Raw genomic sequence first — 72,089 nt, forward strand, 5'->3', positions numbered from 1 at the left:
TGTGATGAAAATATTTATGGTGTAATACGAGGCCCTTTAAAAAGATTAGTGGTGGGGGTAGCTAGGAGGGGGGGGGGGGGGATGGACTTTACCTATAAATACAAGAAGATAGTCCTATGCCTTCAATCGTTCTGCAGACTTCCTAGAGGCAACTACAGCTCAATACAACAATTATGTCTCTCAAGGTGAAGTTTGTCCAGTACGACGATGTTCAACTTTCAACCTACCATGATATAGATGTTTTTGCTGAAGAGTTGAGAGTTCTACTTGCAAGTGGGTATGCAGTTACAGTAACAACAACAGCCAACAGCACTCTGCTTCCAGACTACGGAGCTTACAAACCACCATGCCCCAATCGAAGAAAATTTGAAACCGACCATTCAGCATTCAACATATATGGAAGCAGCAGCTCTACGACGAAGAACGATTCCAACACTTCTTAGATTTAACTTAGATTTAACTACTTTACATTATTATTACTATTGTTGATTGTAAAAAAAATAAATGAATAAATAAAAAATATTCTGCACTATTTATCCATTAGTGCAGAATATTTTTTAAAAACAGATTCAGATGACCTTGACCTAATAACAATACCAACCAATCCACAACATACATCGCCAGAGTCGCTGCGTAATTCACGCTGCTCCACAATCACAAAATACTTACCAATTACCTAATTATGACGTCACGGGATCACCCCCGTGTTTTATACTACTATACACCAATTAAAGACTCATTACCAAACAAAGTGTTCTGCAGAATAGTAATGTTAAAACCACGTCCAGTGGATTGTGAAAGCAGATATCACACCATTAATCAACTTTGCTCGATCAATTACGTTGAGTGTGTTGGTCAATTAATCCTGAAAGTAATGTAGCTTATACTAAATTTTGATACTAATTAGACTACGAACGCAAATCTACTGATAAATAATATACCACTCTTTAGTATTGCCTTCTACACAACAAAATGCGTGTAGTACACAGTACATTAAAATTGAAACAATCAGTTTTACTTATTATTTTCCTATTACAACTACTGTATAAATGTTAATTATTGTTGGAGAATATTGTGTATTATTATGTGTAATACACAGATATAAATAGTAACGTCTATTTTAAACCTCGTAAACCAATTTTAAATCAACTCACATTAAAACGTCAAGATGTGTCTACGGGTTCTCTAAAACTGGAAATATATATTAGTCTACTATAATTCTCAAAAAAATCACAATATAAAACATAAATAATGTAATTTTTTTTGTAGTTTGGGTTGCAATATCAAGAATTCAGTTTAAATTTATTAATTAAATGTAAATGATCTTGTTAAAATTAAATCCTCGGATTTATAGTATATTTATTTTATCACTAGGGCCTAAAGTGACTCTTTTTGATCTAAGGCCAAGTTTTACGATCGAGGTGAAAATGAGGTCGGAAAATGGGCGAGGTTTAAAAAGTCACATTTTCCCCGTGTGGTGAACTATATATTTCGTTATATTGCATCATTAATTAATTAACAAACAAAACTATAACACGAAATGTTTTTTTTAAGTAAAGATTCCCTTTCAAAACGACTTCCAGCTTGTTTTTTATTCTGCTAATCCAAATAAGCAGCTGTTTAGTAAGTATCAATCATTTCGTCAATTACGACTGTGTTAGAGTACATTATACCATTGATATGTCGAGCAATCGACAACAATATGCTTAAACCTTACATAATAGACCAATCGATAAATAATTTCGATCGATACAATTGCCACAGTCAGATTTTTACTCCTTATAGACTAAAAATGATTTTTACTCCCCAGAGAGTAAAAATGGTTTTTACTCCCCAGAGGGTAAAAATGCTACCTTAGACCCTCAACGCATGTATTAAAAACGGCTGCTTTAGCTTCAGTATGACAAAAAAACATTACCATCATTAAATTCATGATTCAATAAAAATGAATCGTCAATGTAGAACTAAACTTGCATGTTAGGAGTGCACAAAAAAGTGTTATTTAAAAAATTCCAAAGGCAACGTATCGTTGTGTTTGACTTTGTGGAAGTCAAATACGTTACAAAGCAAATGGGACGCTATTGATAAGACTTGATTAGTTTCGAACATTTCTCTTTGCCTTTACCTTTATAAGGTAGAAACAGTGTTGATAGAAAAGGGGTTTATTTACTGAAGTTTATCCGCCTATAAACTAAATACTGAATGCAGCTTAGTGTGAAATCATGTTTGTTAATTGAATCCAAGTTTTCTAGTTTACGGTTACATAGTAGGCTTTAATACTTAAAATCATGAAATAAAATCAGTAATAGAAAAATATATATACATCCCAAACCAGAAAGCATTAATAAAATCTTGTCATAATAGTTAAACTTTAAGTGTTTGTGAAATCACAAACAATAAGAGCAATCAAACTCGCCAAACGCGATATAGTTCTAGTTTGTTTTTTTCTTTTCATACATTTATGCATAAACAACACATTATTTAGTTTAATATTTCTTCGACTATCCTGTTTGGCAAACTATTTATTTTCCTTTTAGACCGTATTAAATTCCTTTATTTTTTAGGTAGTCAACATGTATAAAATCGACGTATTGCAACATTTCAGGGTAACCTGTCATTCTCAATAACTTTACCCTAGTAGTGACATCAATATAGTGGCAGCTGGGAATAATAAAACCAACAACAATAACAGGATCAGCTGAAACCAGCTAACTGGATAGCTGATATGGATGTCAAACTAGAAATAGTTTACGCGGAAATACACAATACAGTAGTATACATCGTATGACAGATTGGATATTGTTATATGGGATAAGTGAAGTATACTCATCAAATATTGTGAATTAAATGTGGTAAAATTTTGAAAAAATCATGGATACAAAATACGAGTTTATATTCTATATGATATGTCTTAGTAGGGAACAACCTCCAAAGATTTTTTTATTTGTGGGCCAGGTTCGAATCCACAGACCTTAGATTGTAAAATAAGTGTGAATGATCAACAAGTCACGTTCTCTATGGTTATTGCAGTGAAACAATAAAAATTTCTTTACATTTGTCATAATCTTGTTCTATTACTCTATTCTAAATAGTCAGCTGTTGGTAAATGTTAAATAGTAAACACTTCTTATTGTTACTTTTGAAAACATTACATTACAAACATCTATGTTGTTAAAATAAAGAGATATAATTTACAATGTGCGTGTATTTCAATAGTACGGTCACAACAACATTTATCACCTATCGTTACGGGTTACTTAAAGTTAAACTTTAAATTTGTTTAATAGTAGTACACAAATGTTGAAACAATTTTTAATATCTTAAAAATCAAGAATAAATGGAAGCAACAATTTGCAATTCAGAAGTACACATTTTCTTATTGCGTAACACAATTTACTACCCTACCACCCTATATGCCGATACATTGATAGAATGCTAACATGGACCATCCGTTATGTCGCTGAATTATTTACAGCTTCCTGTGTTTCCTCGTACTGAGAAGACATACACACACTGTTTCTTCCAAATATTAACTATATTTTGTTATTTAATTTATGCTTTAATTTATATATTATTGTAAATTATAATTTTTAATTGTTGTTACATTGAAACGTTATATTGTAAAATAATTTATAAATGAAAATACGCTCCCTTTCCTGTAAAAGCTATAAAACGTTAAAGCTGTAAAACACAGGAGGCTATTACAATGTTAATGCATACTTACATGTAATGTAACTTACATTACAGTTTTTTTTTGTTTTTTTAGTTTATTAAAATGTTACCAAGCAAACTCATATAGATCATGATTGGTAAAGAAATCGAAAAATATGTTCTTAGAATACTGTATCTATGCACTTAAAACTATTTCAGTCCAGGAATATAATGGAATTAAAATTTAGGAATATTTAAAAAATTAATTAGTTGCATGTAGGCCTATGTCATCTGAATTTGGCTGTATCGATATTAAACTTTGTATTGAATCATGAAATAATTGAGACCTAAAAAAAGTATAAGTTAACTATTAAAATAGATAGTAGGCTACTATTTTAGATTTGAAATTTCAAATTATCATGCTGAAAAGTCAATAGAATGACAGTGTAAGCTAAAAATCGTATAGGAAAAGAAATTATCCATACAAAGCAAAAGAATGAAGATAACTTCAGAAACAAAAGTGATTTTGTAGAAGAATTTCTTGTGAGTTGAATATTAATAACATATTCCTGGAATAGCGGGCTATAATATTATACACAGTGAGGCAGATTAATATATTTCCGTGAGAAACATTCTTGAAATCTGGATTTTAAGCATAAAGTTAATTAAAAACTTGGAAAGGCAATGACTGCGTCTCTTTTTGTGTTATTTCCTACCAGAAAGAGGTTTTAAATTGGAACGCAATGTGCAATAGACTTCTTTACTTCATACACGATGCAAATAGCATTCTTGGAAGTTTATGATCATGTGTTAACAAGTTTTACTATAACATAATTTTACTTACATATTACGTTTCCGAACTTACTAAATATATCTGACCCTTTTACATATTCACACAAACTTCAAGCATTTTCTGTTCTGCATATCTATTATAGTTTTAAAATGAGGGTTCACTAATACGGGTAGGTTTAAATACCTATTACCATTATTTTACCATAGTAAAAAAGTAGCCTAAGCTATACACTTAAATGTAAGGAATGTGTAGCCAACATTTCTACTATGGTGGCTTTATGTGTACTGTAAGGTCACGTAGGGCGGTTACCTGTGCACAGGACAGGAAACAAAAAGAATGTATCTTCCTTGTTCGTATGTAGTATTTGTTTCGGTGAAATATTAACTATAATACGTCCTATGGACGTTTTTGTCAAAGTAGTTTTTGTGTTAAATTATGTTTACTCCCAACTGTACAAAGCTACTTACGCTGTTAGTTAAAATGCAGAGGATTTAGTTGTTTGGGCTGTTAAGATACATTGGTTATATCATTTATCTCTTTTATCTTACATTGTTGATTAATTTTAAATTAAATTTAAGTATTTCTATTTGTTAAAAATACGTAACAATACTTATATTCACAAGTGTGCATTACAAGTGTCATATAATGGATTATAATCTTATCAGAAGTACCTGATGGGGACGGTCCACGCTTTTTACTTCAGTAATATTAAAGGAAATGAATTATATTTGTAATATAATAAATAAATATATATATTTTTTACCCCAAAGTCTGGGTTGTTCATCTCTTAGATTCTAAATGACTAATGAGGTATTTAAGACTAGAGAGGTCTGGTTACGGTTTGAGTGGTTGATGGATCCTATGTTAAATATGTGTATAATTCAATATAGGGGATTTTCTTCAAATTTTCAATAAGCTTAAAATAATAAAACCCTAAATAATTGTAACTTAACAGTTGAAGTATTAGCAGTATTGAAGTTAACGTGTGAAAATGAGACGAAACTACAGCGAATAAGAGAATATTTGATCGATACAGTAGCACATGAACTTATTGAGCCCTCAAGGAGAGTCAACCAAGATAAGTTACTTGCTCTGTTCAGCTAAACAGGTTAAATATCTAGAAAGAAACAAGATTTTAGTTATATTAAAGCATAATCACCATGAGGTTACAATAAAAGACCAGGAATCACCAGTCCTCAAGCGTGAGTGCAGCTGGTAATACGCGGTCCTTGGTGGGGTCGCTATAGCTGTAACATTACTGACCAGAACTTAGGAAAGAAAATGATAAGGTTTTGTTTATACAGGTTTATTCAGATGGGCTTCTGCCACTTCATAAAACAATATAACTAAAATTGGAAACTATTCTGTAAAATATTTACACAACAAGCAATGATTTGTTATTAAACTTTTATAGCAATCAAAGCTGGAAATAACAATAATAAACTAGCCTACTATTCAGAGCTTATAGAATAGTTAGTGCTTTATAAAAAGGGCGTAAATAAACGAGGGCCACACTATAAATATAGACCACACTATAGACATTTTACCATCTTGATGCACTAGAGATGAAGGGGAATATTGTAATGTATTCAGTTTCCATCCAGGTATTAGTATTAATCATGTCACCACTACCAAAACGTTTAAATTTGACTCCTGAGAAAATCTAACAGAGGTACTGACTGATACAGTCTCTGTATGCACTGTACATTGGTGGTTGCGAGAATGCTACTGACATTCTGTTTGGTGATTAACTAAAGTAGACCTCTGAGAGAGCTGTGGCGGAACCATTTTCTGGTGGGAGGGACGGATTTTTCCAAAACGCAATCATTAGTTTCTTACAATCATGTGTTTAGTAAGTAAAATATAATTGTATCACTTTTGAAATTTCAAATTCATGCCAGCCAATAAATTATTGGCTATATATCAAGTGTAGTTTTAACAGAAAAAGAAGTTACACATCCAAGCTGACATCACTAACTGAATATGAGTAACGTTTGCAAGCTTAGCACCCGACACAAATGAAGTGTGATTTAGATATGACGGCGCGTCAAGCCGTATTTCATACATCGACCTATTTCTAAAGGTTACAATTTCATTTGAATGAATCTACGGTTTTGTCTAAATAATTCTTTATGGCAACCAATTATGTAAATATAACATTTTAAAAATTACTCAGTTTACTTGACATTTTGCTTTAACCAACATTCCCTTAAACGTACATTTAATGAATAGCGATATTTTACAAATTTACTACATTCTGAATGTTTATAACACATATCAGAAAAAACGCAATACGTATAAGTAATTTATAAATTTGAATATGAACAGGTCTTAATATAAAATGAAGTGATTTCAAAATTTACCTGAATGATAAACATTGTGTTTAATTTCTTATAGCAACAAGACAATAGTTATTTATTTGAAGGAATAGTGGCAATTGTTGTGTGGATTAAAACCAGCTTTATCAATGTTGGGATAGAATAGTGGTTTATCTTGTTTATTTATCTAATCTAACCTTTGACAATCTGGTCCTGCAATGAACCACAATAATTAACCTATGCATAAAACAACTTTTCAGAGTATCATTCTAGTTATAAATCAATTGATTGTGCTTAGAAATGGAATAAAAATATAAAATTAAGAGGTCATTTAAATAGAAACGATAATGCGATTCATACTATGGTAGGTATAATATAAAGCCAAACTTAACCATAAAGTAAAACATGTCTTAAATAATTTTCCGAAAATTATCATTAAAGTAGTTTTTACTGAGGTCGTTTGTAGTCTAAAGTCGTTTTTAATTCATTCAACATGTGCCCTATGCGTAGCACGGAATACGTAACGAGAAAATTTGCATCATACGTTAGTCAAAGTATGTAAGAAAATTTTATTCCACAGCTTTAGTTATGTGTAGGCCTACTCTTTATGCTATTCTTTAATATATCTATTTTTTTGGCGAATTTTTCGTAGCACTTGAGCTCTATTGATTTAATGGTGATGATTCGACGATAAGTCAGCAGTGAGACATATTATGGCAGCGATGTCGTCATGTAAGATCCTGGTGCCCACCAGTACATTTTAAATATGGGATTTTTTTCATTTCAGGATGGAATCATGTTCCCAATCCCAAAACGTCATTACAAAATTGTTTTGTGACTAATCTTTATAGAGAATAACCGTAATATTATTTAAGATAACATTAACTCTAGAGTTAATTAACACTAGTACCGGCTCACCCCATAGGCCTACTTTTCTGGATAAATTCTATGTACAGTTCTAAGACCTACAGGCAAATGCAATGCTAAAAATGTGTAATCTAAATAAAAAAATTTTGCAAGTTGTGGGCAGGGGGGAATGTGAATGTAACATCGAATTCAAAAAAATTGTGCCCCCTACGTCAATAGATGATTCCCGTAAACTGAATATTTCTATCTATTGTGGTTTCTACATAAATAAAGATGCAAGTTTAAAAAAAAACACCCTGTATATCAATTTTTAATAATGGAAACTTAAAAAATTACAAGGATTTCAAAAGTATTAATAAGGGCAACTTTGAAAAACTTTAAATTTCATGTAGCTTATAGCAAGAAGCCAAAAAAAAAACAAAGAGCCAACATAATGCTTACAACAACAACAAAAGAATCCTGGCAAACCTCGTTGGAATTTGAGTTACTGCGACTCTTTCAACATTTGCTGATGTAAGAAGAGTTTCCGGCAACTGCCAATTATTTTTATGGTTTATGCTGTTATCTAAAATAGTTTTACCCAGTTCCGTACTGTTTTTCAACCTGGTACGGCACCATATTGATCAAGTATGGAATGTGGTCCAAACAATCTCTGGGTGCTAGCACAAGAATCACTATTTTAAAAATAGATTCCTACATCAAAATCTCAATCTTACAAGCCTAAGGCACCTTGTTTACTATAATGACAAATTGTAATTGATGTTATAAGCACAGCTATTCATTAATTGTTGCTTTACTTATAATGAGACAACTTAAGAGAATTGGAATGCTTTCACAGCCTTGCCCTGTATTACTAGGTATCATGGTATGACCTAGAACTGGGACCGATTTGATTTTCCGTTTTGATGTCCCCATAGTCTAAAACAACAACTGATTAAATATACGTCTATTAGATGTCATTATTATGACCTAGACATAATTTATACGTCTATTAGATGTCATTTTTATGACCTAGACCTTAAAAATGCGTCTATTAGATGTCATTATTATGACCTAGACATTAATTATACGTCTATTAGATGTCATTATTATGACCTAGACAATGATATACGTCTATTAGATGTCATTGTTTTGACCTAGACATTAAATATACGTCTATTAGATGTCATTATTATGACCTAGACATTAAATAAACGTCTATTAGACATCTATGTATAAACATAGCATAAACGTTGACGTTTGGGCCTGGACCTGGGACCGATTAGCTTTTCCGTTTTGATGTCCCCATAGTCTAAAAACACTATCTGTTTAAATTAATAGTCCTGTATAATATATGTCCTTAGGCACCATGTTTACTATATGTAATGGCATAGTTGATTGCTGTTATAAGCACAGCTATACCATAGCAACATTAATTGTTGCTTTAATTATAATAAGACAACTTAAGAGAATTGGAATGCTTTCACAGCCTCACCTTGTATTACTAGGTATCATGGTATGACCTGGACCTGGGAACGATATGCTTTTCCGTTTTGATGTCCCCATAGACTTAAACGCTACCTGTTTCAATTAAAAGTCCTGTATAATATATGTTCATTAGAATTTTCTCATGTCTAATATCTATATCTATTAGATGTAATTAGGCCTATTTTGGACTTCAACAACTAATAAGACTCTTATCAATGTTTATATGTCACCACTTTTAAAGTTATAAAAACGTTTAATAGATTTGTGCTATGTTTAGTAAAGACGTCTATTAGATGTCATTATTATGACCTAGACATTAAATATACGTCTATTAGACATCTATGTATAAACATAGCATAAACGTAGACGTTGGAAAGACGTCTAATAGATGTCTATTTCATGTATTTTTATATACATCCAATGAATGTCTAGTAGATGAGTGTAGTGAAATGTCTAATAAACCTCAGTACTACATCTATTAGACGTTTAAATAAATACATGAAATGGACAACTATTAGACATCTTTCCAACGTCCACGTTTATGCTATGTTTATACATAGATGTCTTATAGATGTATAATTAATGTCTAAGTCATAATATTGACATCTAATATACGTCCACATGAAGCATAGCACAAATCTATCAAACGTCTTTAGAACGTTAAAAGTGGTGACATTTAAACGTTGATAAGAAGTTAATTAGATGTTAAAGTCCAAAGTAATAACATCTAATAGATATCAGCATTAGACATGATAAACGTCTAATGAACATCTATTATACAGGTCTGTGCTGTATAGGCCAATTTATAAATATTGCCATTACGTATAGTAAACATGGTGCCTAAGGACATATATTATACATGACTATTAATTTAAACAGGTGGTGTTTTAAGACTATGGGGACATCAAAACGGAAAAGTTAATCGGTCCCAGTTCCAGGCCCAAACGTCTACGTTTATGCTATGTTTATACATAGATGTCTATTAGACATATATTTAATGCCTATGTCATAGTAATGGCATCTAATAGACGTATAATTAATGTCTAGGTATAATAATGAGATATAATAGAGATAGAATTAATGTCTAGGTCATAATAATGACATATAAGAGACGTATAATGAATGTCTAGGTCATAATAATAACATCTAATAGACGTATATTTAATGTCTAGGTCATAATAATGACATCTAATAGACGCATATTTACCGTCTAGGTCATAATAATGACATCTAATAGACGTATATTTAATGTCTAGGTCATAATAATGAGATTTAATAGACGTACAATTAATGTCTAGGTCATAATAATGACATCTAATAGACGTATATTTAATGTCTAGGTCATAATAATGAGATCTAATAGACGTATATTTAATGTCAAGGTCATAATAATGACATCTAATAGACGTGTATTTAATGTCTAGGTCGTAATAATGACATCTAATAGACGTAGAATTAATGTCTAGGTCATAATAATGACATCTAATAGACGTAGAATTAATGTATAGGTCGTAATAATGACATCTAATAGACGTATATTTAATGTCTAGGTCTTAATAATGACATCTAATAGACGTATATTTAATGTCTAGGTCATAATAATGAGATCTAATAGACGTATTTTTAATGTCTAGGTCATAATGATGACATCTAATAGACGTATATTTTATGTCTAGGTCATAATAATGACATCTAATAGACATACATTTAATCAGTTGGTGTATTTAAGCTATGGGGACATCAAAACGGAAAAGTAAATCGGTCCTAGGTCTAGGTCATACCATGATACCTAGTAATACAGGGTAAGACTGTGAAAGCATTCCAATTCTCTTAAGTTGTCTTATTATAAGTCAAGGAACAATGAATTTTGCTATGTTATAGCTGTGCTTATAATATCAATCAAACTATGCCATTACATGTAGTAAACATGGTGCCTAAGGCTTTTAAGTTTGAGATTTTTATGTAGGAATCTATTTTTAAAATAGTGATTCTTGTTCAAGCACCCAGAGAATGTTTGGACCACATTCCATACTTGATGAACATGGCGCTGTATCAGATTGAATGAACATATATTATACAGTACTATTAATTTAAACAGGTGGTGTTTTTAGACTATGGGGACAATTTGTAATATTTATAAATTGGCCCATACAGCACAGTCCTGTATAATAGATGTTCATTAGACGTTTCTCACGTCTAATGCTGATATCTATTAGATGTTACCACTTTGGACTTTAACATCTAATAAACCTCTTATCAACGTTTAAATGCCACCACTTTTAACGTTCTAAAGACGTTTGATAGATTTGTGCTATGTTTAGTGTGAACGTATATTAGATGTCATTATTACTACCTAGACATTAATTATACGTCTATTAGATGTCATTATTATGACCTAGACATTAATTATACGTCTATTAGATCTTACAATTATGACCTAGACATTAAATATACGTCTATTAGATGTCATTATTATGACCTTGACAATAAATATACGTCCATTAGATATCATTAGTATGACCTACACATTAAATATACGTCTATTAAATTTTATTATCATGACCTAGACATTAGGTATACGTCTATTAGATGTCATTATTATGACCTAGACATTAAATATACGTCTATTAGATATCATTATTATGAACTAGACATTAAGTATACTTATATTAGATGTCATTATTATGACCTAGACATTTATTCTACGTCTATTAGATGTCATTATTATGACCTAGACATTAAATATACGTCTATTAGACATCTATGTATAATCATAGCATAAACGTAGACGTGGGACCTCTTGAATTTTCCAAGAAACTAAAGTGATTGTTTCTGATGAATTGTTTGGAAGGATTATTCATCAATGGCATTTTCAATTGACTGAAAAGGAATGTCAAGTAGAGCAATGACGTCTCATGGAGGATTATGTTTTCAAGAAATGGAAAAATTGCTTTGTCAAGTAAAAGTGGCAAAAGATAAGTTGTTTTTTATGTGCTATTTATACGTATATTGGTAAATAGTATTGAATTCATACTATTTAAAAATTAGCCTATAGCGCACAGTCCTGTATAATAGATGTTCATTTGCCATTTCTTATGTCTAATGCTTATATCTAACGTCTACATTTATGCTATATTTATATAAAGATGTCAAATAGACGTATATTTCATGTCTAGGTCATAATAATGACATCTAATAGACGTTTACACTAAGCATAGCACAAATCTTTTAAACGTTTTTAGAACTATAAAAGTGGTGACATACAAACATTGATAAGAGGTTTATTAGATGTTGAAGTCCAAAGTAGGCCTAATATCGTCTAATAGATATTGATATTAGACATGAGTAACTTCTAATGAACATATATTATACAGGACTTTTAATTTAAACAGGGTGGTGTTTTTAGACTATGGGGACATCAAAACGGAAAAGCAAATCGTTCCGAGGTCCAGGTCATACCATGATACCTAGTAATACAAGGTGAGGCTGTGAAAGCATTCCAATTCTCTTTAGTTGTCTTATTATAAGTAAAACAACAATAAATGAATAGCTGTGCTTATAAGATCAATTACAATTTGCCATTATAGTAAACATGGTGCCTTAGGCATGTAAGATTGAGATTTTGATGTAGGAATCTATTTTTAAAATAGTGATTCTTGTGCAATCACCCAGAGATTGTTTGGACCACATTCCATACTTGATCAATATGGTGCTGTACCAGATTGAAAAACAGTACGGAACTGGGTAAAACTATTTTAGATAACAGCATAAACCATAAAAATAATTGGCAGTTGCCGGAAACTCTTCTTACATCAGCAAACGTTGAAAGAGTGTGAGTCGCAGTAACTCAAATTCCAACAAGGTTTGCCAGGATTCTTTTTTCGTTGTTGTAAGCATTATGTTGGCTCTTAACTTTCTTTTTGGCTCCTTGCTATAAGTTACATGAAATTTAAGGTTTTTCAAAGTTGCCCTTGAGGTTTTCTTGATTTTCCAAGAAACTAAATTGATTCCTGAAGAAATGTTAGAAGGAGTAATCATTAATGGCATTTTCAATTGACTGAAAAGGAATGTCAAGTAGTGCAAGGTCGTCACTTGGAGGGTTTTGTTTTCAAGAAACGGAAAAATTTATTTGTCAAGTTAAAGAGGCAAAAGATAGGCTGTTTTTTATGTGCTATTTATATGTTTATATGTAAATAGTATTGAATTTGTAATATATATAAATTGGCCCATACAGCACAGTCCTGTATAATAGATGTTCATTAGACGTTTCTCATGTCTAATGCTGATATCTATTAGATGTTATCACTAGTTCAGTTGCGGATCAGTTGCTGTCCAGAGTTCAATGTGTGCGGACCTGTTATCAGTTGGCTCGCCGCATATCTAGTCAACGTCTATTCCTGTCTGCATAACCTATAAACTGTGCCGGTTTATTCAGTTATTACTATTTTGTTAATTTAATTGCGTGTGACAGACTAAAATGCCTGTAAAGTGTGTGAAGTGTAGTGTAGACTTCAAACAGACTGATTTAATCGCTAAATGTACTGACTGTGGTTCGGAATTCCACCCCACGTGCACTGCGTTAGGCTCTCAAAATCATACTAAAACTAAGCTTAAGTCATATAAGTGTGAAAACTGTGTGATGGAGAGCGAATCTTCTAATTCTCAGCGAAGTAACGACTCATCTGCCGCCGTCGACAAGAGAACCTTGGTTGAGGCCCTGAGCAGTTTCAAGATGGATTTGAACAACCACACGGATGCTGCAGTTGGTAATGTAATATCACGTCTAGATTCCTTAAAAGAAGATATGGAAAAACTAAATAGCAAATTTAACATCCTAGATCAAAGCCAGCAGTCGTTGAATGTGCGCTGTGATGAGTTAGAAAAAGTCAATGCTGCACTAGATAATGAGGTCCGGACGCTACAGGTTCGGCTCAATGACGCCGAGCAACATTCTCGCTGTGCGAATATTGAGATTGTAGGCATACCTGAGACAACCGGTGAGAACATCTATGATGTCCTGCGGAGACTTGCCGCTGTTTTGGATCTAACCTATAGAAGAGAGGACGTGTCGATCGCTCACCGCCTACAATTATACTCCAAGAAACAAGCGCACCCTCCTATCATAGCGCAATTTATCTCAAGAACTGTCAAGGATCAATGGTTAACAGCTGCGAGGAAGAAGAGGAATCTGAAGTCAACCAACTTGTCACCCATCCTACACCTGAGCGATGTTTACGTCAATGACCACCTAACAGCCTCCAACAAACAACTCCTAGGACGTGCGAGGGGGATGCAGCGCGACGGCCTCATCCACTTCGCTGGGTACTTCAATGGGAAGATCCTGATTAAGCCGAGAGAGAAGGATGCTGCGATTCGGATCTGTCATCAGGAGGAGTTAGACAAATATCAAGTTGCAAAGGTCCTGGTCAAGCCAAGAGAGAAGGATGCTGCGATCTGTCATCAGGAGGAGTTGTACACACATCAAGTTCAATCTAAATAGGAACGCATTTCATGTATGTTGGCCTTCTATATAATTTTAGTACAGTATTTCTAATAAGTTTATCTTTAATTTAAACAACAATCATAAGAAATTCAATTTTAATTTTTTCAATCGATGAAAATATGTATTATTATTCTTTGTTCTGTTTTAATTGTTGTCTATTTCATCTTGGTACATAAATGAATAAATTCTTAATTATAAACAATTCAATCAACGTTTTTATTAAGTACAGATGTTTTACAAAAAGCAGTTATTTGATATTGTGATATAGTTTAGTTAAGATATTCGTAATTGAGATGCTAGCTGCCTTATACAAATTCATTATTCAACCATTAAATTAAAACATACGTTAACCAATCTTATGCAATTAAAATCAAATATTTTTCACCATCTTATTGTTAAATAAAAAAAGCAAAATGCTAATCTTTTTGGTTTTTTTAGGGGAGGATATAGGCCTAGCTTAATTGTCATTCATAATCTTATAGTATAATTTGATTTATAATCCTAGTCAATCATTATCAGATTTTCCAATAATTTTACCCAGTTAAAATGTTCTCCGCTGAAAGCTTCAATCTCTTTTGGTTATTACAATCATAAAAATAAGGTTCATTAGCTTATAACATTATGATATATTATAAAATTAAGGACACCATTTATCATTCATTATAATTCATTCCAATTTCTTTATCTCAATACTGTAGTTTATTTTTAAAGTGATTAATTGTTTATATTTGATAAAAGTTTTGAATTGTTTACATTATTTGACATTATTTTTCTTACTGTTGTGGCACAATAGTCTAATAATACACAATTAATTGCAGACAGGAGACAAGGCAATGACCTATGCTGTGTGACACTGCTGATGATAATTTAGATAAACCATTTCACTGCTTAGAGTTAAGTTCCATTTCACAATATTCTGTTTTTTATGATTACGGTGCTGGGGGGGGATGGTTTGAGTATTTTTCAAACCAATATTAGAAGTTTCAATAAAAACTCAGATGAGTTGCTAGTTTATTTAAATGATTTTATTTCTTCTCTAGATGTCATAGTGTTAACAGAGTGTTGGTTGGGGGAGGGAGGGGAGGGAACCGGTTTGGACGGATTTGACATGCACCAGACTGATACACACAAAAACAAAAATGACGGAGTCATTGTTTACACTAACAAACGACTTTCTGCTACTGCAACACAGGTCACTTTGGGAGATGTTTACGGGTTGAGTATAGCCTTCTCGTTTGATAAAAAACAAATGTTAATACTTGCTGTTTATCGTACATTTGATAGTAACCCAGACAGTTTTGTGAATGAAGTTGAAAATTATTTTAATACAATCAATAAAAATGTAAACTGCATTTTTATGGGAGACATTAATTTTGACCTTATTAGAAAAGATTGTATAACAGAAAAATATTTGGATTGTCTAATAGGAGGAGGATTTGTACAATGTATTGACAAACCTACAAGAGTGTCTGGGGTATCCGAGAGCTGCTTGGATCACATTTTTGTAAAATACAACGACGAATGCGATATTAAATCAGCTGTGATTCAAACGTCCATCACTGATCACTACAGCACTGGCATCACTATTACTAAACCCACTACAACACAACCTGCTTTGTCACAAGACACACGTACATAGACCATACGTCACTATCACACCTACTGAAACATTCTAACTGGGGCCCTGTTTTAAACTCAAACGACATTAATTTTTGTTCTAGCCATTTTAGTAATATAATTGTTAATTGTACAAATTCTTCAAAGAAATTAGTTGGTAACAAATCAACAAGGCTCAATAAACTCAAACCATGGATAACCGTTGACTTAATCAGACGGATCAGATTTAGAGATAAAATCAGCAAAAGAGTTAAAAGACAACCCTTTAATTTACAATTGAAACAATTTTACCATAATTTAAAGACAAATGTTAATACTAACGCAAACCAAACGTAATTATTACCGATCAAAACTTAACGAAGCATCTAAAAATCCCAAGAAACTATGGGGATTAATCAATGAACTGGCTGGCAGGGTAAATAAAAAAGAATCCTTTCCTATTGGAAAATTTGTTTCTAGCTCGCAATCCCCGATTTCTACAACATACAAACAAGTAGCAGATGAGTTCAATGAATTTTTTTCGGAAGTAGGTAAATCACTCGCTGACGCAATTGATTATAGTTGGGACCCAGTTTTGAATGACTCTGACTACCGCCTTGATTGCGACTTTACGATTCAACCAATCACTGAACTAGATCTCCGACGCTATGTCTTCAGTTTAAGGGGAGGGTCTGCTCCGGGCTATGATGGTGTATCGGCCGACGTCATAAAAAATAATTTTAATATTCTGTGGGAGCCACTGTTACATATAGTCAACTTGAGTATTAACACAGGATCCTTCCCAGAATGTTTTAAATTAGCCAAAGTATTTCCTCTATACAAATCAAATGACATCACAAATAAAACTAATTTCCGACCAATCTCCTTGCTTAGTGTGTTTACTAAGGTGATTGAAAGAGTTGTGAAAGACCAATTAGTTACTTACTTACAAATAAATAACATACTCAGTGAGCGTCAGTACGGGTTTCGTCAGGACAAAAATATTTCAGATGCGTTGTTCGATATTAACAAAGAATTAAATTCTGCGATTTCAGAAAAAAATCATCCAGTATTAATTTTCCTTGATTTAAAAAAAGCATTTGATTGTGTTGACCGTTCAAAATTATTGAGAAAAATGGAATACATTGGTATTCGTGGAAACTCCCTTGCATGGTTCCAAAGCTACCTTTGTAACAGATCACAATTTGTTTCCATTAATGACATTACTAGTAATGTATTGCCAGTAGACTATAGTGTGGTCCAAGGCAGCAACCTTGGGCCAGTTTTATTCTTAATTTATTGTATAAATAATATTTCAAGACTAAACATCTTTGGTAAAATCTTTTTATTTGCCGATGATAGCCTAATTTTCTTGCAAGGAAGGACCTGGCCCGAGGTGTATGACAGAGCCACACACGACCTCATGATAATTAAGAAGTGGTTAAATCAAAATGTTCTTTCATTAAATGTTTCTAAGACAAAATTCATGCCTATATCTATTAGTAAGAGTACAGACTTCAATTTAGGCAATCTCACAATCCACGAATGTGACGATTATCAAAGTAATTCCTGTAGATGTGAAAGTATAGAAAAAGTCAACTCTTATAAATATCTAGGTGTATTGTTTGACGAACGATTAAAATGGATAGATCACGTTAATTATGTTAGAAATAAAATTAGGAAATTAATTTTTGCCTTCAAACACATGAGAGAAATTTTGACTGTTAAGGAATTAAAAATGGCTTACTTTGCTTTTGTTCAATCATTACTTTCGTTTGGTATTATAGCTTGGGGTGGCTGTTATAGGAGTATCTTGGAACCATTAAATATTGCTCAAAAATTGATTTTAAAAATAGGATTTGGGAAATGCAAATGTTACCCGACTGACGCTTTATTTAAAGAAATAGGAGTCCTCACTGTTCGCCAGTTGTACGTAAAATCAATATTAATAAACATTCATACAAATTACAATAAAATTTTTCAAAATATTTCACATTTATATAACACAAGATATTCTTCTAGAGTTGGAATCACCACAATTCAAGTGAATTATAATTTTTCTACGACTAATTCATACTATGTTTCACACCTAGTCTATCGTAACATATGCAACATTTTTAGGGATTTCAATTTTTTTTTTTTTTACTCATTAAAGGTATTTAAATTCCGGGTTAATGATTTCCTATTCAGTTTAAATATCGACGAGGCCGACTCTATTATCACGGCGGACTACCGGCGCACTTGATCCGACCTTTGCACTGACTGACCTTGGCACTTTGTTAGGACTGTCCGCAGTCGAATTTACCACTCTCCTCCACCCCATTGTACTCTTTACTCTACAATCCACTCATCACTCTCTTCACTACCACCAATACAAACGAAACTCTCTCACACACACACACACACACACACACACACACACCCTCTCTCTCTCTCTCTCTCTCCTGGCCACCACGAAAATCTATAAAGCGCTATCCTACCAGCACTGTGTTCATGGAAATACATTCACTTATTTAACTAATTATAATAACGACCTATTGTCTTTTTTTAATTGCCATTCCAAAATTCAATAATTTATCTTTTTTCTATTTGACAGCAACTTAGCAGACGCACAGGTAGCACTGCCTATGTCTGCTAGTTCCTTTATTTTATTGTTATAATTTTTGGCTTTATTAAAACTCGTGTAATATATTTTAGTGACAAAAGTCTCTGTCTATTATACTGTATTTAGTTTATAATCACAGCTTGTAGCCTATGTTTTTTTGGAATAAACTATGTTCATTCATTCATTCAACTTTGGACTTAAACATTTAATAAACCTCTTATCAACGTTTAAATGTCACCACTTTTAACGTTCTAAAGACGTTTGATAGATTTGTGCTATGTTTAGTGTGGACGTATATTAGATGTCAATATTATGACTTAGACATTAATTATACGTCTATAAGACATCTATGTATAAACATAGCATAAACGTGGACGTTGGAAAGATGTCTAATAGTTGTCCATTTCATGTATTTATTTAAACGTCTAATAGATTTAGTACTGAGGTTTATTAGACATTTCACTACACTCATCTACTAGACATTCATTGGATGTATAAATAAATACATGAAATAGACATCTATCAGACGTCTTTCCAACGTTTGCGTTTATGCTATGTTTATACATAGATGTCTAATAGACGTATATTTAATGTCTAGGTCATAATAATGACATCTAATAGACGTCTTTACTAAACATAGCACAAATCTATTAAACGTTTTTAGAACTTTAAAAGTGGTGACATATAAACATCAATAAGAGGTTTATTAGATGTTGAAGTCCAAAGTAGGCCTAATAACATCTAATAGATAATATCTATTAGATATTGATATTAGACATGAGTAACTTCTAATGAACATATATTATACAGGACTTTTAATTTAAACAGGTGGTGTTTTTAGTCTATGGGGACATCAAAGAGGAAAAGCATATCGTTCCAAGGTCCAGAACATACCATGATACCTAGTAATACAAGGTGAGGCTGTGAAAGCATCCCAATTCTCTTAAGTTGTCTTATTATAATTAAAGAAACAATGAATGTTGCTATGTTATAGCTGTGCTTATAACATCAATCAACTATGCCATTACATATAGTAAACATGGTGCCTAAGGACATATATTATACAGGACTATTAATTTAAACAGGTGGTGTTTTAAGACTATGGGGACATCAAAACGGAAAAGTTAATCGGTCCAAGGTCCAGGTTGGACGTCTTTACTAAACATAGCACAAATCTTTTAAACGTTTTTAGAACTTTAAAAGTGGTGACATATAAACATTGATAAGAGGTTTATTAGATGTTGAAAAACGTCTACGTTTATGCTATGTTTATACATAGATGTCTAATAGACGTATATTTAATGTCTAGGTCATAATAATGACATCTAGTAGACGTATAAATAATGTCTAGGTCATAATAATGACATCTAATAGACGTATAATTAATGTCTAGGTCATAATAATGACATCTAATAGACGTATATTTAATGTCTAGTTCTTAATAATGACATCTATAAGACGTCTATTTAATGTCTAGGTCATAATAATGACATCTAAAAGACGTATGATTAATGTGTAGGTCATAATAGTTACATCTAATAGACGTACAATTAATGTCTAAGTCATAATAATGACATCAATAGACGTATATTTAATGTCTAGGTCATAATAATGACATCTAATAGGCGTATATTTAATGTCTAGGTCATAATAATGACATCTAATAGACGTATATTTAATGTCTAGGTCATAATAATGACATCTAATAGACGCATATTTAATCAGTTAGTGTTTTTAGGTTATGGGGACATCAAAACGGAAAAGTAAATAGGTCCCAGGTCTAGGTCATACCATGATACCTAGTAATAAAGGGTAAGGCTGTGAAAGCATTCTAATTCTCTTAAGTTGTCTTATTATAAGTAAAGCAACAATAAATGAATAGCTGTGCTTGTAACATCAATTACAATTTGCCATTATAGTAAACATGGTGCCTTAGGCTTGTAAGAGGTATATACCCATTGTAGGTACTATAATTATTGCAACCCAAATACATTTATAAATGGAAGTGCAAGTATGTGCTGCATAAAAGGTAAAGTAAAATTTGTACAGGGCCACTAACTATCTCAGCTACTTGTTTACATAAAAAAGTAGCCCTAGAATCAAAAGGTAATATACACGTCAATACGATTGTTGTTTTCAAATGTATTTTCAAACTATTGTTGTGCATTGTTTAGGAACTAAACAATGTCGGAGTTATCTGCTTGTTAACACAGACAATTCTTCTTTGTTATGCCTTTTTGTTTTTATTGAAAAGGTTGATTTTTATAAGGTAAGAATTGTTTATTTTCCTCATAAAAGTTTTTTATAAAACTAAAAAAAAAAACTGTTTGAAATAACTGAACCCTTACTAAATCGTCATATCGCGGGACTGAGGATCAACAAATTTACTTAGTTTTCAATTAATAAAATTGTAATTTGAATAATTGCCATATAAAATAAACCCACTTAAGTGTAGTCTTATTTTGTATTTGCTTTGCAACTAATTATATGTATAGTCTAATGGTAACTAGGTATTTATACATATGCAATTGATTTATCTTACCTATATTTATGTTTAGATAGTATAAAGGTCACTAGTTTTTATATAGTGAAGTGGTAAAAAAAAAAAATAATAAAAATAGAAACAAATGGATTGCCTTGTAAGTTTGCATGTTGTGATTAAATTATTGGAAAGGTAAACGTGTTAGTTTACAAGAAGATAGCAAACTAGAAGTGCAGTGAGGTTCCATGTATCTGAGTAAAATGTAAAAATGTTAGTCAATGTATGCGGACTTACGGGATCATTTTGTTGTAGTTGATGATTCAGAGGACGTAGTAACTTATATTCCTAACAATGAAGTTCCAAAAATGTTTTAGCGAGAAATTAATAGACGAATTAATGTGTTCATATTTTTTGTTATCATTTTGTAACGTTTTTGTAATTTTGATTCAGTGGAAGTAAAAACAATAGTTTTGTAGCGGTCAACACAATATAAATAAAAATAAGAAATGTCAGTTACAGTTCAAATCCTTGCTAGTTGTCTAAAATCAGACTGTTCTAGACAGAAAAATTAAAATAATGTAATGATGGACTAAAGCTGGTCTGTGATTGGTTACTTTCAACCAATCAGAGAAGATCTTCTTGTTATGTATAAATACTAACGGTTCATTGCTCTAGGCCTCAGTTGGTGGACAGAATTTGTTAAAGTAACTTGTGATTTATTGTTAAGTTTTAATCTTAGACATGTGTTCTCAGGATGATCTGGTATGTACCCACAAATTAATATTATAACTTTAGTTCATCAGTTTCAAAATCATAAATTTAAATATTGTAGGGGTATAAGTAAAAAAATATATAAAACATGCTTGTTTAAACATAAGATCACTGATTCAATTATTTCATTTCTTTTTTTTTAGGGTTCAATTATCATGGGAGAAATGTAAGAAATACTGAAAAAAACTTTTATTTTAAACTAAGAAAGGAATTGTTGACCGTTATAATGAAGTTATGTAAGAAGAAAATAATAAAAACAATTTTGTGTTTCAAAAGTGACTTTTAATAAGATCCAGTAGCCAGTAGTATTTTAATAAAGCCTTTTATAAATCAAAATGTGACTCAATAATTATAGAAGTTTCAAATTGACTCAAAATGAGGTTACAATTTATAAGTTGTTTATAACATTTATGAACAGGGTGATTGATATAAGTGTGCCAGCCGTTTTATTCGAAAACTATAAGAGATATCAAAAAAAGTTAAATGGTAAGTGCCTTTAATTTTTTTTATTTTAGTCAAGTTGAAAAAATTATTTTAGCCGCCATTTTTCCAACATGGCCGCCAACTTTGATTTTTCTTATGGAACACCCTGTATTTTCTGATGTATTCCGGTAGAAAATGTAATTTTAAGACGATTTTACTCTTGTGATTTTTTTAATAAACCTAACCGTTTCATAAATCACAAGAACGTATTTATTTGCAATAAATTATCGCATAACACTTTTTTTTAATGATAACAACATTTTCAAAATATTGAAATTTGGTTTATTTTAATTTCTAAAGAAATTATTTTGTATAGATGCATGTTAAAGTAAGTCCTAATGTTGTCTAACTGGAAAATACATCAAACAAAAACTATGAGAACGCCGCTAATGTGTTTAATCGCAATGTTTTCAAACATTACTGACCCTGGTTTGAAATCAAAGTGACAAAACATATTGGTACGTGTCAACGAAGGCAGGCCTAACTTGTTTACTCATTAGCCCAATAGTGATTATTGCGTAATCATGTCGTGCATTTCCATACACACCGCTAATCACTTTGAATGTTCTAAATCGGTCGTTTTGTTGACATTTAGGCTATGGCATCATATTGATTTAAAAATCAACCTTATAAAACAGTTAAATTTCTATGGATATTTTTTGACGTGATACATATTACATAATTAGCAAACTCCAACAAAAAGACTATATGAATCAATATTTTCTATTAACCCACCAAAAAAACCCTACAGACTGAGCAGATTTCCATTTGACTAGTCTAATTTTCATATAATGACGCCTTAAAAATAAGACATGTATTCCCTATTTAAATGACATTACATTTATTGAGTACTTAGGTTTGCTGCTACAGTGAAACTAGTAAAGGTTAAGTTTAGTTAAATGTTAATAACTGTAATATGGAATGGCAATGTATTAGTGTTCGTGCGTTATAAATAAATTTGCCAAATTTTATCATAATATAATCATAAGCAAGCAAACTACAACAATTATTTTATATTACATCATTTTACTTATAGTGCAAATGAATAACATATAAACTGTAAGGTGTTTTTTTAGAAACCAATAGGTATACAAGGACACTTCAAAATACTCGTTTTTTAGCTCAACAAAATTGGAATTGGAAAATGTTGATCGATTCCGGTTACAATTTAAAACTAACATCCAGCCTTATGGGTTAGTCGCTTTGCTAATTACGAGATATCAACTTAGATGTAAACAAAGAGTCATTGCATAATACGTTTATTATGAAACTAATATATGATCTAAACGCAGTAAGTAGAAACAATAAATAGATCAAAGAATAAGTATCTCATTATGAGACCTACGATAATATATTATTCACTATATTGGAACTTTGCTAAAATCTTATATGTCTGGAAGGTATTACTTACCGCGACCCTGCAGATTAGGTAAGTTTTATTAACTGAATATAAACGAAGGGAAATGCAGTTTTAATCCAACATCCAATAGTTCCATTGACTACGCGTATCAGGAACAGCTGTTTGTTTCCATTGACTGATTGGGTTTTGTTATGAAACTCCAACGTGATGGAACATGTGTATTGGATCTCAGTGAATTTATATTGACTGTATTGTATTTAATGTAAACCAACCATATTTGAAACCATTAATCATATCACATCAAATTGTCATAATTTAGCAGCTGAGGGGGGCAAGAAAAATACTTAACATCACATTTTTAATCAAAAATTTAGAAACTATTAAAACTATCTGTGTGTGTTTTTTTTATAATATCTACAACAAATTGTAGGATGTTCTTGCGAATGAATAATCTCGAAACATTTGAATTTTTAGTCGTCAGTATTTTGTATTATATTTTACAAAAATTACACACACCAAAAATATTTTGATAAATTGTTTTGCTTCCAATCCTAACATTAGAACAATTAATTGACCCAGCCTTGGGTATTTTTAATGTAAAAGAGGTACTTATGGCCGTCTTGGGACTCATTTGATCAAATAACGATTTACGTTTAATCGACAAACCCTAACTTTCTCTTATTTTATAACCCGTGGTCGATTATAATCCACATTTCGTTTCATATAACTAATGATTGGATTGGTAGGACTACCTATATTTATGTGTATTGTATTATTAAATAATAAAGTGTTTATTATCTTATTTTTTTTAATAATGTTTTTAATCCGAAAACATTTGTTCATATTTTAATATGCGAAATATGCTCAATCTATGCGAGTTTCTTTTATCGATATTCATTTTAGCGAATTTACCATATAGGGAATAAGCTATTTTTATTTAGGTATGTTTAAGAGAGCATAAAATAATGATACAACTTTTAATAGTAGCGTGGCACTTAGAGTAGAACCCTTTCAACATTAAAATACAAAATCTGTAGCATTTACAACAATATTAAATTATTTCACTATTTTAGATTTTTGATTATTTTGGGATAATATTGTTAGCTTATTATATTAATTAGATAAAAATATATTATGCAATTTTAAACCATCGTATTTATCTATTGGAAATTGCATTTTACTGATTGAGCATTTGTTTCGTGTATACTCTATTTTAAGAGCCTCTCAACAGGGGTTAAGCCTTTCACATACCTCGCCTTAGAAGAAAGTTAGCCCTTCATGAAAGGCTAAATAAGTCATTTACATTTTCCTAAGAGTCCTTTGAGTTAAAACCCTCTAAATGAAATGTTTAAAAAGTTATTTCATTCAAATACCACATTGTAAACTAAGTCTAATAAGATAGACGTTCCTGTGTTAAACATTTTCTTAACATGTTTCAATGGTCTACAAATTTATATCTTGCACAGTGTAGTACACGAAAGATGCATAGTTTAGCAGCGTTTTTAGACACAAATGTTATAATATAAATATACATAAATGTTATAAAAACAACTTATAAATTGTAACCTCATTTTGAGTCAATTTGAAACTTCTATAATTATTGAGGCACATTTTGATTTAGAAAAGGCTTTATTAAAATGCTACTGGCTACTGGATCTTATTAAAAGTCACTTTTGAAACACAAAATTAATTTTATTATTTTCTTCTTACATACCTTCATTATAATGGTCAACAATTCCTTTCTTAGTTTAAAATAAAAGTTCATTTCAGTATTTCTTATATTTCTCCCATGATACTTGGACCCTAAAAAAAATAAATGAAATAATTGAATCAGTGATCTTATGTTTAAACAAGCATGTTTTATATTTTTTTACTTATAACCCTACCATATTTAAATTTATGATTTTGAAACTGATGAACTAAAGTTATAATATTAATTTGTGGGTACATACCAGATCATCCTGAGAACACATGTCTAAGATTAAAACTTAACAATAAATCACAAGTTACTTTAACAAATTCTGTCCACCAACTGAGGCCTAGAGCAAGGAACCGTTAGTAGTTATACCATAGATAAAAGGAACAAGAAGATCTTCTCTGATTGGTTGAAAGTAACCAATCACAGTCCAAATTAAGTTCATCATTACATTATTTGAATTTTTCTGTCTAGAACAGTCTGATTTTAGACAACTAAGTAGTGGTGAACCCAGAAAGATACCCCACTTTAGACACGTTTTTCCCATAAGAATAACATGGGGATAATTTTTTGGCCACCAATTCCAAAAATCCTGATCTTTGCCCAAATATCCCTATAAAATTGTCAAACCTTATTTCTTAGTTATTCCCTATAAATATATTCGATATTAAGCAAAAATAAAAAAAACTAATTATTTCATTTATTGACCCATGCATGTGTATATGTATAGTAGTATAGGTTGTTGCCGCCGTTTTTTGAGGCACGAGGTTTTTGGGCCAACTCCCCGCCTCCCCCTCCCCCCTTACAACTCCCCTCTGCACTATGTCTAATTGCTAGTACATCTTCCATTACCCTTTCCAGTTGATATATTATATTTCGATTTCAAAATCATGTATGTGCGTAGTTTGCACACGAACTCGGCTCATGGCGTGGGCGTGCTCCCGGTCGCGGGCATGCTCCCGACCCGTGGTTGTTTCTTGCCTCTAGTGGTGACGTGGTGAAAACGTCACTCACTTGGGCTTGCTCCTTGCTTTTTTTTGTCTCTAGTGATCTAGTCTTGGATCTGTTGAAGTAATTTTTAAAAATTTTTAATTTCTAGCTGAAAATTTTGAAAATTTCCAAAATTTTGAAATTTTTGAAAAGTCTATAAATAGAAGTGACATTTGGGTGATATTTCATTCTGGACCATGATGCCCACCTGTCAACACTGCTCCGTGTCGCTCTCCACCAAAAGTAACATGATTCGCCACTACAAGGTAATTCATCAAATGAAGGTGAAACTGTGCAAAGTTTGTAATTTAATCTGTGATAGTAACATTGCTCTAAAATCACATATATTACAAAGTCACAAGAGTTGTAATTTCTGTAAAACGAATGTTGTTGGACATTTTAGAAGACATGTCAATTCTTGTATCAAATGTCCATACACAATGATTAAATTTGTTGGTGAATCGATTAGAGCTGACCTTGAAAATACTCTGAAGTCTTGTCCTCTTCCGATAAAATGGACGTTAGTTAGGAGAATTAAATTTATAAAATATTCAATGGATCAAAATGGAAAATTAGTTAATGAGAAAGATTGTATTGCGGATTTTAGAAGCCTTACTATCTTAACTATTGAGAAGAGAGATTTAAAGTCTCAAATTGAAAATGCACTTTTAAAGATTGATGCTTCCATACACAAATATCAAGCCCAAGGCAGTGGATGGATATATGACCATACTAAATATTGGCAGTTGCACGTTTACAAGTATAAACCCCTAACTCCAAAGTCATATATCCCCACACCAAAAAGTATTCAATCAAAACATGCTGTTTTAAATATAAAGAATTATGATAATTAATGCTTTCTTTGGTCGATTTTAGCAGCTTTACATCCAAGGAACTCCAATGAACATGCTGAAAGGATTTCTAATTATGTACCCTATGAAAGTCAGTTAAATATGGCAAATATAAAATATCCAGTAAAAATATCTGATATAGATAAATTTGAAGCACAGAATAATATAAGTGTTAATGTATTTGGGGTTGAATATGATAAATTTATACATCCATTAAGAACAACTAAACTAAATAGTAATACTCATATAGATTTATTATTATTACAAGAAGGTCGTAAATCACATTACTGTTTAATTCGTGATTTTGATAGGTTAATGCTACGGTCTACAAAAGATAACAATAAGAAGTATTTTTGCAAGTTGTGTTTGCAACATTTTTACACTAATGATATATTAGAACGTCACACAACATATTGTAAAGACTTTGATGCTCAACGAGTGGAAATGTCTAAACAAGATACATTACAATTTAAAAATTATAAATATCAACTTAAAGCCCCATATGTAATTTATGCAGATTTTGAATGCTTTATAAACTCTAATATACATATTCCATCGGGATTTGCATTTGTCGTAGTATAAGATTCAAAAATTATTTCTGAAGAGTTGTACAGTGGCACAAATGTTATGGATGTGTTTTTTGAAAGATTATTTCAGACTTATGATTATATTAAAAATCAAATGGCAATATATATTCCTCTTCAAATGACTCCTGAGCAAGAGGTATCTTTCCAAAACTCAACACACTGTCACATTTGTGAAAAGCCCTTATATTTTGATAGGGTGAGAGATCATTGCCATTCTTCTGGCCAATACCGTGGAGCTGCCCACAATGATTGTAATTTAAATTATAAAACAACAACAAAAATACCAGTATTCTTCCATAACTTGAAAAATTATGATGGTCACATAATAATGCAACATTTGGGAAAGTTTAATAAACGTAAATTAAATTGTATAGCTAAAGATATGGAAATATATATATCATTCTCTGTTGATGATTTAGTATTTTTAGATTCATACAACTTTCTGTCCCTTCCATTATATAAATTGGCTTCCAATTTAAACACATTTAGATTCATACAAAATACACTACTACAACGTAAAGGTGTATATCCCTATGAATATATGACGGGACCAGATAAGTTTGCAGAGTCTCTACCCCCAATTGAAACATTTTACAGTTCTATAACTAAAGAACATATCTCTCCCAATGAATATGAACATGCTAAAAATGTATGGACCCATTTTAATATAAATAATTTACAAGAATATCATGATTTATATCTTAAAACAGATGTATTGCTACTGGCTGATGTGTTTGAGACATTTAGAGACCTGTGTTTAAAAGATTACAAACTTGAACCTGTACATATGTATTCACTTCCTGGACTAACATGGGAGGCCTGTCTTAGAATGACAGGAATAAAATTACAATTATTCAAAGATATTGACATGCATTTGTTTATAGAAAGTGCGATTAAGGAGGAGTCAGTATGATTTCCACACGTTACGCTAAAGCCAATAATAAATATATGGGCGAACACTATGACCCCAATCAAGAGAGTGTCTATTTAATATATTTAGATTGTAACTCGCTATACTCAACAGCGATGTGCGAGCCGCTACCTATGGATGGATTTTGTTGGTCGAATGAGATAGACTACAAATATAATCAAAATGATGAGTTTGGATACATTTTAGAAGTTGATTTAAAATATGATAAAAGCTTACATGATTTACATAATGACTATCCATTAGCACCTGAGAAAATGAATGGCAAATTAATGCCAAATTTAAATGACAAAATTAAATATATTTTACATTATAAAGCATTACAAAAATATGAGGAATTGGGTTTGATTGTTACAAAATACCATAGAATTTTAAAATTTAGACAGTCTAAATGGCTAGCACCCTATATTAATTTTAACATTGAAAAACGAAAATGGGCTAAAAATGATTTCGAAAAAGACTTTTATAAATTGTTAGATAATAGTCTCTTTGGTCGAACAATTATGAATCAACGAAAGTTTCGTGATATATATCTCAAGGATGAGTCACTATTAACAAAATATGTCACTAATCCAAGGTTTGATTGTAGTAAAAAGTTTGATAACAATTTACATGCTATACATTTAAATAAATTAGTTGTAAAGTTTAATAAACCAATATATTTAGGAATGACCATTTTAGATATTAGTAAAGTAATAATGTATGATTTCCACTATAATTATATGTCAAAATTTAAGAATAAAAGGTTTCTAATGACAGATACAGATTCATTAATGTATGCTATAGTTACAGAGGACTTTTACAAGGAAATAGAATGTGACCTACACTATTTTGATACCTCTGGATATAGTAAAGACCATTTCTTATACTCTGATAAAAATAAAAAAGTCACTGGAAAGTTTAAAGACGAATTAGATGGTCATATTATGTATGAATATTGTGGTTTAAGACCAAAGTTATATTCTTATATTCCTCTAAAATGGTTATATGAAGAAGACAAGCAAGCTTTAGAGGTGAAGAAAGCTAAAGGAGCTGATGGTGCCATAGTTAAACATCTCCTTAGACATCAACATTATTTGAACTGCCTTGTAACTGGGCAAGATTACTATGAGAATGTGACAAGAATTAAATCTACAAATCATCATCTTCAGACCTTAACCATGAACAAGAAAGTATTATCCTTTGACGATGACAAGAGGTTTATTCTAGAAGATGGCATCAATACTCTTGCGTTTGGTCATTATAAAATTGATCAAACATAAATTGTATGTGTAGATATATAATAAATACAAATGTTAAAAAAAACTCCAGTCTTTCATTTATTTACCCTTACCATCCTCTTGATAGAATTGGTCATACATAAATCTATATTTGCCATTATTCTTTGGCCTTTCTTTGTCTATTACGAGAAAGCCGTATTTAGTTTTATCCCAACATTGATGACAGAGATTTTTAAATTGGTTAAATGAAAAGTCATTACCAACATGATTGTGATATACATGTTTTAAATTTAAATCATCTTGTTTAAATAATATTAGGAAATTTACATTATCACGTACTGTAAATGTTTGTGTACTTTGCTGTAAGATTGACACAAGTAAAAACAGTTAATATTTTTATGTCGACCCATTGAGAAAAATTGTGTAATATTTGGACTATTTATGTCATCAAATACAACAACTGACTGTGATTTTACATCATTTGGTGTGATTTCACATTCAGTAAACGTGTGTAATTTCACTTCATCACACAAACTAAATATTTCAATTATTTTTTTATATTTTTCTTGTTCTAAAGATTTAGATATAAAAAAATGTATAAAAAAAATGTATAAAAATGTATAAAAAATGGTGTAAGAAAAGTCAAAAATTTAATGTTACCACTCTCATTTATAATGATAACCTTCATAGAAACTAAATATATTTCAATTAAACGGCCAAAAGTATTTATGCAACGTCCTCTTTTAGATAATGTTCTCGTCTCCTTGGGATTTTTGTTGTATTTTTTGGATAGGTGGTCTCTGAACTTATTGGTTTTCGACATTATCGCACATATAAAACCTATTGGCAATTGGCGGTAATTAATCCAGCAACCGCAGGACGGTTCAGTTATATAACCACTAAACCTACCACACCGAATAAAAAATCCATCTGTGGTTCATAAAACTGCCCAATTCATCCTTTAACTTCCTAAGCCAAAGTAATAGATCAAAGTAAATTAACAAATGAGGTAAAGGTGATGCGGGAGGTCTTTATTAGGTTGTTTGCTTTGATGATCAAATACAAAGGGATGTCTGCGAAATTTTACTGTCTTGTTATCAGGGACAAGATTAAAAAATGCAATGTAATTTCTTCATTATTTATTTTTTACGATATCACTAAGCAAAGTCAAGATTGAAAAGGTTTGCCAACTAAAATATACCTAAGTTCGTAAAGGTTTGCTTGTGAAACTGTAAACAATTACCATACTTGTTTTACACTGGTGTTTCTTACTTTAAGTTTTGTTTGATTTAACCACTATCAATTGATAGCTTCCTAAAGCTTTGTAACCATCCTCTTTAATTACACATTAAGCTATTTAACTTAGTTAAACACTAATATCAATCCAAATAATGATAACTATATAATTTAACTCATAAAAAGATAAATATTCTTGATTATTTTTTCATACTCATATATTATACTAAAATATTTTGAGAACTAGTATTTAATACAAAATGAATTGAATATAAAATACAATCGATGCTCCTATTATTTTGGATGAAATAGTTTTCAATACGATAAAATGTTATGCGCGTAAAAGCTAAATAACAACTTACTTGTTTGATTGTTAAACATTAAATGAAATCGTTATTACCAATGTGTTAATCGAAATATACAATGACTAAGCTACTGGGTAATAATCCTTATAATGTATAAAGTACTGTGATTATCCCATTCTTTGATTTATTTTTCATAAAAACCCTTTATTGCTGCAGTCACTTGCGAGTATTTTTTTTCAAATCTTAATTTTCTTGTAAATGGACAAAGAATAATGTCATGTACGATGTTTAATGAAACAGGTGTGCCAATTAGATAAACCATTAAATCTGTTGTTCATCCATACAATGATTTATTACAACGTTTTTTTTCTCTCAAAATGTTAACCTTTTTTCGGTGTACAGGACATTCCAGTTCCATCTTTATTACAAAGGCAATTGTTGCCGTTTTTTACAAACGTCGTTCCAGGAACACAAATCTGAGGGCAAACAAAAACAAAATAAGTTACACAATATATTAAGCTAATCTAAACTTAATTACTTTCCTTTAGTAAAACACTAAATAAGGTATAAGTAGGTGTGTTAGTTTAATAAATTGTAAACATCCATATATAATCCCAAAGTACCCACGAACTTTTGAGAAAACTAAAAGTCACACCCCTATAAACCATATACTTAAAATGTTAGTCATGACGAGAAACCTTGCGCAAAACTATCCATTATTTCATAAATAGCCCTTTAATACGACCTTAATCGTATACCTTACTAAAGTGAACTTTCCATATGCCTAATGTTAAAAATACCTCGGCTGCACTTATTTGTTCGTTATTCTTTCAATTTATTACCTTATTAAAATCAGTTGTGATTATTTGTTTGTATTACTGTATTCGGTTTTGTTTATCAGCTTAACGCAATCAATAGTTTTATTATTACTTCTAAAGTGAAACGAGGTGAGGCCCGTAGTTAGTGAGTGTAGTAGTGAAATAGTACACGTACCTAAAGTAGCATTTTCCAGTGCGCGCTCGAATTTCATATATAGGGTGTCCCACGAAGGAGTTTAAACGTTTGATTTTATATTACGCGCCCATTCATGCACCGAATTTTTTGAAACTTTACACAGTTTACAAAGTAGGTTCTAAAAACATTCTGGAAAAAATTCAACTCTCTAACCTTAGTAGAATAAAAATGGCGGCATATTGAAAAACGTTACTTTAAAAACATTAAAAAAGGTATTTTTGGTTTTATAAAATATTTTTATTGTTACTTTCCAGGGCAATATGACTTTTAAATAAAAAAAAAACTAGAACAAACCCTAATGGAAAACTAAAAATAAATCAAATAACTAATAATTAATGATAATAAATAAATAACTAATAATAAACCATGAAAGTAGTTTTTATAGAAAGCACATTGTTAAATTTGTCAATATGCCACCATTTTGTTTCTACTAAGGTTAGGGAGTTGAAATTTTTCCAGAATATTTTTAGAACCTACTTTGTAAACTGTGTAAAGTTTAAAAAAGTTCGGTGCATGAATGGGCACGTAATATAAAATCAAACGTTTAAACCCCTTCGTGGGACACCCGGTATTTAACACCAATTCCCACGTGCTGGGCGAAGCCAAGGACGGGAGTAATTAATGCAAGAGCCGGAAAATCACTTTCAGGTTCAGTTTCAGGTTAAAAATGACGGTGCAGGTTATGATTTTTTCATAAGCAGTGATAGGAACCCTATTTTTCATTACGACACTAAACACACACATAAAGAATAACAACCTAATTCAAAATAAAACTATTCTTTCTATCTTTTCTATAAATTTCTATTATTTTTAAATATGAAATAGTGGGAAATAACAAGCATTTATAACAATGTATTTTTTGAAAATTTTGAAATACTTTTAAATGTCTTGAACAAAAAATACAAAAATATCATAATTACAGGTGATTTCAATATAGATGTACTAACTAAAGATAGTAGATGTAAGAAATTTGTAAATATTTTGTCTAGTTTTAATATGAAGTACTTGGTTGACTTCCCTACAAGGGTAACAGACCACTCAGAAACTGCTATTGATAATTTTGTAACTAATATTGACCCTAGCCATTTTAGAGTAACGGGTATAGTAACTCATATATCTGATCACGATGGCCAAATTATGGAGTTTAAGAATATTAAAGCAATAAAAAATAATTTGATCAGAAAAAAAATAAGAAAGTTTGATTGTAATAATATACATTCTTTTTGTAAAAGTTTAAGTTCTGAGTCTTGGTCTGCTGTTTTCCAATCTACTGTCTTTACTAAGTATTATAGTTTTTATAATATTTTTAAATACTATTTTGATGTTCACTTTCCAAAGCAATATGTTACTGAAAAACAATATAAAGCTAATCAATGGATTGATGAAGTGTTGAGAACAAAGCAATCTGAAATTGTTAAGTTAGAAGCACAGTTTAGAACACATAAAGATATAAATTTAAAATTAGTAATCAAAAATAAGAAAAAGGATCTCAAACATCAGATTATAAACAATAAAAAGAGATATTTTGAGAGAAAAGTCTTGAGCTCAAAAAATAAAATTAAAACTACTTGGAATCTGGTAAATGCAGAAACATGCAAACCTTCTAAGATAAATAAAAACCTTAAAATATTTTATCAAAATAAATATATTACAGAACCAGATATGATTTGTGAAACATTTAATAACTTCTTTGTGAATGCTGTTAAAGAATTAATTATAACCAACATAAAATCAAATCACTTAACAACCACTTGCAATCCGACCAATGTGTTTTCCAAAATCACATTTAAATTTAAAACAGTAACAGAAAATGATGTAGGAAAAATATTATCATCACTTCAAAATAAGCTTTCCACCGGGAATGATGATATTCCTATCACAATAGTTAAGGCATCATGGCAATTCATATCCATTCCTTTGACTCATATTATTAATCATTCATTAATGTCAGGTATTTTTCCAGACCAGTTTAAAGTGGCAAAAGTAATCCCCATTTTTAAAAAGGGGGACCCTGAGGATGTCAGATGCTATAGGCCTGTATCATTGCTTCCTGTATTTTCAAAAATTTTAGAGAAGATAGTGTACAACCAACTTTTAGATCACCTTGAAATAAATTGCCTCTTAGATGAGCAGCAGCATGGTTTCAGACGAAAGAAGTCCACCATAACAGCAGGTGTGGAATTTGTTGAGTCAATCATAAATTCGATTGATAAAGGTGAAAAAGTCATTGGTATCTTTTTGGACCTGTCTAGAGCCTTTGACACTGTAGACCACAGTACTCTCATAAATACACTAAGCTCTCTTGGAGTTAAAGGTACAGAATTGGCATGGTTTAAATCTTACATTTCAGATAGGAAACAGTTTGTAGAAATAAGTCATTATTTTAATAATTCAAAACCTATATATAAGGAGACATATAGTTCGAGCTTGCTAAACATACAATATGGAGTCCCCCAGGGATCAATTCTAGGTCCCTTGTTATTCCTCTGTTACCTGAAGGGTCTACCAGGGGTGATATGGGACAAGAACAATAAAATTTGTCTCTATGCCGATGACACTAACATGATTGTAACTGCCAATAGTAAAGAAAACCTAGAAATTGCATCTCATATTAACTTATCAATGATTAAAGACTTTTTTGATAGTAAAAACCTTCTGCTGAATTCACAAAAATCTAATTTTGTAACATTTACAACCAAACAGACTAAGCAAAAATTAAATCCCACAATATTCATTGAAGAAAACTTAATAGATCAATTAGAGAAAACAACTTTTTTGGGATTAGTTATTGATGAAAACCTAACGTGGAACGACCATGTAAATCTTGTAGTTAAAAAAACAACAAGTGGTTTGTATGCTCTTCGGAAAATGGCAACCTCTTGCAATATTGAAACTTTAAAAACAATATATTTTGCCTTAATCCATTCACATGTGTCTTATGGTATCTGCATCTATGGGTCAACCTCTAAATTAAACATGGATAGAATATTACTCCAACAGAAAAGGGCATTAACGGTAATTTTGAATCTAAAAAAAAAATCTGATGTAGTTAAAAATGATTTTTCCAAATTGAAAATATTTACAGTTTACAGCCTCTTTATTTTTGAAACAATAAAATTTGTAGTATCTAACAATAAACTAACATTTGGTAATACTGTCCATAGCTATAATACAAGACCCCATCGATTGGTTGAACATCATAAATTAGAGCTTTTTAAAAAAAAAATCACCTATAAAGGAAACAAATATTTTGATCTTTTGCCACAAAATATCAAAAAAGAAAGAAATAATACAAACAGATTTTTAAATTTGGCAAAAGCATTTCTAATCCAATCAGCTTTCTTTTCTATCGGGGAGTTTTGTTCTTGACTCTTTTGATTTTGACTCTCTCTTAATAATTTAGAATACAATTTAACCTTATGTATTTTTTGAATAACTATCTCACTTAGTTTTAGTTTTAGTTCCCATGACTCTATTTCATGTAACTATATGTTTGCATATTATGAAATAAAGATATTTTGATTGATTTTTGATTGATTGATTGAATGTAAAACTTAGATTAATTGATAGTCTCAGATTAAATTCAGATAAAACAGAATGTTTAGGTCATATTTATTGTGCAGCAAGAGGCTACATTATCCTAAAATATTTGCTTAAAACGCATATTTTTGTTTGTATTTAGATTTTTATATAGTAGAAAAAGCTGACTTTGATAATAGCAATATAATATAAATCACCAGCACGTGATGGGGAACTGATTGAGAACGAGGGAAAGTAAATTTAGAGCAAGGATGAATCAGCTCGTCGAAATTACACACCTAGAGATGATTGTTTTTGCTAAACCTGGAAGTAAAACGTTGAAATTTTTAAGTAAAACCAGGTACATTCAGTTCAATACTCTTCAAGTCCCAAAAAGCAAATTGCTATACAGTACATTGTTTTTGAAAATATTTTGTAGAATGTTAATATTTAAAATATTTTATTAAACATTATTTAAAGTCATGAACGTATAAAGGAGTGGCGAAATATCCCCACGAATGAAAATGGGGTTTTTTCCTTGTGTTTTTAAGTCACAGAATGTTTTTTTTTTTTACTTATTTTTCTTGTAAATAAAAGAATTACTTACCTGGCCTTTCTCCAACGTTGAACCTAAAACAAGACGTTAGTATTTAGTTTTGTTTATAGACGTAGTAGGCCTAGTATAATATCAGACAGTGTCACTTACACCTGATAATAAAAAACCAATTATAATTTGTCATATAATCACATTGTTTCATATAGCCATATTCATTTAGTCACATTCATATTCATTATGCTGAATAGTTTTAACGCTGCATCAATTCCTATTATAAGACATCTTTATTTGTAAAAAAGCTATGATTTTTTTAAATCAGATAAGTTAGATGATAGTTTAAATGACTTTTGTTACCTAATAGTACTGCAGAAAAGAAGATGACAAAAAACAGTGTAACTCTCAACATGGTGTTGTAACTAATAGCTTTCAATCACAACATCTGATATCTTTTATAGGTACATTTTACGACTAGCACTTATTAGTGTTGCCACATAAATCCTCTCAAGTCTAATCTAATCAATCATTATTAATGGCATGCTACATTTATGACTCTAGAATGTAATTATTTTACAAAAAGAGTATTAGCTTGTAAAATGTAAAATGTTCGAGTTTGTATCATTATTATGGAACCTGATTATACATTTTCTGCAGGCTTACATACCCATAAGAAGTGTCACTATTTGCTACAGGATTGCAAAATATGTACAGTTTTCCTGTATTCAGAGATTGAACCGCAAAATAAAATTGATAAAATTGATTTGGTGCTTGATATGGAGTCACCATGTCCAGGCTACATTCTGTGCTTGACAGGTGTGAAATTGACCCGCGGTCAAGTACAACCCTGTGTCAATTTGTAATTTAAATAACCTTTAACAATCAAAAAATATTTTAAAAATCTATACATTACAAATTAATAAAACTTTTAAATGATAACTTGATACTGTGTACAAAGTTTTGTTTGTTTTAACAATAGTTTAAAAATTGTAACTAGACTATACAATGTAGAGATTGCCCAAAAATATCAAACAAAATTAAAACGTGTTTCTTCTAACGTACCTTGTTTTATTTCCAAAATAATTTCTCCCAGAACTACGATCTACGGCTTTTAAAACTAATTATTGATTGTAGCTCTGTTTTGTCCCATCACACGTGAAACTAAAAAACATTACAACCAACAAACCGTTGTCCATAATTGTAACAAGGTTATGTTTATCGTTGTAATTCGATAGTATATGTAGTTAAATCCCATCGTAGAATTAATAGTATTCATTAGGCTACTTTTTTTTGCTGGTCAAAGACCATTAAGTCGAATATATCATTAATATGCAGGGTGTCACACCAATGCAGGCTCTGTATAAACAATAAACTTAAAACTAGGTCAATCAACACAATACATTATCAATAACTATAGATTTTTTTAAATCTTCGTTTAAAATGCGAATAGGCTATTAATCTTTTCATAGAATACGGAATGTAAAACGAATCCCCATATTTCAATATATGGACAGATTGATCAGGTAATATGTTCGAGCAAATGTATACAAGGGTTTTCGATTAAAAAGGTTGCTCAACGAGCATAGAATGTTAATTAAAAGGCCCGTTAATTAAAATGCAATAAAAGCAGTTCTATATAATTCCAATTATTGGAAACACACCGCATTTTAATTAATGTTCTGTTCATGCTCCTGTAGAAGTAACTATATGTAGCTTTAGATTCGTCCCCATGTACTGTCATGTAGTTTCTGAAGGATATTAGGCTAATCGCCATGCTTTGGTCGCTAGCCAAATAATTATATAATAATAATATTATAATTATACAGGGTTAGTAAAAAGTGTGGAGACCCCCTGTTATTTTTTTAACGGCCTGTACTAGAAAAACTAAACTCGGCACACCATTATGGCATGTTATTAAGTACTTTTTGGGCACAACCGCCACTTGGTGTTCATCCCCAAACTGGGAAACTTTGGGGTAAACTAAAAAATTTCAAATACAAAGACCCATCGAGTGACCCCTCATTTTGAAGGTCCTGGTAAAAGAAAACCAACAACGCAAACTAGAGGTCTCTATCTCAGCTCAGAGCAAAATGACAGCCAATTGAAATTCTCATAAGTTCCCAAACCCAAAATGGGGGATTTTGGGGGAAACTCAAAATTTTTTAATGATAAGCCCCTTTGAGTGACCCCTCATTTTGAAGGCCATAATAAAAGAAAACTAACAACGCTAACTATAGGTCTCTATCTTAACACAGTAAAATATGGCAGCCAATTGAATATAAAATTGCAAGTTATTTCCAATTTCTAAAGATTTCAATCAGCTTTCATTTTTTACTGGATTGAGATAGAAACCTCTAGTTTGCGTTTTTGGTTTTCTTTTACCAGGACCTTCAAAATGAGGGATCACTTGATGGGGCTTATCATTTAAAACTTTTGAGTTTCCCCCAAAATCCCCCATTTTGGGTTTGGTAAGCAAGTGGCTATTATGCTTAAAAAGTACTTCATAACATGCCAAAAAGGTGTGTAGAGTTCAGTTTTCCTAGTGTGAGCCGCTACAAAATTTACAGGGGGTCTCCAGACTTGGAAAGCTGCAAGTTAAATTCAATTTCTGAGAATTTCAATTGGCTGCCATTTTTTACTGGATTGAGATAAATACCTCTAGTTTGCGTTTTTTGTTTTCTTTTACCAGGACCTTCAAAATGAGGGGTCACTCGGTAGGTCTTTGTATTTGAAATTTTTGAGTTTCCCCCAAAATCCCCCATTTTGGGTCACCAAGTGACGGTTATGCCCAAAAAGTACTTCATAACATGCCATAAAGGTGTGCCGAGTTTAGTTTTTCTAGTATGGGCCGTTAAAAAAATAACAGGGGGTCTCCACACTTTTTACTAACCCTGTATATCAATATACTTATTACAATCAGAGATTTCTCTTTAACATCCCTTTTGCGCTCGTCCTACCTAACCAAATTTTACAAGACATTTTGAAGATGCAACGGAATGGCGAATGGCAACTAAAAATATAATGTTATACAGGGTATCCCTCTCCCTTGTCTTTTGATTGATTTATAGAATTCACATTCAAAGATCTAGTGGTACTAACCAGCTTCCATTATAACAGTTTTAAATGTGAATCTTGAAAGGTCTTTTGAGGTAGAATTTTTGATGTTTAATAAATTGCTTTTAGAACTGGTATTTACAAGTTTTCATGTGATGAAAGTTACAACATTTCCATTAGTCAAACAGGCAGGGCATTTCAAACGAGGTTCAAAACAATTTTGCCTAAAGCAAATAATCATCCGAGTCCAATTTTTCTGATCATCTTGTAAACGAAAACCAAAATTACAGCGATTTTGAAACGGATTTAAATCCCCTACATGTATGCAATAAAGTCATCATTATGGACGCTTTAGATGAGTTAGAAATGTATAAAACCGTCAACATTTTACCTAACACATTATTAAACTACAATACAAATACAATGAATACACTTGATACGCCTTTGTTGATACTTTTTTATAGATCCAAGAACAACTGTTGAACAAGGAACCGAGAGGTACAAAGTCCACTGCCCAACCATCTTCCGCATCAGTCATGACCTTCACCTGTGCGCACGCTGTCGAATATTGTGAAATTTTTTTTGTAGGCCTACTCGTTTTGTATCTTATAATAGTCACCGTTTGTAACTGTGTGTGTCCGTGTTCCTTATATAAACTATTGACGACCTTTTTGAAGCGACAGTTTTATTATTAGTTGTTCTTGTGCAAGATCCGATGTTGATTTAGTCCTCGAAACGAGTCATCCATAAGAATTACATAGGATCACTCTAACAGTACTCAGCCTTTTATAGTTAAGAAAGTATAGCTTATTGACTCCCCATTGACAACACCGAGAAAATATCTAAATAGCAATACGCGACAAGATTATGACCATGATAGATAAAATTCTTATTAATATTTATATTATTGTATTTTGACGCCAGCTCTTTTTTAAAGAAAATTCCAGGTTTAGATTATGATTCCCATTTTAATTTAAACCCGTTCCTCCAGCATAAAAAGAAAGCAGAGAATGCAGTCACTGGAAACTGTACTCCGTTTTCAATTAACTTCATGTTTCACTTCCCTATGATTTAAATATTTCGAAGAATGTACAAGAACCTTTATAATACGTTTTTTTTTTACTTTCATAGAGACGTATTGGTAAGCATGTATTCGTTCATATTTATCTGTACAGTATGCTATTGGTTCGGGTAAATTAGTAAACTACGATTTACATCTATTCTACATATAATTCAGTTTTGAAAATCTTTGTACAACTAAATCTAGAGTTATACTGGACCGATTTTATTAAATAATGGGTCGTTGGAAAGCTCAAGTCGTGTAGATTTGCAAATAATTATGAAAGTTTGTTTTTGTTATGATTTATGGTGAAAATCTTTAAAAAAACATGTTTTCCATAAGAAATACATTGAAAACGGTGTTTTTCACACTTTTTAATTGGGTGCGACTTTTTGCGGCCTTTTTTGAGTGTTTCCAAGAAGTGTATGGTATCAATTTGTAGGAAATTTTATTCTCTTTCAGAATATCACCTTCCACTTTAGTCGATTTCCTCACCATTTAAAAGTTATTTGCAAAAAAGCTAGGCAACCTCCGAATTTATAGTAAAGAGAAAATACTGAGTTAGGGATATTTTTGTTAAACTTTGTACAACTAAATCTAGACTTCTACTGGACCGATTTTGTTAATTAATGGGTCATTGGAAAGCCCAACTCATGTAGATTTGCAAATAATTATGAAAGTGTGATTTTATTATATCTTTGTGGTAAAAAAGTAAAATTAACAAAAATACATTAAAAACTGCTTTTTCAAGTTTCTGTTTTCAAGTTTCTATTTGTAGCCAGCTTTTGGCTGCCTTTATTAAGCATTTACAAGAAATGCATAATAGTTGTTTGTAGTAAATTTTATTCTCTTTCAGAATATCCCATCCACGTTGGTCGATTTCCTCACCATTTAAAAGTTATTGGCAATAATCTAAGTGATCTCCAAATTTATAGTAGTGAGAAAATACTGAATTAGATATATTTTTGTTAAGCTTTGTACAACTAAATCTAGACTTCTACCGGACCAATTTTGTTACTTAATGGGTCGTTGGAAAGCCTAATTTGTGTAGATTTGCAAATAATTATGAAAGTTTGATTTTATTAGATATTTGAGGTGAAAAAATAAAAATAAACAATAATACATTTAAAACTCATTTTTTCCAAGTTTATATTTCCAAGTTTATATTTGTAGCCAACTTTAGGCTGCCTTTATTGAGTATTTTCAAAAACACATATTAGTAATTTGTAGGAAATTTTATTCTCTTTCAGAATATCACCTTCCACTTTGGTCGATTTCCTCACCGTTTCAAAGTTATTTGCAAAAACGTTAAGCAACCTCCCAATTTATAGTGGTGAGAAAATACTGAATTAGAGATGTTGTTGTTAAACTTTGTACAATTAAATCTACAGTTCTACTGAACCGATTTAATTAAATAATAGGTCATTGGAAAGCCTAATTTGTGTAGATTTGCAAATAATCATAAAAGTTTAATTTTTAAAAAAATTTACTAGGTTAAACCCGTCATAGTCGACAGTTACTGTTGAGGTTGCAAGCAAGATCGTTTGACTATAAATCAATGATAAATAACTACATTTTTTGAACAATTTGTGTTGTACGTCATTTAGCTGTGTACTTTAGGTACGTCCGATTTTAATAATCTATAAATCAAATGGATGCTGGTATTTCACAGAAGGTTCTTAGGTCAAAACAAATAGAATAACGTAATTAGAATTAAGTAAATATATCTAAAACTAAATTCCATATCCAAGATATAATCAAATTTATATTTTCTGATTGAGCGATACAGTATCTTAAACTTAACTGTTTAAAACTATCAATATCTCAAGTGAAAGCCTATGAAGTATTTTAAGACCAAGACATATTAAAATAACTCAAATAAAAATAGAGTTACGTATCATTGATTGCAGATAAGTACTAAAACGATTGTAATTATTGTTGATTTGTGATTCAGCAGTGTGTTTTAGGTAGTCCGATCTTAATAATCAATAGCTCAAATGAAAGCTGGTATTTCACTAAAGGTTTTTAAACCAAAACATATAGGGGTAACATATAGAACTGCTGGAATACAACTTTAATTAAAGTGAAAAATTAAAATAATAAAATTTAAATTCTTTCAAAATATACGTCAAAATGAATGCCGATGCTTTATGGAAAATCTGTGGTACGTCCATACCTTTAGTTTAAGGCCAAAATAATGAAAATCGGTTGGGTAAAAGAGCTAACCCGACTCGGAAAAGAAAAACTAATAATTGTTATAGATGGCAATAATTGGTTTACCAGTATGCATAATATAATTATCTAATGTTATGTGCTTAATCTGTACCATTAATATTAGTGAGTAAAGTTGTGTATGGATTTCATAACCATTATTTTACTAGAGACCGTTGTATTTAACCACAACGGGCACTGTTGCTAGTATTACAATAATACAGTATATTACAACGTGTTTTTATTATTGCAGGGTTTTTATTGGTAACATTTAACAAACATGTTCTATTTACCTGTTCTATCTACCTAAATGTGAAAAAATGAATTATGGTTTAACAAGTGTATAATGGTAGTTTACGCAACGATTGCGTAAAGATGGCGTTAACGACACGAGTATAAAATGTAAGTTACGAGCCTTGGGAGTAGGTACCTTAAAAATTCTATGAGTGTCTATGATGCAACGAAACATTATACCAAACACTAATTGCACCACTTAACAATTAAATTGGCCTAAACAGCTAATTAGTTGAAGTTCGAAGCATTACAATTTCACTTCTTCTCTCTCAATCCTTGAACCGCATTGGTCCCATGTTGTTATGAGTAACACTATGATGTAATGAGGAATTTTTCAATTCTAAGAAATGAACTGAAATTCAGCTGTTTTTGTTCTTAGGAAAAGAACAGACTTTATACTAGTGAGGAGATAGAGATAGACATATACATTTAAATAACCGAGTATAAAATCCAGTGAACTTATTGTTTTTGTGAATATTTGTTAATTGCAATTCCTTAATTTTCCAAGTGATATTTATTCCGTTAGTATTTGGTAATTACTTCAACGGTATACAAATCTATTTTACTTGCTATATAGAAAACTAGACTTCACTTAAGGAAATTACTTCTATTCTGTGTTTGGGTCTTACGTTTTAATGGATGATAAATAAATAAAACTACTGGGGATGATATTTTAGTGATATTCTATGTAAAAAGGTTCTACCCAAAGTTGTCCATACATTTTTTTTTTGTAAAAAAGCTTTGATTTTTCAAATCAGATAAATTAGAAGATAGTTTTGAATGACTATTGTTACCTGTACTTTTGTTTGTACTGCAGAAAAGAAGATGGCAAAAAACAGTGTAACTCACTGCTGTACCTGGAGTAGTTGGCGCAATTCAGGAATACCCGACTACCTGACTCAGGTAAGTTGGCACAGTTATTGCCCGCCTATGGGCAATAGGCATAATGTTGCATATAATATTTTCTTAGATAAGCAAACCTAACTAAAATAGGCTTATGAAAATTAAAGTTTAGCTTGCGTTTTGTTCAAATGGACGTATAGACGCCTTCATTTCATGAAACTATCCTTATATATCCTTATATACGTCCTTATATACGTCCTTATATACGTGAAGGCGATTTCTACAAAACACTACTCCTCCGTTGATAATGGACGGATTTTTACAGACGAAGTGTCAAAATAAAGTTTTTTTTGTGTAGATGCCCCCTTTCACCAATTCATGTAATAAAAACTCTCGGGCTTTGCCCCACAGGCCATCAAAGTTGGAGTTTCTCCCATAAGATTAACATGGGGGAATCTAAATATTTAATTGGAATCTTTTTCCCCACTAATTTGAGAGAACGGCTGGGCGTAGAAACTTGGTAGATGTGTCCAAAGAAAGGTCTTGGTCTGTAGATGAGTTATCAAAAGAAAAACTAAGCAAAATCCCGTAGGACTCTGTCCCAGAAGCCTATAAAGATCCCTCCCCAGAGTTGTTTACATTTTGGCCATGTGAATCAGCGAGCACATAATAATAATAATAATAGAGAGGACACGGCGTCCTCTCCAACCAAATGTACCAAATGCACTGAAAGTGTGGCCAAATCCGCCATCTTGGTCCGTCATACAGCCTGAATCCAAGACCCGCGAGCTCAGTTCGCATTAAAAACCCCGCGACAAATACACGATCATAAACAACATTAATAGTTGAAAAAAAAATTCTGAAATTTTGCACACTTGTAGATATGATACTGAGGAAAACGATGGTTTTAATATAAAATTATTAGTTATGATAGTAATTGAGTTATAAATATGTTTAATACTTACGTAGTTTAATTTTTCAGATTCAGACATGAAAAAGTTGTATTTGCGAGGAAATTTTTTATTTGTTGGTCAGAGGTATTTCGTCAGTGGGAAAGTTGTGCATAAATAACCAAATTAAACTATCCGATTCACCAACATTTTTTATCATGCTCGGTTTTCTAAAAAATCATGTACAAAAGGGATCCATTGCCGCTGCTCCGCGCCACGCCCGCTGCGCCGCCGGGCCGTCGTCTATACATTTAGCGTGCAGTGTTTTAATGTTTTATACTGTTGTACTGTAATATTGTATATATTAAAGACATTTTCAAAAATATTGTCTATGTAGAATTTTCAACCGTTTAGCACAACTTTTTAAGGACTTAATTAGCTTTCAAGATAAACTAAATATAATTCTGTAAATATAATTATCTTCTTGAGGATAATTCTGTAAGTTAAATTAAACTTCCCAAATATATTTGTAAAATTACACTCAATTTATCGTCCCAGAAAAATTACAGTTTTATTGAGATGTTGCCTGATTTTATTTTTGTGAAGACTGTCGTTACTTATTTTACAGTAATAGCGAACTCTAACATTGAAATATTTTTGAGCAATAATTTTAATTAGATACTAAACGAAAATTATTTTTGTAAGTATTGTTTCATATCCTGAGAAATATGTACTATTTGGAAACAAATTTACTCCTACACATTGTCCAAGCACTTTGTTCGTCAAGTCCTCAATTACATTGTTCTCTACACTAATATCATTAACTTTTATATCTACACTATTCTCATCATGCATTGCAGACGACTAGCGCTCTGCACACGCCGGGACTACTGTCGGGGAAATAAATATGTGCTTGAGTTTGAGCCTAAATATCTCTTGAGATTAATTATCCGATTTTGTTGAGACAAAAATTAAACAGAAACTGGTTTAAATACATTTTAGGTGGTAACAATTAAAAAATTTCCGTTTACCAGAAAAGTTAAAAAGTTAATTGTAAACAAACCACTAAGCCAATCTTTCTGAAATTTGTATGGCTTATTGGTAGATTTATTGTTAACAGTTCAATGCATTTTAAAATTTTTACTCACGATAGTTTTTATGCTGGTGTTTATTTTTAAAACATATGCTAACATCGTTAATAAGACGCTAAAAATTTCGTTCAAAATACCATCGTGTTTGTCGTGACACAAGAAATAACACCAATATGACAGATTTATAATGCGAACAAAGGTGTTTTTGAAACAGATATATATTTGTAAGAAAAATTTCTCCCGCAACTGGCAGGCCGATTGGCTCAGTGGTTTGTTTACAATTAAATTTTAAACTTCAGTTTTAGTGCAGAGTTTCTTAAAACCCGGTACTTTTTAGGATCTTTCAACAATATAAATTTTTCTGGTACACGGATTTTTTTATTGCTACCACGTAAAATGTATTTAAACCAGCTTATATTTAATTTTTGTTTCAACAAAATTGGATTATTCATCTCTGAGATATTTAGGCTCAAACTCGAGCACACATATTTATTTGGTACTTACGTATTATACGGAGGCCACCCTTACACAACGCGCTGCAGCGGTTAGGTTTGGTCATCATGAAGCTTTTATGACTTGTCTGGTTCGACTCATAACGAAAGTAGGAAAGTCCTTCAAACATATTTATAATAGACCAACCTAACCTAACCGCCGCAGCGCGCTGTAAAATAAGTGGCCTCCGTATAATACGTAAGTACCATTTATTTCCCCGACAGGTAGGCTAGCGCCGCCATCTTTGTCCGTTTCGCCGGCTAATAAGACTGCCACGCTCCTGCGCTCCGAGTAGCGGTTCTATTTTGTTATGTGTTCGCTGATGTGAATAGTACTTTTTAATGAAACAGCTGTTCATTTTAAATTGTATTTCAAACAACACACATTTATTGGGAGTTACTGAATTCAACCAAATAAGTATTTGCAATGTTATTTTGGATTTTAAAATTAGTTTTCTTCTTTATAATCTCATGTTTTTCAAAATAACGTTCCATTATGAAATCAATGGAAAACCCTTTCATCACAGCAATTCTTAAATTATTTCTTAATGAATTATCTTATATCTTTTGTAAGGGTTGGTGTCTGCCTTTTTCACCACTTTTGCCTACATTTACGTATTATTCTACACATATCAAATATTTATGTAGAAATATCTGCTCTTATCGTGTCTAATAAAATCCAAACATAGAAACCTAGCCTAAAATGGTACCCATATTGAGAAATTATTGCACCTGCCTATATTACGGACTTTGGTGTACTGGTTTGGTAACATTATTGAAAATAACACGACATTTTGGCTGTAAAATATGGTACAAAGAGAAAATACTATTTAAGCAGCTACTGTCATGCCATATTCATACTGTGAAGGATATTCCATTTAAACTAAATCACATAACCCTTTATAAGATAGGTTGATTAACAATATGTAAACGTCAATATATACATAACAGCCAATTTACAGTATTTTTGCTTTTTGGAAATGTCCCATTGCTATGTCATTTGCATTATTTGTTGCCAATGAAGCCGCAGGACCATATAAACGAGGAGGTCCCCAACCGTTCAAGAATAAAAGCCACCTTCACTTCAAGTATATTCCAATATACCTAACATTCCGTAGAGAGGCTAAGACAACTAACTGACATCCCCCCTGCGTTAAGGAATTCTAGCTTTAACAGTAACCCCAAAACCAATTTCTCAAAACTGTGCTAGAGGGTTATTCATTGGCACAGAAGTACGATATGAACTGACGCGACTTGACGAAGGAAATTCGAACTTACACTTTACGTTTATACCTCCCTTTGAAGTTAAAATATGTCTTCCCAACAAACAGATATTTTTTTTTCAAATTAAATGGGGATAGATTAATCTGCATTACACTGATGAAATCACGGAAGTGTTTAGCTACAAAAGATCCACCAATACGATTTTAATACTATTTAAAGATTCTTCCAAAGGAAGAGATACCAGATAACATACTAGTAATAACTCCGATGACGTACAGTATGAGAAATATTTTATTTATTGAATGATCAACCATATTTGGTAACTAACGTAATTAATATCATTATTTTTTTACTTAATTTATTGCAGTAAGGCTAATGAATTGGCGTAAGGGTTGAAAGTAACCGTCGATTTCGACGGGTTTCACCTAGTATTGTAATATTATTTGGATTCACGTTACAGAAGTCATTGTTTTTAGTGTAATGCGACATCAAAAAAATTACGAATTACAAGAATTATAAGCTTTAGTGTACTTAAAATACTGCTCTTTAAATCGCAAATTTCATGTCTATCACTTCTATCACTGTATAGAGTAAAATTTGACTTGTGTGGTGAAAACAATACTTTGCAGCTTCAACCCCCAGTCGGCAAGCTGGACCTCTCGTCTCTGATGTTTATTTATAAAATCAAATAATTTGCAATTCAGCTGAAGTTTTTATATGAAACGACGTCGAACAACTTCAAAGTAATCGTGATATACTGAATGTTAGGACACGGCCCTTTCACTGACTATGAATGCCCTCGGTTAAAATGTCATTGAAATAATTACGCTAATATAATTATTATTGAGATTTTCAACCGATGACATAACTACTTAGTATCGTTAGTATCTTAGCAGGCATTTAAACCTGCTAAATTAGATATTAACGATGCTAAGTAGTCTGCAAAGTAAATTGGGTGTGCAATCTTTAAATATTGAATCCTGTTTGTTAACAAACAAACTACGATGTCAAAGTTCCTCTTTGCCGTCGTGTTTCAAAAACTTACCGGATTAAAACGGGTTTTTACGATTGATCACAAATATTTGAAACTACTCTTATGATTACTCTAATCATCACATAATTCCAAACATAAGCAAGTCCTTTAATAAAAACATTTAATACTTTTCGTTGCTATCTACAAAACAAGACGCTATCATGCACCAATGTTAGATGAATTATTTTACATATATGCTCGACCATTAAAACGTTTGAAGTTTGTAAAGGGTCACATCGCATTTATTTTCCTAACAAGACCAAAAATAATGCAAATTTAAATAGTTATTTTATTTAAACAAAAAAAGTGTTATAATATTTTAAGCTTAGCTTTCAATTCACTTCCATATACATATTAAAGCATTTATTTGTATTTTTAAAATTTGGAAAGTTCTATTTGCAGTCAGAAACTCCATTTGGAGGTAATAAACTATTTTTGAAATTGACTTTCCGAAAGTTTGAACGATTTGAAAATGTAAAAAATTTCAGTTCATTATAATGTACAATCCTCTCAAACAATTCTTTACAGTATCATATTTAGTTACGTTTAAGTTTTTAGACTTAATAAATTAGATACCCTAGTCAATCAATCAGCTTTCAGTCATCAGTGGCACCTAAATAATGTGATTGAATTAATCCTGGTAAAAATTAAACTATATATAGCACTGTTTGTATACAAATGAAAGTTTTTATTTTACAAATTAATTAAAATTAAACTCCATAACAGAGGCAAATATCATTGAAAAAGAGAACGGAGTTGTTTGATATTTCCTCAATATCAATTAACTTCGTGTATTACATTTAGCGGAAATTGCATCGTCCAATTAAATGTTGAGCTCAGTAATACGTAATTAGTTTATTCATTACGTTTGTTTCTTGTTATTATTTTAATTAGAGTTTAGTTTAGGTTTAATGCGTATTAATAATTAGAGTCCCAGCAGAATAAATGATGGATTAAAATAATGTTGTACTATTTAGATTGTGATCATTGGTCATATTACTTAAAAGCAATTCCCTTGCAGCTTTTAAGTTAGAAGCAGTTTATTTTCATGAAGAATGTTGTGAATAATGCAATGACGTAACGAATGGGCTAAGTTAACATTCCATCTAGGTAATGAATCAGGTACGTGAGTGTTTTGGCATACAGTAATGATACTAAGTTACGAGAAAACTGTAGTAAATTAAGATCACGTATATTTTGTCAATTATAATTTTGTTTATTAGCTAAAAGTGTTTAAAGAGTGATTATTTGGTTATAATGTCCACTTTCTATAAATATTTTAAATAGGTTCGTTTGGAACGGTATTTTAAATATTGTTTTGACCTAACTAATAGGTGTTCATAATGTATACATAAATAATATTGTTCTCGAGTACGTTAAAATTTCAAAGAAGTCCCTAGTAGTAAGATTCTAAGGGTAGTGTATATCATGTAGCTTCTTTGTACGAAGTTAGCTTTGGTAAACCTTTTTTACACTTGTGTGGATAGTTTAAGATTCAGTCGTGTGGTCATTGAGCTAAAACATAGATCTCATAGTAAATTTGGTTACAAGGACTTCACAAACGTTAACAGGTTGGATAGCTTGATTCATAAAACAGAATATCAACGCACCTTTAAATCTGAAATTTTATTTGAGCGTTTTGACGGTAGAGCCAAAGGTGCTATATTTCTGCTGCTATATTTTTAACGGTTCACTCAGTACAACCATACTCAGTACAGTAGCCTACTAAAATATTTTGATGGGTTGACTTCGTTTACTGGTACACTAGCCCACATTTTATACATATTATTGTTGGTACTGGTGTCATAAAATAATTGAAATTTCACTTAAAAACTAATACTATTAACATTAAGCAAATATAATTTTAAACCACTTTAGATACGATTAAAATTATTTAAAACATCAATCAAAAAACTATGTCTATACAATATATAGAATATTAAAAAAACTTAAAAACTTGAGCAAAACCCATGTTTTTATCTTCTTTTGTTAAGATGTAAAAGGAATGGACATGGTCGTGCATTAGTTTTGGAGTTCCTTAATTGCAACAAGCCCTCAAAGGGTCCCAAAAAATGCTCCTTAGTTGCACCAAGCCCGAGCCAGGTAGGGTTGCCGGAAGAAGGAATGTCCTTGTTTACGTGTCATCCTAACCTAACCTACTCAATTATACTGTCAAATACCCCCGCTGCAGACAACCTGCCAACTAAGCGTATTTCCATTTGCCTGGATTAATTTTAAAATTAGTCTATTAAATTAACATAGCGACTTTGCCAAATGGATGTGTATTGATGTTGCGCTGTTCAAACGCAGATATATATTTTATTTCACCAAAATATATGAATCCTACTTATTATATTGCAAACCTACTTACTCAACGAATGTATAATCAAATCTTTTTTATCCATACAGATTTAGAGTGAAATATTTTATTCGTATTTACTTGTACGATGAAAAGATTTAAGTTTCAGTATGAAATTCATATGAGATTCTCCTATGTAATTAAAATATTCAATAAATAAATATATGTATAAATAAATTTGCAATATAAAATAATCAATTCCATTCTATAAGAGACAAACAGTGTTCTGTATTTTACAACAACAATATTATGCTATTCTTCAACTACAATGCCATGATGCATTGCTGTCATACAACATGTGATGCATATAGCGGTTCTAGGTATTGGGTAACAGATAAATCTTCAATAGCAACTAGAGTATCATACTAGGGCAAAAACATGTACAACATAAATTATGTATGAGTAATAAATATTTTGTCAATAAGCTTCCTTTCTGAGGTATACAAAGCATACAGCCAATGATATTATCTTTTTTACATTAGATCATCCTATAGACCAAATATCTCAAGCATCCATTTGATTTAACACTTAGTTTATTCAATGCACCATATCAATAAAGGTTTTGTACATGCAATTCAATTATTTTAAGCTCATTATTTAAGTTGTTGTTTTTATCAATATCCAGTAAATAATAGAGAATTATTTGTTCCTTAATAATTTGTACATGCAACCATGAGCTGCTGAACTTAAAGCAAATTGCTAAATCGAATTCAAAACCACGAAACTAATTAAATAATTATATTTATTAGGGAAATTACACGGAAATCACCAGAATTTGAATCTTAATATCAGCATTATTGGTTAGTATTGAATTTACATAATTAATAGCCCATCTACATCTACGAAAACTTTAAAACGTGATACAGTTTAAATATATTGACTTTGCCACTTTACTCAAGTAAAAACAGAAGCTGGCGTTGCCACGACTAAAGACTTGATTATATCAATACATGGTTTAAAATATTGTCTTGAGTTACATTTCAAAATCATCAAATAAAAGCAATGGCTTTAAAAATGTCGTAATGGAGCTAAGTGCAAACAATAAGAAGTAGGTACACGGGCAGGTAGGTTCCCTTAGGTGTAGTGATAGTTTACAATGTATCTAGGATATAACATGTTCTAGCTCTTAGATAAGGATAAGGACACACTAAACCTAGTATTCCCTTGGGTGGAGTGATATTTTACAATGTTTCTAGGATATAACATGCTCTAGCTCTTAGATAAGGCTGAGTACACACTAGACCTAGTATTCCCTTAGGTATAGTGATAATTTACAATGTATCTAGGATATAACATGTTCTAGGTCTTAGATAAGGCTAAGTACACACTATACCTTGTATTCCCTTAGGTGAAGTGATAGTTTACAATGTATCTAGGATATAACATGTTCTAGGTCTTAGATAAGGCTAGGTAACATGTTCTAGCTCTTAGATAAGGCTAAGAACAAACTAGATCTAGTATTCCCTTGGGTGCAGTGATAGTTTACAATTTATCTAGGATATAACATGCTCTAGCTCTTAGATAAGGCTAAGTACACACTAGACTTAGTATTCCCTTAGGGGTAGTCATAGTTTACAATGTATCTAGGATATAACATGTTCTAGCTCTTAGATAAGGATAAGGACACACTAGACCTAGTATTCCCTTAGGTGGAGTGATATTTTACAATGTTTCTAGGATATAACATGCTCTAGCTCTTAGGTAAGGCTAAGTACACACTAGACCTAGTATTCCCTTAGGGGTAGTCATAGTTTACAATGTATCTAGGATATAACATGTTCTAGCTCTTAGATAAGGATAAGGACACACTAGACCTAGTATTCCCGTAGGTGTAGTGATAGTTTACAATGTATCTAGGATAAAACATGTTCTAGCTCTTAGATAAGGCTAAGTACAAACTAGACCTAGTATTCCCTTAGGTGCAGTATTAGTTTACAATTTATCTAGTATATAACATGTTCTAGCTTTTAGATAAGGCTAAATACACACTAGACTTAGTATTCAAGTGTAGGGTTAATTTACACAAAACACCTTGTATTTCTTTTGGCCTTTGTAAAGTATCCATCGTCTAAGAATTAAGAAAAATAGTCGTATTTTTTGTTTTTTTACATTACTTACGTTTTTAGCAGTGTATAGAGTATGACGAACATATTTTTCAATTTAATACCTTGTAAACTATTTTTGTTAGGAACTATTTTATATATTTTTTGTTATATACTACAATAGTATCTTACAATATCCTACAATAGTATTGTACCTGTGGTTACTAAATTACTAAAATAAAACATCTGTTAGTTTTAGGTGCCAAAGCAAAGCCGGATGGTGAGGTGAGCGCTGATGCCCCTGGTTCAGCACTAATTGTAAAGACAATAGCCATCTCCGCTGAGGACCTATTGTATTAGCCTTCAGTTTAGGAGAGGAGTCTGGTTATTTGGGATTAACGTCCTATTGTAACACTGAGTAAGGTTGTTTTTATTCTCAATAAACTGATACATTGTTATCTATTGTAATATATTTATTTATTGTTTTTATGTTTTAATATTTTTTTTTTTTTTAAATAACAAAGAAGTGAGGTTGAACATTGATAGCGCAATTCTAATTCAATGTTTATAAAATTGAATTGATTGGCATATTAAATAGATAACATACAAACCTACGAGTATTAAGAGACATTCACATTGTTAAACTTTTTAAAACCTGTGTCGATAGCAAATGCACTATGAAATCAATCTATATTAATTACTAGTATTGTGAGAATGGAGATTACAGTGTTATATTGGAAAACTTTGTGCGAACTAATTCAGGCTAAAGCTATTAGCATTTGATTGAAACTAAAGAATGCTTTACTTCAAAAACATTCAAAGTGACGGTAAATACGGTAATGGCATTAAACAAAACACATGAATAAATTTAAACTAAACTCAACATTGGAAAAACAACTAAATTCAGTCAATATCCAAACGAAGTTTAAAAATTAAAGTAAAATAACTAAGCCTATATTAAGCGACATAAAGATTCTTCAACTGTAAATTTTCCTACAAAAACTCAATGTGCAAGTTTTTGAAATTTTGCTTGTTCTTAACGTCAAAAAAGATAAAACTTTATCCCCCACTGGATTTTAATTTTACCTATAATTATTTGCATTTAGTAAGATGATTGTTATGTTATTCCTGCAACTAAATATTACTATTTTACATAATTTGTAAAATTACATACAAGCCGTCACCAAGATATGATCACGGATCTACAGTATTTGTTTATGATCTACCTTGATTGTTTATGATGCTAACTATTTGGAATTAACTAATATAATAAAAACATTAGGATGAAAACAAAACGCTCAGTATTTAAAGAACAAATCATAGATTTCAACTTTAATTACAATCAATACTGTTTACATTTCAGTGATTTAGTAATGCTTTTATCAACAAATGATACAATTATTGAGAGAAACGAGTAGTTTGTGTTCCGAGCAGTAAATAACCTACATTCCACGACTAATTTGCCGTTTGACCTGATATAATCCACACAAAACTATTCATGATTCCAATTACTTTACACCCAATTAGGTACTTGTAATCAGTCGCATTTTCCACTCACTCAGTGACGTTGACATGTTGAATGTGACAAGTCAACTCTACCGCAAATGATCCTGTGAATTAATCGACGTTTTGCACACTGGATAAAAGCTGTTAAAATATAATGGAATTATAACCAGTATTAAATGTAAACTAAAACTTACTTTTTAATTTTATTTTGTAACAACGAAGCCAAAGGACAGAGTTTTCTCAATACCTAACTTAACTTTCCTCAGAAAGAGTTTTTATTACTACAGTTTCTTTCCGTATGTTATTTCGTTACCTATGAGATAAGTAAGAAACTAAATGTAAAGCCGTCTATATACTCGTATTGCAGTTTTTTTTATTTTAAATAATTACGCTGAATTAAATGTACCAAACAACTCCAGAACACTAAACATTCAGTTTCAAGCAAGACAAATTAAAAAAAAAAAAATTATGAGAATTATTTTTTTGTTTTTCTATACATTTTTTTACCTCCCATTTAAATTAACCTTTTCGCAACTCGAGTCCACGCACAGGCCCTGCCTATGTAGACTTTTTACTTTGCTATAGAAGGTATTCTTTTGTACACTTTTGTTTATTTCTACAGTATATACTTTTCTTTTGTTACCTAGCTAGTAATGTTTGCTGTGTCATATTTAAGTAAAAAAAAAAAACAATGTACTTATATGTATATAATTAATGGTAAATTAAATATTATTTCATTCATTCATTCATCGTAAGCAAAAACTCATTTCTGTTTAAGTGATAAAACTTGTTCAATAATTGATCATATGATTTAAGGACTTTATCCTACTCTTACAATGAGTTTCGACAATAGATCTACACAATTGTAACTTTAGTTCAACTAAATGCATATAATAGCATACGACTAAATTTATATTACTATTTACTTATACATAAAAGTTAATTAAATTATGTTAAAGATCTAGCATTGTATTGTTAAGTCTTGTGTACTACTTTAATACAAAATAAAATTTGTTATTAAAATACACAAAGTATAAAATTTATTGTATACAATATATTTTATATATCGTATATTTGTAACATAACTTTACCTTTTTGTCACAGGAAAAGTTTATATTTAAACCGGATGATGCTTTAAAATCAAATTACAGTAGTTGAATTTTACCGGTAGCTTTAGAAAACACGTGGTACGATGATAATGCAATATTATTATTTATTTATCGTTCATTCGAAGTATGATCTTATATCAATTGGAGAGAAAAAACGAAAGAGACGTAAAAATACTAATGGTTTTTTTATATTTTACTAAATTATGAAAACATATGAAGACTGCTTATCAGAGAATCAGACGTTTGCTTAATTTAATGATAATGTGATAAATTTGTTCAACATTTTATAATATTGCATCGCTAGTTTAATATTAATGCGTGAAATTGATACAGTTATTAATTACACTCTATTGTTTTCTTATAAATATAATAAGACAAAACCCTCGTTCAAAAAGCAACTGAAGAAGCTTGTCTGATAAAATATCCAATTTCACCTTTCCATCACAACATAATAGAATATTAAAGCTATTGAAAACTTTAAGAGATCAGATTATTAGAGAAAGTTATTGTAGTGTGTCAAGTAGAATAACCAAATGTATATTAAGCTCCAAGGCAAAGTGGTATTTAACGTAGTTTCGCTTGGTTCAGCACTAATTGTAAAGACAATAGCCAATTCATCCGAGAACCTATTGTATTAACCTTCATTGTAGAACAAAAGCCTGGTTAAATGCATTATTTTGCTATTGCGCCATATCTAACATAACAAACAAACAGGTGTTTAGTCTCCATTTTGTTTTTCACATTAGTTATTAGTTTTTTGTTCGAAATTAAGTGTATTATTAGAGTAATATTTGACCGGTAAATATATCAAATTTTCACGCTTAAAATGTAAATGTTTTTTTTTTTCATTGCAATGCGAAAAATTATATATGATAAATTGAAAAGGAAGAATTAAATTTTTAACTATCGCAGACATTTTATCTTTCAATGTACGTTAAAGCAACAAACAAATTTTCTGGATTGAGGTTTCAAATTATAGATGAACCAAATGTACACTGAGCTTAACTTAAGGATGAAAAGCAATAGCCATCATTACTAGTTGTAGCGTACTTTATGCCTTAAAATTGATTGAAAATTGAAAGTTGCCATGGGTTTAATTGAACATTTTACAAGCTAAAAATTAACGTTAAAATATTCTACTAACAAAAGATTATTTTAAATTTTACTTATTGTGAAAAAAATATTTTTCACAATAGAGTATTATTTTATTTTACTCTATGATTATATACACAATAGAAGTTATTACTTTTATTTTATTTTTAGAAGTGATCGTATCAGATTCTTTAAATGAATTTGCTGTATATTTGAACTTGGTTCAAGGACAAAGTTAAAGGTTATAGGTATAGGTATAGTTAAAGATTTTGAAATGTGCATTATTCTTTTCTCATTCAAGTTCCTTGAAGTAATTTTGAATACAAAATGTTGAAAGGGTTTTAAATTAACAGTAAATTTCTATTCTTACAGTTTTTGCTAAAAAAACATTTATTCATACCTCAGTCTAAAATTGGAGATTTGTTACAAGAAGTACATAAATCCAACGATCCCTCGACTTTGGAACATTAATCTCCAGGGTCTCTCTTGAGATGCTAAGTCTAGGCTTTTCAGCTCAGTTGTTTTTGGAAGTATAATATTGAGTTTAAATCATTTATATAAAGGAATATGAACGAAAAGACATAGGTAAAGATTTGTTGAATGAATTATTATCTTTGTATTTTGTCTGTAGATTCTCAATGGTGCAAAACTATTACCTGCTTTAACTTATCAAATACTCATCTTAAATCAACAAACTTAATTTATTTAAAGTACTTCATATGTAAGGTAATTATTGTCCTTTACTGTTTCCGTTTCCTCTGCAAGAAATCTTCAGTATTTTATATCGTCCTAGAATAGCTGAAGACAATGATATCCTGGACCCAGCTGTCCTTGATCATTGAATTTTTAATAGCCGCTCATGGCTAATGAAACAGCTGGTCTTCGTCAGTAGCAAAACTACACGAGACATATCACTTAGGTGGGTTCTACCCAGCAGCCTGAATTTCAATTCAAGATGGCGAATTATATGGATTGAAATTTAGTTTGGGATTGAAACATGCCTCTATTGTAAAAGATCTCAACATTCTAATAGTATATTTCGTACCTAGGGCCGAAAATGAGCTATATCTCGACTTCATCTCGAACTTAAAAAATATCTCGAGCTGGCAAAACCGTTTCAGTCTGTGGTACGAACGCTATTTTTCACCACACCATATTACTACTATTCACCACAATAATAATGCACACTGATAGTCAACACAACTACAACTTTAAGGTTATGTGAAGAAATATTTTGAGGAATCAGCAAAAATAATAATAAATAGTTGCTAGGCAGCGGTGACAATAAACTAATTTTATTGCAATGTTATGGATACTGATTGTGTATTTAATATGCATTCATGTTTTAAGAAAGTAAACGGGCAGCTGATTTTGCGAGGCCCTTGGGATGTCAAAACCTGCTCGGTCCCCAAATGACTATTACAGCTGGTATGGCCATCAAAACGTAACATTCAGCTACCAATTAACATGTGTAAAACAGCTAAAATACCATAGTGTGGTGAAATAGTTATTTGTTACCTATGATTGTGTGCTTTTTTGCTCTTAACATATCAGATCTTGCAATGGATTGGGGAAAAATTAATTGTAAACTATTATTTTTAGAAGTTAAAATCACATGTGAAAAAGACCAATTAACGGATTTTCAAAATGATTTCGTAAATACTTAAAGGGACAATTACGAAGTTTCAGTTCATCCAGTGCATAGTTTGGATTTTTGTGGATATTTTACAGTTTATTTCACTCTTTAATTATGCCACGAGGTTCTTTTTTGTAGGATCATGTTCACGTGGTAAACAGCCGGATATGCTCATTTGTGTTCCCATATCAATGTAATTAAAATAAGGTAAAAGTATTGGAATCTTAACGTACAATAATTGTTATAGTTTAAGTCAGTAAACCTTAAAACCTTACAGAGTATTAACAAATTACATAATTCTTGTAATTTTACTATATTTTATTATTATGCAAAGAAAATGATAACTTTGTAAGCTTCTGCTTATCCAGAGATTGGTCAAAGATAAAAGGCGTAACTTACTATGAAATTTTGTCGTAAAACCAGAAAGGAACACTGACCGCCATCAACACGATAGTGAATTCGAGCATAAAACGAATCATTAGTCATTGGATTCATTTGGTTTTGCAATAGAAAAAGTTTACTTATGAATCCGAAGTCGAAGTCGGTAGCTAAGTTAGATTTAAATAAGAATTTCGTATTCCCTTCCATAATCGCATTTTTTTTTCATTCTACATTAGGCCTTCTACACAGATAGATAACTTAGAAAGATAGAAAGATAACTTGTTCCATTTTACTGCTTCAGTGTGTTTCGATGCCAAGTTAAAATACATTGTAGGCTTTCTGTTGTAATTCGACAATTTTGTTGGTTACTGTTGGAGAACCATGCAATTTGTGATACAGTACTCTTTGATCGTAGAATTTAAAATAAGCTGCAGTTTTGTGACATAAGTGTGAAAAAAATTGTACTTTACCCCTGTGTGGGAATTTATTTTTATTTCACACAAAACACAAACGCTGTAAACAGGTGCGTTGAGTTTCATCCATCACCCTTGACAACAATGAAACTTCCCAGATTCTAGACGTATGTTCTTAATGTTTACAAGTGTCAGATTACCTACAATAAATAAGTACCCTTTTTATTTACTTGATATCTTTGATGCTTAGCAGTTTCTACCATGTTGCCATTTTCCCTTTTATCTGATAAAAGACTTCACAGAAATGTGAAATAAAACTTGTTTCATAGATTCATTTTACAATATTTTTGTAATTGTATCATCCAACTTTGTGGTTTTAGTTTATTCTTGGTTAGTTTCAGGAATGATTTGCAGTTATGAAATATTATTTAGATTTACTTTCCTTTAATTAGCTAACACAAGCTCACATGACTCCTACAATGTTTTGTATTCTTATTAACATAACAAATCTTTAATGGCATTATAGATGTTTGTATTGTTTAGATGTTTTTAGCTGTATTCAATTATTACTTTTAAAGTAAAACTAACTGACATGGCATTTTATATCCTAACAGATTTACTTTTAGTTGATTATGAAGATATTATTTATTGAAAGTTTATTGAATAAGCTCAGACAGCTTGAAAACATGGTCACAATGTACACTAGAATACCTATCAGCTGACGAAACAACAATGTTGTAACAGCTGATTGGTTGTTACAGCTGTGTTTGAATTGTAAAGACTACCTGACTGTTCGTAGTTCAACATGGTAACTATCATTAACTTGAAATAAAGTACTTCAATTAAGCTTCACCCAACAGTCATGAATAAATAACAAGGTGGTGATTTTTTTTTAACTATCTATCTATACAGGGTGTTTTTTTTTAAGTGTGCCACCATTGGGATCTCAGTAACTAATGATTTTACAGCAAACTTTAAATGGGGAACATTCTCTTGTTTTTAAAGAGGTTAAAAAATAATTAAACAAAATTTTTGTAAATGGCCGCCATTTTCCAATATGGCTTTGAAATTTCTTATGGAACACCCTATATTTTATCATGTTTTCGGATAAAACTTGCAATTTATTAGGAGTTACAGCCTATGGAAAAATGACTTCCGGTGTACATTTTACATCATGTAGCTCCTAAACAAGTAGGTTTATAGCGAAAATGCGAAGAGTAAATAGGTCAAATAAGTCTTAAAATTGCATCCACATTGCAAAAAGATCATAAAATTCGTTAAAAATATTAATTCTATTATTTCAAAAATGGCGGCCATTTTCCAAAATGGTGGCAAACTTGAAAAGTGGAAAACTGTGTATTTTATGGTCTTTATGGAATGTGGATGCAATTTTAAGACTTATTTGACTTATTTACTCCAACTCTTCGCATTTCTCTATAAACCTACTTGTTTAGGAGCTACATGATGTAAAAAGTACACCGGAAGTCATTTTTCCATAGGCTGTAACTCCTAAACGAGTGGGGTTATCAAAAAATGTCAAGAATAAAAAAGTTTTTAAATTGCATGTTCTATCCGAAAACATGATAAAATATAGGGTGTTCCATAACAAATTTCAAAGTTGACCGCCAAATTGGAAAATGGGGCCATGTACAAAAATTTCATTTAATTATTTTTGAACCTCTTTAAAAACAAGGGAATGTTCCCCATTTAAAGTTTGCTGTAAAATCATTAGTTACTGAGATCCCAATGGTGGCATACTTAAAAAAAACACCCTGTATATTAATAGGCAAGCATGTTTCTTTAAAACCTTTTTTCTCAACTCGTGTGCATTGTAGGGAAAATCTACGCATACCGTTAGAAAGATATGTTCCTGTAGAAGTGCAGAGTCCCTTTAAAAATTGAAACAGGCTCAAATATTAGGACAAAAAATGGATTTGAAATTTTAAAAAATTAACATGGGCTTAATGGGTTGCCACGTTGGCGACGAAATAACAACAAAATATAAACAGAAAATCAAAAAAAATGGAAGAAATTACAATCACATGTTTTATTTACAGCGTGGGGTGAAAATAGAGAAGCCTGTACCTTTACATTCCATCCCCATGTTAAAGTTTTTTATTATATTCGTCGTAGTTGATGTGAGCCACCAACAGATTTCGCTGATCTAAATGACTAATTTCTGTCAAATACACAATGTTTTTTTACCAAGTCAAACTTATGGAACGACTTATTATGAGCTATAGCAGCTGTTATGACCCATCAACTTTGTCAGCAACAAAAAATAAGGTAGAAAATAGAATTTAAGACACGTATTCGGTGACTGGCTCACAAAACTATGAGTTAAAAAAAAAATTCTACAGCTGGTCCATATAGATGGAATGTCTACTTCGGTATCCAATAGTCAATACAGAACATTACATGCTTTTGGTCGAGTTTTAACCACTGGACGACCACTAGTTTTGTTAAATTTGTGATAATCAAAGTGAATCACAGTTGTTTTCGCTGGAGCAGCAATATACAAGCTGCTGCATGAACTAACTGACGTTTTAATAGTTGGATTTAAAGAGAGCAGAGTTTAACAAAGATATTCAATTTGAAAATCCATACAGACCGGTGGCGTTTCAATAAAAGGGAACACATTCGAGGATTATTGGACACGCTGTGGTTGATTCAATTAATAGTTCCTGTTAATTACACTTTATTTCAAGTTACCAATCACACTGGTCCTACTTTTACTGAATTGCGAGCTAGTCCAAGTTTACAAATTTGATATATGATAAAATTTGATTAATGAAAAGTTAATTAGTTTGGATAGCATCGATTTTATTATTTCATTAAATACTGCTAAGTAATATTTAGATTTTTTTATTAATTGTTTAGATTTTTATTGTTTTATATTTTTTATATAACTTTTGATTTGATTGGCTTTTTTGGTCAACCAACATTTAAAAATTGATTCTTAAAAGTACTGATTGATCTACACTTGGAAACCAATTAGAGATAAATGCTAAAACGGTTTTCCACCAGTAAAATAACATAATTAATCAGATTTTTACAAAAAATAGCTTGAACGATTTTGATTAAAATTCATTGCCTATAGTCCTCTTAAACCTAAGCAAAATAGTATAGTCCCTATTGCTATAAGAATTGCGGTTGAGAAGCTAGTTCAACTTAGGTGATTTTTGCAATAAAATATTATATAGTTGCTTCCACCACTTACAAGTGTTGTTGACAAGCTGATTGGAGATAGTAGTTTTGTGTCAGATTGCTGATACTGTTTTTAGCGAATTTCCCATATAGGGAATATTAGCAAATTTCCCATATAGGGAATAAGCTATTACCGTAGGTCTCATGGTAAGACCTAGACCCGGGACCGATTTACTTTTTCGTTTTGAGGTCCCCAGAGGCCAAAAACACCATCCGTTCAAATTCATATATATATATATATATATATAAGTAGATAGTAATGTACCAATCCTAGACCAAAAAAGGAAGACTTTAATAATTTAATGAAATTTGTTGTTTTTCAATACTAATATGTTAAATTTTTGCCTCTTTTAGGCCAATTTCTAACATTTTCATATTTTTCTAGAAAAAGTATATAATTTTGATGAAATTTTCATGAATATGTCTATATTTTCCATAAAATTGAGTACAAAACAAAATGTTTTTAAAAACAAGTAAAATTTTAAAATTTAATGAGTAGTTTTTATACAAATTTAACTAAAACAGTTTCTTTATCTTTGAATGTTTTAATTTCAGTAATAATTAAGTTTAAATCTTTTTTATTTAATTCTTTAATTGTTTTTTCATCAAATATATTAATAAATCTATGAGGCAAATGAACTTTACATTTTTCTAATTCAACAATAACTGTTTGTCCATATTTATCTTTAACTTTTTCAAATTTTTCTATTTTATATTTTGTATTCAATTCTAAACTTTTTATTGGTTTATATTCTTTGAATTTACATTCTCCAATATTATTAATCTCTTCTAGTAGATCCATTTATTACAAAAATAATTATAAAAATTTTAAACAGTTAATAATTGAAATATATGAAAAGAATTTTAAATATCACACAACAGTTTGTTAGAACTGTTGTGTGATAGATGAATATTTTATTTTTAAATAATATCTGATGTATCACTTATGTTATCAGAAAAACCATTATGTTGATATATTATGCATGGATCATTTAAAGTTGATAAATGTTTTAAGAATTTTAAAAAATTATCATCAAAATCTGGTTTTATATAAAAATCCATATCTAAAAGTTTAAAAATCATTGGTAATAGTTTCTTAAATGATATATTTTTTTTTGTAAAACTGAAATATGCATTAAAAATTACTGTAATATTTCTTTTATCTTCAAAATTTAATTCAAAATCAATATTGAATATTTTGTTTAAGAATTGATAGTAAAATATCCAGTTTGTATAATTTCTTTGTTTTAAGAATAATTTTATATTTTTAGGTGTTATTTCAAAACTATTGTCTAAAATACATAATGTATAGATTTCATTGATTAATTGTTGTGTACGATATGGTTGAAAATGATTAAATTCTCTTAAAATATTTATAAGATGTTTGTTCTTATTCTTTCGTCTATTAATCTTTTTTTCAGAAATAATTCTTTTACATATATTACATCCTATACAATTTTCAATAATTGTAAAGTTATTAAAATTATGACATCTATAACATACATACATTTATATATAAAATTTGTATATCTAAATGGAAGAACTTATTCAGTGTCATAAATGTAAGAAGAAAACTAAAAATATTAATCCAGAAATTGTTGAAATGAAGAATGGTTTGTTTAGAATTGCTACCAAGTGTTCAATATGTAAAACAAATAAAAGTAAAATAATTAAAAAAGAAATTAAACCAATAATAAAAAAGGAGTTAAATAAAAAAGATCAAATAATTGAAGCTAAAGAAATTCATGCTCCAATAAGAAAAAAATTTCCAAAAAGAAAGATAGTTACATTAGGTATTGATGATTTATGGGCAGCTGATTTGATCATTATGAAAAGTTATGAAAAAGAAAATGATGGTTATAAATATATGTTGAATGTTATTGATACATTTTCTAAATATGTTTGGTCAAAACCTTTAAAGAAAAAAGATGCAAAATGCGTATCTATAGCATTTGAACAAATTATAAAAGATGCAATAAAAATTGGTCATAAATCACCAAACTTATTACATACAGATAAATGACTAGAATTTATAAATAAAGAATTTAATGGAGTTTTAAAAAAGTATAATATTAAATTGTATCATACAGAAAATGAAGAAAAATCAAGTATTATTGAAAGATATAACAGGACTCAAAATGAAAAAATGAAAGTTCTATTTGAAATTAATAAAAATTTTAGATGGATTGATATTCTTCAAAAAATAGTTAAAGAATATAATAATTCATATCATTCAACAATTAAAATGAAACCAATTGATGTAAATAAAGAAAATGAAAATGATTTATTGGATACAGTTTTTAAATATATCCCACCAAAAATAATTACAAAATCTAAATTTAAAATAAATGATAGAGTTAGAATAGGAAACAAAAAATCAACTTTTTCAAATAAATATAAAAACAATTGGTCAAGAGAAATATTTGCTGTTTCTAGAATTAATAATACAAATCCTGTTACATATAGTATTAAAGACTTGAATGATGAAGATATAATTGGTAGTTTTTATGATTATGAATTGAAGAAAACTAATTTGTAAAATTTTATACTATATAAATGGAGAAAAAATGTATAAGGTGTAATTTATATAAAGATGTATCTGAATTTTCAAAAATGAAATCAGCAAAAGATGGTTTATATTATTATTGTAAAGAATGTTATACAAGTTATAAAAAGGAATTATTTGATAATATTAAAGTAATTGAAATAAATCAAAAAGAGTGTTTGAATTGTAAAGAAATTAAAGACATATCAAATTTTTATAAAAATTACTATAGTAAAGATAAAAAGTTGGCAATTTGTATTGAATGTATTAGACATATGTTTTTAAAACCACAAATGTGTGAATGTGGAAGAAGTATTAAATGGGTCAATAACTATTCAAAACATTTAGAAACTAAAATTCATAAAGAAAATATAACAAATAAGATGAATTAATAAACTAGTTTATAAAAGTTTTATTGAAAACAAATACTCTAGAAAATATAAATTGACTAGTTGATTACTAATTTTATAAAAAAAATACTCTAGAAAAAATAAATTAATCATTAATTTGGGTATATTACTTATATTTTATAAAAACATATTTTCTAAGTAAAAATTATTTTTATTAAATAAAGGAATTTTTTCTCATCTAAATGGAAAGACGAAATGAAAATATATTATGTCCTTATTGTATTAAAAATATATATTCTAAAAACTATGCAAGACATTACAACTCAAAGAAACATTTAGAAAATAAAATAAAATATGAAAATGAAGCTAATAATTTAAAAATATGGTGTAAACAAAATTATATTAATGATTATAAAAACAAAAATCTAGATAAATTAAAAGAAATAAAAAAGTCATATGATCCAACAAACTATTCTTTATTTAAAGAAGAAAAATTAAAGGAAATTGCTAACAAACTATCTGTTAGAAACTATACAAATTTAGTAAGAAATGAACTGATTAAAAGACTAAATAAAATTAAACAAAATCCTAATAATTTAAAATATAGATCATTGAAATTTATTCGAGATTTAGCTGTTAAAAATAATATTAAAATTGTAAATAAAACTAGAAAGGAATTGACTGAATTATTGACTGATCATCTTAAAAATAAACCAATTCTAAAAGAAAATATAATAAATGTTCAAGAAGCTTCTTCATTAAAAGGTTATTTTCAAGAATATATTCTAACAAATTCAAATGATGGTTTGGATATATCTGATTATTTAGAATCACAAAGAAGTGAAATTCAAAAATTAATTGAAAAACAAAAATTTAAAAATATAAAAGGACAATTAGCTTTAACATGTGAATATCAAAGAAAATTGGTTAGTGGTGAAAATCAAACCAGTACAATGTATTTTGCTCTTAGGAGTTCAGATATCTTAAATATTAATGAATTTATAAATGATCAGTTTAAAAAATTAATATTAAGAGAAAATTTGAATCAACCATCAAATGGTAGTGGTTGGTCATTAAGTAGATGTTTAGAATTAAATCTCAAATTGTATAAAGTTAATTCATTAAATGCTGGTTCATATATTGAACTACCAAATAAAATCAAAAACAAGAAGAGTTGTATAAATTTTAAAAATAAAGATGAATATTGCTTCATTTATGCAATTAGATGTGCGATTGATAAATATAAAAATAGAAAATTAGATCATCCAGATAGGGTTAAACAGTATCAGAGTTATATAAATGATGAAATTTTTAAAGGTTTTGATTATCCAATAACATTAAAAGACATAAAATTGTTTGAAAAAAGATCATTTGATCCTAAATATAACCATCCATCCATGTCAATTAATGTTTATAGAATTGATGAAGATGAAAAGATTGTTCCATTACAAATATCTGAAAATTATGATGCAAAATTAGACATTGATTTGTTGTATTATAAAGATGGTGACAACTCACATTACATATTAATAACTGATTTAAGTAAATTAGTTTCTAACCAAGTTTCAAAAGATGGTCATAAACTATATATTTGTAGACGATGTTTGACACATTTTTATAAAAATAGTGATTTGAATAATCATTTAATAATTTGTAAATCTCTTGAACCTTGTCGACCAATTATGCCATTTTCTGGTGAAACTGTTAAATTTGAAAATTATTATAAAAAACTTGAACATCCTTTTGTAATTTATATGGATTTTGAAAGCATTCTGAAAAAGATTAATACTTGTGAAAATAATCCAAATAACTCATATACAAATAAAATTCAGAAACATATACCTTATGGATTCACAATTTATTTAGTTTCTAGAGTGACTAATAAAATATATAAACCAATTTGTTATAGAGCAAAAACAGATGAAGAGTTGAAAAATGTACCAAATAAATTATTTGAATACTTAGATGAGATTTCAAAGTATATAGCTAAAAAATATAATTCGAAAAACAAAAAGCCTATGAGTTTAACTTAAAATGAAGAAATTGAATATCATAAAGCAAGTGTTTGTCATATTTGTGAAACTATTGGTTTTGATAATGACACAAGACGAAAGGTAAGAGATCACTGTCATTTAACAGGAAAATTTAGAGGTGCAGCACATTCAAGTTGTAATTTAAATCTAAAATTTCCACAAAATATACCTGTGTTTTGTCATAATAGTTCAAACTATGATACACATTTGTTTATTAAAGAATTAGCTAAAAAATATGGTAAAATTGATTTAATAGCAAATACTGATGAAAAATATATAAATTATTCAGTTAATTCAGGATATGGTTATGAATTTGAAGATGATAAACCTAGAAAATTTGTAAAATTCTCATTTGTAGATACGTTTAGATTTATGGCCTCATCAATTGATAAGTTAGCTAAAAATCTGAAAGAATTTAAACACTTGACTAAATTTATAAAAAACATTGATATAATTGAAAAAGATGATGAAACATTTGAAATATTATCTTCTAAAGGTATATTTCCTTATGAGTTTATAGATGATATTGAAAAATTAAATTATGATAAAATATTAGATAAAGCACAGTTTTATAGTTCTTTAACTGATGAAAATATTAGTGATGATGATTATAAATACTATCTAAAAGTTTGGAATAAATTAAAAGTTAAAACATTAGGAAATTATTCTGATTTGTACAATATTCAAGATGTGATGTTATTAGCTGATATATTTGAAAATTTTAGATCAGTTTGTTTAAAGAACTATCAATTAGATCCTGCACATTATTTAACATCACCATCATTAGCATGGGACTCTATGTTAAAATTAACAAAAATAGAATTAGAATTGATAAGCGATTATGATATGTATTTGATGATTGAAAAAGGTATAAGAGGTGGAATTTCTCAATGTGTTACAAGGTATTGTAAAGCAAATAACAAATATACCAAAAATTATGATCCTAATAAACCTGAAAATTACATGTTATATGTAGATGCAAACAATTTATATGGATGGGCCTTAAGTCAAAAACTACCATATAAAGATATTAAATGGATGAATCCAAATGTATATACAACTAATGAATGGAAAGAAACTATATTAGAATTAGATGAAAATGCTGATTATGGCTATATATTAGATGTTGATTTAGAATATCCAAAGGAATTACATGATAATCACAAGGATTTACCATTAGCTCCTGAACATTATAATAATAAGCTTTGTACTACATTATTTGATAAAAAAAGACTATGTGGTTCATTCAAGAAACTTAAAATATTACCTAAAACAAGGTCTAGAATTAAAAAGAGTAAATCGAGTAATAGCATTTGATCAAGATAACTATATGGAAAAATATATAAAACTGAACACAAAATTAAGAGCTCAATCAAAATCAGACTTTGAAAAAGACTTTTTTAAGTTAATGAATAATTCTGTATTTGGTAAAACAATGGAAAATGTAAGGAATAGATGTAATATAAAATTAGGTGATGAAGAATATTCATTAAAACAAGCTAAAAACCCAAACTTTAAAACGTTTAGTATATTTGATAAAAATTGTATTGCTTCACATTTGATTAAAGAAAAAGTTAAATTTGATAAACCAATATATGTGGGATTTTCAGTTTTAGAATTATCAAAGCTATTGATGTATGAATTTTATTATGAAAAATTGAAGAAATTTGATCCAAATATAAAACTATTATATATGGACACTGATAGTTACTTTGTGGAATTAAAGAAAGATCCTTATAAAATTATTAAAGAAAATATAAATGATTTCGATACAAGTGATTATAAGAAAGATCATGAATGTTTTAATGAAAAGAATAAAAAAGTAATTGGAAAATTTAAAGATGAATTAAATGGTGAAATTTTAGAAGAATATTGTGGATTAAGATCAAAGCTATACAGTTATGAGTTTGATAAGAAAAATCCAGTTAAATGTAAAGGAATCAAGAAAAGTGTTGTAAATAAGTCAATTAATATGAATGATTTTAAGAAATGTTTGTTTGATGATGTGGAACAATATAGAGAGATGACATGTATTAGAAGTTTTAAACATGAATTATACACAGTGAGAATTAACAAATTAGCTTTAAGTAATAAAGATAATAAAAGATTTGTATGTGAAAATAGAATTGATACATTACCTTGGGGACATAAAAATATAATTTAAACATAAATAAATGGAAATAATAATCATACCAAAAGAATTAATAGACAGTGAATATGATCAAAAATTGTTTTTGTTTAAAACTAAATTATCAAATAAATATTTAATTTATCTTTTTAAATATAAAGGATATTATGTTTATCACAATGCCTTTAATTTTAATATAAAACCATTCTTATATAAAGTAATACAATATGTTAAAGAAAGTTTTAAGGAAAATGATCAAAATGTAATTAATTTAAGATTTTAAAATTAGTGAATATAAACCTGATTCATGAATTAATATATTTTTATTTTTAAATATAAAATTATTATTAAATAAATCATTAGTTGTCATTATTTATATAGAAAAAAATTTAAGTTAGAAATTTTGTTTTAATCTTAAATACACAATATTCTTAACATTTTTATTATTTATCAAATTTCCTTCATTATCTTGAATAGATATTACAATATTTTGAATTTTATTAATATTTTTTAAAGGAACATAGTCTATTTGATTTGGTTTTTCACTTATTTTTGAACCATATTTAACATTTGGATAAAAAGTATATAGAATTTCTGATTCTTTATGTAAATGCGAGTGATCATTATGATTTTCAAAGCTAGGTTCAACCAAATTACAATGGATTTCTAAAACATCAAAAGATCTTAATTTAGGTAACTTAATTCCTTTAATTAAAGTGTCTGGTTCAATCATTTCATCCTTTAAACCTAATAAATCAGTTATAATAGCTGTTACTATAATTTTAACAGGTGATTTTATCACAATAAGAGAACCCTCATTTTCTAATAAAAACTCATTTTCATCAAAATTATCTGTTTTCTTTTTAAATTCTTTTAAGCTATTTTTAAAGTTTTCTTTTATAGTTTCTAATGTGTGATATCCTTTGTTTAAATTAAAATATTGATTTATTTCTTTTTCACCATTCTTAATAGTAAAACCATATACATTTTTATAATCATTTGGTACATTTAATACAAAATTATCTGAATAAAATCCACAAAGACCAATACTATAATTTCCATCCAAATGAATTGGATGTTCTAATCTTAGTTCAATCTTTGAAGAATTGAATGTAATTTTAAATAATTTCATCTTATTTAAATGGAAAATTTTTTAAAGGAAAAAAATAAGATAAAATTTGATACATATGATGAAAAAATCAAGAATAATCAACCAATTAGATTGTTAATAATAGGATCAAGTGGTTCTGGTAAAACAACATTACTATTAAATTTCATCTATAAAAGATTGATACCATACACAAATTTATATGTTTTTAGTAAATCACTAGAGCAGCCTGCATATATAAAATTACAACATAGATTTAAAAATATTGAAATGAACATTAACAAAAAAGTTGCAAATTTCTTTGGTTCATGTGAAGATATAATTTCATTAAATGATTGTAAACCAAATTCATTAATTGTTTTTGATGATTGTATTTTAGAAAATCAAGATAAAATAAAAGAGTATTTTGTAATGGGTAGACATAAAAACATATCATGTATTTATCTTTCACAATGTTATTCAAAAGTTGACATTAAATTAATAAGGAATAATTTAAATATGTTATGTATTTTTAAGCAAAATAATCATTATGTAAAACAAATTTTTGATCATTTTGTAGGTTCTGATATGTCATTTAATGAATTTAAGGATATTTGTAATGATTGTTGGAAAGAAAATTATGGATTTTTAACTATGAATTTGATATTAAAAACAAATGAAGGAAAATATATGAATAAGTTTTCTAATATAAAATTTTCTTCTAAATAAATGTGGTGTATGCTTGATTTAATTGTTGATAAAATATTTGTTATAATAATATTTGCCTTATCTTTAGTGTTTATTTTTTTTATTAAATTTACAGAAAATAAAAAATGATGTGTTTGTGTTTATTTTTAGATTTACTTATTATTTTTGTTTTATTTATATTAATCATTAGTGTAGTGTTGATTGTGCTTAATCGACATAGTTTATGTTTATGTTAACATGGTTTATGTTTGTGTTAACATCATTTATGTTTATGTTAACATATTTTTTCTTTTAATAAATGGATAACATAACTGTCGACAAGGCTAAGAAGTTAGATGAAATTGAAAAAAAATTAATAAAAGAATTTAAAAATCAAATTAAAATTGATGAAAATTATGAACAAATTAAACAAAAAGCATATGAACCAATAACATCTGCAATTGGTAAAGTAGAAAATAAAATTGGTGAAGTTTTAAATGAAAATAAAAATTTAATGGATTTAGTACCTAT

At 29.9% G+C, this 72,089-nt stretch overlaps 1 long non-coding RNA gene across 1 annotated transcript; it reads right to left on the reverse strand.

The window, feature by feature from the left end:
- Positions 1-32,035: 32,035 nt before the first annotated feature.
- Positions 32,036-37,208, reverse strand: LOC128983479 (uncharacterized). Its single transcript, XR_008489854.1, has 3 exons — positions 37,153-37,208; positions 36,850-36,872; positions 32,036-32,185 (listed from the first exon to the last, which is right to left on the reverse strand). It is a non-coding gene; the product is annotated as an uncharacterized LOC128983479 (long non-coding RNA).
- Positions 37,209-72,089: the final 34,881 nt, after the last annotated feature.

This window comes from Macrosteles quadrilineatus, unplaced genomic scaffold, assembly GCF_028750875.1.
Source record: "Macrosteles quadrilineatus isolate MER2022 unplaced genomic scaffold, UCM_ALF_1.0 Scaffold_1__1_contigs__length_201487025, whole genome shotgun sequence".
NCBI classification, from domain to species: domain Eukaryota; kingdom Metazoa; phylum Arthropoda; class Insecta; order Hemiptera; family Cicadellidae; genus Macrosteles; species Macrosteles quadrilineatus.